The following is a 71,503-nucleotide window of genomic DNA, read 5'->3' as shown; positions in this document are numbered from 1 at the left end:
CTAAAACCTGCCATACTTCATTACAGTGTGTAGTGAAACACACCAGCCTCTTCCAGGCATTTCACAAAAATCACCTCCTACAGCAGACAGTAGTCAGAAATTAATGCCTTTAGTACCCACGAGAAGGACTGAGTCATAGAACACAGGCTGTAATTTCAAGGGCTCATTCATCCCCAGTACCAAGCGTTTTGTTGCAGCCTTTTTGCAGACACCTTTTACTGACACATGCTTCTCCCCCACTAATACGCTGTTGCAAGGAGAAGCGTAAAAAGCCAACAAGAAGATAAGACAGTGTTTTCTGCATTTGGAGGGCGCAGTGGGTCGGAAAGGGCAAGAAGGAAGAAGATGCTGCCTCCAAGTGCTGCTGGAGGGGAGAGCTTCACCAGGCCAGAATAGAAGCCAGGCTTTGATCTCCCTTTTACACACACGCAAACAACATTCACAACAAAGCTGCGACCTCTGGTTGTTCCCACTGGGAATTCTGCAGAGAGGAGAGCAGAAACCTGCTCTGCCACGGAGCCCCTTCAGCTGCAGAGGTAATTTGGCAACGTGTGCTATGCAGCCATAGGACTGGATGATGCAGAAGTAATGATCAGCACAGTAAAACTCAGAAGAAACCTGACAGCAGCGTCAAGGAATGCAAAACGTGTTCATCACTTCAGCTTCAAGGAGCACTTCCAAGTCTACACAACTAATTTTACTCAGACTTCCTGTAGGATCTCGGAGATCAGAGCACAAACTCCCAGTGCCAACCCAACTTCCTTTCCATGACAGCTTCTCTATCAGCCTAGACAGAGCAGGTGGTGGAAAACACAGATTTTGACTTACATCAATTCATAAACCTTTGCAAAGCTTTTCAAAAGCAAAGAGCTGCTCTCAAGGGTGGCTAAGAAGCATCACCGCAGCACCCAAGACTTCAAAAACCTTTTCAATTACTGCCATTTAACATCCTTATTATTTTCATCTGCTAGTTTCACCTCATTTTGGACCCACTCTTTCATTTCCACATTAGATCTGATTAGTTCAGTGCTATGATCTGGTCATGCCTGAGGTTTGTGGGTAGCTGGGATATCAGACCCAAAAGAAAAGCGATTAGAAGCCCCAACCCGGCGTGCTCTGTCTCACATCTACTGGAAGGTTGTTACAGCAAATGCAAAACCAATGTGGCCTGACACTGGGGAAAGTTAGAAGACTAAGAGACATAAAATGCATGAGTTATTTTTTATATTAGGTAGCAAACTGAGTTCTCCTTTAACCACTTAATTACCTTTGGCTGACAGGAAAAAACATTGCTGTGAAAATTAGTATTATCTTTATTATGGATGTGTCCCTGAAGATGCTGATGCACTGACTTATATATCCATGTACGAGGCCTGGAAGCAGTGAAATAATTCTACCTTGTGAGCAGCTGCAAAGGTTCTGTACCATCGCCAAGGATTTATTGTGTAGTTTAACGGTCATTACTTAGTATCATCTGCTCCTTTTATATATTCTCTATCACCATACCCATTTTCCTCTTTCAGCCTTATTATCTTATGTATATGAACAAAAATATAAAGGGGTGATGGGGAGTGGAAATCCAAACCAACCCTAACGGCCCATGATTCTGAGCTCAGGTACAACAGCCTCAGCCAAAGGCACCCAGGCCAACAGATGGAACAGCAACGTGGAGGACATAACACAGGACATCTCAGTTGGAAGGGACTCATAAAGGTCATCCAGTCCAACTCCCAGCGTCTCCCCAAAGGCTGTTTGCTCCAGCACTGAGATAAAGGAATGGTTGGGACCATCTCAGTAACATCTGCTGACCTGTAAGCTGAATAGATCACCAGTACTTACGAGGGGCAAAGAAGGCATTGCAGTGTTTGCACTTACCTCACATACATAGGATACCTCTTTCCAGTATCTCCTCCATCCAAACACATTGCTGGTGGATTTAAAAGATTCATCGCACCCCTTGACTCCAACCTTTACCTGGCATTTCTGTTGGTTTTAAACATATTAAGAGAAACTTTAAATATTCTACATCTAGTAATTCTTCCAATTAGTGATTTTTTTTTTAATGCAGCCTATTTGTGTTTATCCACAGATCTTCAGAGTACAGATCAGGAATATTTGCTTTGAAAATGGTGACCTTTGCCAGCTTTTCTGTTCCAAGCAGGTGGCAGTGCACTGGCAAAAGCAAAAATAACGTGAATGCTTTTGACTTCACTGCAGAGGCAGAGGTGCTGTTCACCACCATGGGGTCCCAGTAGCACCTGGGTAATGGAGCAGGGAGGTCCACTGGGGCTCAGTGGCCGTTTTGTTTTTGTTTTTCAGGCTCCAAAATTCACCTGCTCTATAATTCATAGAATTCAACAGGAGCGCTGCAGACAGATGTCTGAAATCTCAATACACAAAAACACTGAAACAAAGGAACCAACAAGCAGCCCCTCTGCCTTGCCTTGCCCCAAGAGCGCAGCTCAAAGGCTTCTGCCTGCTACTCAGTGGGATCAAGTCCCACCCTGCACTCACGTTTCAGCTCTTAGGTTGTCTTCAGCTTAACCCACTTAGTTTCCTTCTAAAAATAAAACCTTAAATTGAGGTCTCACTCTAAGAGAAGCTTGTATTTGGTTATAATCATACCAGTGTTAAAGCCTGCTTTTGGAGAGGCGAGCTCCCCAGCACAGGGGGCACACAGCCTGATTTACGCTGCACCAACCAACAGTGACTCCAAAGTGAGACAATTGTAGAATCATTCAGGTCGGAAAAGACCCCTCGGGTCTCCGAGTCCAACCCCAACTGTATAACCAAGATGTTATAATTTTGTATAACCAAGATGTTATAATTACAATATAATCAAGAGAGTAAGGCAAACAGACAATGATCACAAAAGAGAATAAGTGGAAGAGCTTACCCTTGGGTTGAGCTCACCAGAAGATACCAAAAGAGGGGATCTCCAGAAGAGATCCTTCCCCTCTGGTAGCCAGCTCTTAAATAGGTCCAGGAGGGGTGGAGCCTGGCTCCACCCCTTCCGGCAGCACAGGTGAATTGCCTTCACCTGTGCTCCTCTGGCTGACTCAAGGCTCACCTCAGCTGATTAATCAGAGGTTCAGGCCGTGACTCAGCAGTTCCCATACACCAACCCACCCCTCCATAGCTCTGACCGTGTCCCCCAGTGCCACACCTCCACAGTCTGGAACACCTCAGGGATGGTGACTCCTCCACTCCCTGGGCAGCTGTGCCTGTGCCTGACTGCTCCCTGGAGAAGAGACATCCAACCCAAACCTGCCCTGGATGTTTGTCTGTACACCCATGGGCCAGTGGTCCCCTTGGCTTTGCTCTCCAAAATCTTTGAGAGCAATCATGGCTGGAGCTCAGCGAGTTCTCACACCATGACCTGGGTCACTCTTGAGCTTATTGTGGTAGAACTGGAATAAAAAGGGGGGAAAAATAGAGATTAACATAAAATTAAAGCATAACTACATGGTATGGGAAAACTAAATGGCCGTATCACAGCGCGGTGCCCAGCCCTGCTCTGGGTGTTTTCAGCACTTGGGACACAACAATCATGGACTCATTTGTGGCGTGACAGCTAACAGCTCTGCTGACAAACATAAATCCATTGCACCACTATTTTGTGTTATTAATTAGGAGAGAGGAGAACTGCATTTGGAACACGTACAGGTGGCTCATCTGCTGCCTAATGTGAAAGGTTTTATTTGGCTTGAAAAATCATCTATTTAAATTGTGCATCAAGGCCATAACACATGGGTGACTTCATTCACCATGGCACTTTGATGGTGGCTGCACAAGTCGTGAGCGTATGTGCAGTATCATTATTTCCCACACATCAACCAGAGCAGCAAATAAACTTTTGATTCATAATAGGAACACAATGGAAACAAGCTGAAAGCCTGCCCTGAGCAGCTCTAATTAAAGGTATTAAGAGTTAAGGGACAAGCTTGCAGGAGAGCAGTGTAAATCTACTCAGTCTCTACAGAAGTATTTATCACCATTCCCCAGCATTGCTACACGAGTGTGTGCGTTTGATCAATATTCAGCATCGCCTCCGCTCTACCCAAAGTCTGTGCAATATGCTAAATTAGCTTTTTTCTATTACCGTATCAAAGGTATGTTTGAAATTGAACATCACTGTAATTTAGCTGAAATTACTGGCAGACCAGGTCTGTCTTGATCAGTTTGCAAAACCCTCCACATTAATCATATTAAAGACGTTGCAGATGAACAAATCAGCAGCGTGGGCAGAAAACTGCTGCCTTGGAGAGATGCTCACATGCTGCTGACACCAGAGGCACTGAGATGCCCGCCTGCAGGTGGCTTAAGGCACATGGTGGGGTGAGATAGCTCAGACCCCATGCAATGGGACCCCCCAACAACATGGGTGCAGGTGGTGGAAAGCCAATAGCAGAAGCTTGCATGCAGCCAGCCAAACTCAAGCAGCGCTCAACCACCCACAACAGATGAGGGTTCCCATTTCTGCTCCTTGCTAAGAACAGGAGCCCACATGTTTGCCTTCTCCAGCACCTCCACCCCTCTGCTCACAGCCCCTCTGGGACAGACTCAGACATTTCTGTTTCAATCCCAAGTTCTCTTTTCCTTCTGGTGACTTTCATTTTGCTCAGAATCTTTCCTTCTGATTTTAACAATCTTAAAATTACGTCCTTAAAATAAACCTCACAATCAGCAATATATAAATTATAATTTCCTTCTCCACATGCTTCAACTATTATCTTAATCAAGCAATCATATCACTTCCCATATAGCCCCTCATTATCCGAGTCGTGCCCTGTTTGTATTATATCACTCTTATCTGATGGCACACCAAACCATCCAGCAAATCCTCAGCACTAAAGCAATCCTAAATCCTTAAACATCTACCAGTTCTTTGATGCTGGAAGAATGGCTCCTGTGCTGGCAATGCCCACAGGATGATCTCCAGTCAATGAGATGGCTTTTCTAGATGTCCACCATGTTATATAACTTTTTCAAGTTATTTTAACTGTAGTTAGGATAAGCCCAGTAGCCATCATATATTTAGGTAAGTTGTCCCTTTCTCCCACATGAAGTTGCAAAGGGAGAGCACTGTGCCAGGTGAGCTACACCTCTCCCCTCAGTAGGTAACCAGGATACCTGGTGACTCAAATCCCCCTGGAAGTGTGCTCTAAAGGGTTTCTCTCCCATTTGCAGCAGGGAGAGGGGCAGCCAGCCCCATCCTTGCAGCCATTCCATCCCACTGCCCAACATGAGCTCCTCTGATACATGCTGTGGTGACAGTTCGGTGTTGCAAATGCCCTGAGCTGATCCTTTGCACAAGAGCAGACTCCACCTGGGCTGCAGGAGGTGATCCTAAGTCTGCCTTTGCTCTCCTTAATTCTACATTTGCACTCCATTGGGTGGAAAAAACTTTGCAGAGCACTGGTTATTGCTGCCTGCACTGCTTCACGGTGTTTGTCTGTGCAACAGGTTAAGAATTAATTAATCTTCCAATAAGAATGTCTACTCGTACATAATGCCTGTATTAGCCCGTTCACATTTTGTTATTGCTGGAGTTTACTGCAGAGCTGTTCTTAAAGTCCTTCAAAGAGAATAAAGGCAAAGAATTCTCCCTGTTACACCATTAAAATAAAGACCCAATTACTGGAGTCGCTAAAGGAAATATTCTCAAGTGACTCTGAGTCCTGTGCAGTCATGCACTACTCTCTGGTCCCTGCCCCTTGCCTGGGGCTGGCTCTCCCTTGGTGCTCAAAGCAGTGCCTGGATAAGCACACACTGCTCTGCGTCTGCTGAACCGGCATCCCTCCTGCCCTAGGACATCCATCCCGGAGCAAAGAGAAGTTTGCAGGAACGTGCAGCGTAGTCGCAGGGAGTTGAGAGCATGAGGGATGTAGAAAGGATGAAAAAAAAATGAGCAGTTTTCCACTCATTTGGGATTTCAGGAGCACTCTCCCTTAGGCTTCTCACTGCACGATCCTATTCAGTGCTTTGAGATTCCTCCTTGTTCCGTGCCTTCGAGAAGCAGCGCTGCACATCAGTGCTGGCTCCAGGGCCATGGAAGGAGGGCTCAGGAAAGGTGGTCTTCGCTTGTCATGGTTTGCTTTGGCCACAGGCATTGCCCTCATGCTGGAGGAGACCTCAGTACTGATTCATTCCTATTGGGCTCATCCTCTCCCAGCAGAAACCAAGATGACAGTGCAACACGAAGCAGCTGTATGAGAAGTGGTTTTCATATGAGTATCCTCAATGGTGACACTCTGCAGATGTAAATCCTTTTTGATCTGCACTCGTGGAAGGAGCACCCTTGTGCTGACAGTCATGTGAGGGGATGGCATTACAAGCTAGAAACAGATTGTAGCAGAAAAGCCACAAAGCTTTTGTCTTCATCACAGCAGGATGACAGTAAACAGCTCTAAATAATGTATAGGAAATCCAATTTTGGTAGGTGGAGAATAGGAATTACAATAGCAGTCTTTGCTTAAATCTCTGGTAAATGTTTGTTCAAGGACCACAGTTGAAGGTGCAGAGATTTAACTGAGCAATATTAACAAATGGACTGTGATTCATAATGAACAAGACAAAGCACAGCAAGAAGTGTAAAACCTCAGGCTTTCTGGGGCAGACATGTGGAGACAATCACGGATTCATGTCAGATATTGAGAGGCAGAAGGAGATCTCTCATACTGCCTGCAATGGGCCTCATATATTCAAGAGAAGAACCCAGGATCCACCACCATATGAAAGCAGGTACTGGGCTCAATGAGAGCTGCAGAGCGGCCACTTTGGTGCTTTTTAACATCTTTGCCTCTGCACAGACACTGCTGTCCATTAAAGATGCTGAGCAGCACCTTAATATCACTGATCTATAGGAGCAGTTTAAAATTAAAGTGGTACAAATGCAGGAGCAGCTTATTTTCAAATACTGCTTAGGCAGCATGAAGAATAAAACGGTATTTTTCAGTCTGGTTGTCCGATTTCTTTTTACAAAATGCAACAAAGGACACGAAATGTCTGCGAAAGGACGCAGCCCATAGGTGGGATTACACCGATTCCTGAAGCAAACACAGAATGGCAACTGTTAGCCTCATGTCTGTGGGCTACCCAGGGATTCAATAACCTGGAAAATGATGGACTTTTCCTTCCAGATGCATTACCACAGACGACACACAGCAGATATGCACTCACATCAATCACAGCAGTGATATCTCTATCATATCTCTGTGCAGGGTTCTATTGGCTCAGCAAGGGACATATCTAGGGTCAGGTGTTACCTTGCCTGGAGCTTCATGTGCCTAAGTGGAACAGAATGGCCCCAGGCCGTGGGGAATCTCAGCTTCAAATGGAAATAAAAGCCAACCCCACGCTTAACCCAGGCAGCAGAGCCCATTACACCTCTGTAAAAGGAGAAATGCACAAGAGAGAAACTCAGCCACAGCCATTTTGCAGACAGTGGGGCATATTAGGGCTGGGAAATGGTTGCTGACCTCATCCTCCATTTCTTCACCCACATTCAGTATCACTTCCCCTTACATACCACTTCAGGCTGCCAGCCCACAGTTCTCCCCCTATTCCTGCAGTGCTGGAGACAGAGGCACCCCAAAGCAAAATGTCTGCAGCTGTGTTAGCCAGCCCCACAGCACCCAGCCAGACTATTGCAACTCTCACTGATATTTATTAACTGAAACGCAGAGATCCCTGGATGAAAACTGTAGTGGAGGTGTAGAGTGCCACGTTTCATTAACTTCTTATTATCTTATAAGGGCTTCACTGGAGCCTAGAGGACTGCGTGGATAGTACATGAATCTGGAGAGCTCACTGTCAGCCTCACCTTGTGCTCAAAAATGTGGTGGTGGGAATCTCAGCTGAGGATGGACAGCGTGAAGGGGAGCAGAGCTCAGCGGTGTGAGGGCACTGGTGCTGCAATGTGGTGAAGTCACCTTTAATTATGAGGAAAGCCAAAGGCGAAACAAGATGTGCTGCCCTGGGCTGGAGAAGGTGCAGGAAAGCGATGGGCTCTGCAGGTAGAGCTGGAGCAGTCATTCGTGAGATGGGAGGTGGCAGTGGATGCTGCGTTTTTAGGGTGCTGCACAATGGCTGCTTGGCTGTCTGCAGCACCCTCCATCACTCCAGCCAACAATATCTAGGCAAGAATGATGGAAGTGCGTGAAAAGCACCAAGGAATTGATTCTGGCTTCAGCCATTTTTGACATTTGCCAGGAGAGATTTGGGTTGGATGTCAGGGACAATTCCTTCTCCAAAGGAGCAGTCAGGCACCAGCACAGGCTGCCCAGGGAGGTGTTCAGAACCATGGAGTTGTGGCACTTAGGGACACGGTCAGCACGCATGGTGGGGTGAAGGTTGGACAGCCACCCTTAGGTGTCCTTCCCATCTGCACCATAACCCCCTCATGCCTCTGGCACCCACAGGATGAAAGTGGTGCTGTCCTCCTTCCCTGCCAACTTCTGACATAACTTTGCAGCAAGCAACCCACGGCACACTTTGCACCATTTACCTCCCCCGAAACAGAAAGACTGTGCAAAGCACTTTTCTCCTTCCAAACATATCATGGAGATGCAGTAAGCATCTTTGCTTCCTAATTGAAATCATACATCACCTTCTTAAGCGATACTAAATCAGAGGCAAACAGCACTGGCAATTCAGGCACTAATAAACAGTTCTGCTCTGGAGGCACAGCTGCCCACATGCACCAAGCCCTGCTCCTGCCCCACAGCCATGGTGTGCATCAGTCCCTCCATTCCCAGTTGCCAGCCCACACACACCCCAGCCCCACAAGCGCAGCCACTCTAAGACAACTTCAGCTTCCAGAAGCCAATCAACATATTCTTATAACCAAGACATTTCCAGGCTGATGATCTGACCCACTGTTCTCAGGGAGCCAGAACTGACTTTATGTCATTGTTTGAGAGCGAGAGAGAGAACTTACAGCGGGTTTTCAACTCCACTTGTAGCAAAAATACTGAGAATCAGAAATAAGCTCTAACATTCCTTTTACTCTCCTCTTTTCATGTCACTCCTGGATCTCTCTCTGTCCTCTCTCTGCTGCTTTCAGCAGATCCGACTTCCTGCTCCAACAGCTGTCAGCATGAAGAAAATACCACCTCAGTCCCAGGGCAGCCTCCCACACTGCTTTCTCCATTACTTCAACCCACCCCACTCCAGCAAATAAGAGTCCTGAACACGGTTATGACAACAGCTGAACTGACACGCTGCAAGGAACAAATGCAACAACTTTACCTCCTCAGAGAGGTCTGATCCTCCACCCAGACCTCACTGATGCTGCTGGTGGGAAACAAGGGTTAATGCCACCCAGCTCCCCTCCATCTCCCCATTTGGGTCTGCTCATAACAATGCCTCTTTGGTTTACCTGTCCTCTGCATAATAACAGTGGTAATTAAGAATAATCTCTGCCAGTTAGCAATTAACAATATTGAGTGGTTGTATAGGCTGACACACCATATTCTCACTGCAGCACGGCACACTGGGCTGCACACAGCCAGCAGCAAGGTGGTTCCTTCCTTGCTTTGGTTTTCATTTTCCATTCAGTTATTAGAAGAAACCCATTCATCAAAGCTATAGGCTTTCCCTCTGAAAACCTTCAGCGTTTAAAAGCTTTTGACTGAAATATAACATATTAATGGAAGTCGTGATTGCACAGCCCTCTGCTGACCTTCCATAGGCTGAAATTGCTTATTTTGCTAAATTTATTTGCCATCCATTTATCAATCTAAATCTAAGGTGGTTTTAAAGGTCATAAAGCAAACAGCCACTGAAATATGATTAAAGAATATGGAAATAAATTACAAACTCATAATGTTATCCCTTCCTGTGACTTAGTGGCAGAAGCCAGGATGAAGTATGGGAACTTGTTTAACATCTTATGTATTTGGGGATCCATCCGCCTCCAGAGGACTGCTTGAGCTCCATCTATGCAGCGTGCTGCTCTGTGTGCTGAAAGGAGCACCACGAGAGCCCAGCTTGGGCTCAGGAGCACGCTGAGAGAAGCCTTTAACTTTCCTTAGAGGGTAAACTCTCTCTGTGGTGACTAGGCTGCATTTATTAACAGGGGGGTGTGAAATGACGCTGGGAATTTACTTCCCATTGAATAAGCAGCACACTCATTGCCATGTTCGGATCCCAGACTGCTCCAAAGCAGTTAATGGAGCATCACAACAACGCGACACCGCGTGGCTCGCACCAGGAGCACAGAAGGTTGTAGGAAAACAAAGCAAATCTTCATAGCTCCCATCTGGAGGAAACGAGTAAAGGTGAATCTTAATGTGAAGCGTCAAGGAGTGCAGAAGGTGTTTGGTTATGGCAACATTATGTGTACCGAAACAACGGGCAAAGATTGCTGTCTGCAAAAACAAGCAGCCTGCTGGAGTCAGGCATTAATCCCTCCATGTCATTGAAACGGTTTTGACTTTATTACAAGAAGCTTCAGTGCAATGACTGTGCAGCCACTGGTGAATTTTAATTCTTGATGAACCGGTAATTGCTGCGCCCAGCAGACGCTCATAAGCACAGAGGCAACGTCTGCTTCCCTGCAAAAATCCAACACCGGCTCCAGGAGCACGGTGCCATTCCTGCTCAATATCCATCAATTTCCCGGGGAACGTTTCTCCATGCAGCAGAAAAGCAGGCGGTATTTTTTACAGCCAGATCTATAGAGAGCTCCAAATATTCTGCCACAAACAGCACGGGCAGTGCCAGCAAATGGAACAAAACACACAGAGCAGTTCCTGAGCTCTGATCACTTCCCGCTGTTGGTTTTCGTGCCTTTTCTCTCTACTCTACATTGTTGAATTATCAATGAATTATTGATAAAAGAGGGAGATGTGCATAATAGACACTGTTCCGTAAAGATCTTTTTATTAAAGACAACAGGATGAAGATAAAAACAAGGAAGGCAGTAAGAAGACAAGATGAAAGCAACAGCAAACCCAAGGGATGAGCAGGAGGGCAACTACCAGCTATCACAGCCTCTACAAGGGTGCTACACAAACTGGTGGCTGTGAAAAATACTTCTGTGCCCCAAAGCACTGTGCTGCAGGCAGGAATGTAGCCTTGCAGGTGGGATCACAAAATGGTTGGGTTGGAAGGGACCTCCAGGATCACCCAGTTCCAACCCCCCCACCGCAGGGAAGGGCTGCCAACCACTGCATCAGGCACCAGATCAGGTTGCCCAGGGCCACATCCAACCTGGCCACAAACACAAGACCAAGAACATTATAAATGTGCATTCAAGCACCTCTTTAAGATTGATTTACCCCTAGGTTCACTGCAAAGCAAAGAATCCAAAGGCTGTCTTCCAAAGCCTGAGCTTTGGGGAAGCTTTCTGCTCCCCTGTGCACCCTACGAGCTGATCCCTGCCTCGCTGCCGTCCTGATGCTCAGCCAGAAGCTGAGGACACACTTGAGCCCTTCCTAAAGCTCTAAAAAGGATTTTCTCTGCTGTCTGGGTCTCGTTGCTAAATTCGTTGGGATTTCTCCATTTCAAAGACTCTATCATTAGAAAAGAGTGATAAACCTTGTCAGTGGGTTCAAAGTTGCCAGAAGAAGGGATACATCCTCATGCAAACATGTATGCTGCAAGATAACACGAGTGTCATTTCTCTAGGAAATAAGGCTAAGCAATATAAATCGTTCCAAGCCGTGACCTGTATTACTTATGTCAACTCTCAGCCAGCTTTTAATACTGCACTCTGCAAATCCAAACTGTTCTGGGCTTAAAAAAATGGAAAGGGACCAGATGTCGGGTAATTGATTTTACTGACAGAGATCCAGAGGAACGTTCCAGCAGATCAGACCCAACATTTATAAGACATTTCAGCAATTTCTCCAAGTCCAATTAGCAATTGATGTGTAATGCATCAAAAAAGCCTGCAGTTAAGGAGAGTTTTCCTATTAGCGCTCTTGTTACCTGCAGAGATTGACATGTTTTCAGTTTAAAACGAATTCTGAAAAAATGTATTTAAAATAAGGGTCAAGAGAATGACTGAATAGGCATAAACAGCATTTTATGGCTACGTGTAATAGAGCTGTAGCAATAAAAAACTGCGAGTTAGGAAGAATGCACAGTTGTTCTCAATTACTGGATCACAAAATTACATCTTGATTGACTCCTTCTCTTAACGCGTGCACTGGCCGACAGGGTTGGATCAGAGAATTTCCATTGAATATATTAACATTTATTTTAAAAAATGATCAATTTTGAAGTTATGAAGTGCCTCATTAATTTACTACGGCGCAATTTACTGCCTGGGAGCTAACCATGACTGCAGCCTGGGACAGGGCATCCATCCATGAGCACAGCACACAGAGGGTGCTTGCTTGGTAGTACAGCTCCCTTCGTCTGCACTAATAGCCACATCAATTAAAGCCCATCTTCAGGAAGTACAGCTTTCTTGGACAAAAGTTCTTTTACCTCACTGCTGAGATCTTCCAGGCTGCCAAGATCTCGGTAGGAATTGAGAAAAAAAAAAAAAAAGAAAAAAAAGAAAATTATTGATGCTGCAATCCAGTGCCTGCAACAAAGCTGTTCACCATCACAAAGCCTGGAGGGGCCTCCCCAGCACCTGGATGGGAGCGCTGCTCTGACCCATGCACCCACTGCTGCCCTCCCAGGAGAGCCTAGCACACAGGAGGACTCCCAGCCGTCGCACTTGGGTTCAATAGCAGCCAGCAGCTTGCAGCACATTTGGTTCCCACTCGGATTTCCCCCAGTCATCTCGTTTAAACATTTTGTCTAACCACGGAGGCTCAGCTTTAGTTAATTGCCTTACTCCTCAGCTGTGCAGCAGCAAACCTCCCTGCAACGCAGCTCCCACAGCCTCACCAGGGATCAGCTGGTCAAAAAAAGACAGAAATTCTGCTGGAGATAATATTACACAGATACTGAAAACTAAATGCAGCACCCACGGACAACATTCCTCAGCTGAGCTCCAATTTTGCCTTGGATATTCCCAAATCCCACATTTTCCTTTCCTCTGCCATGCCTGAATAGTACCAGACGGGCTACCAATGGTGTAACAAGATAACATTTACTCTGATCTATGGGGAGGAGGGGAAAAATGACTTCCATTTACCTACTATTAACAGCAAACCTGAATCACTGCTAAGTGCTTATGTAGTGGGATATGGTGCCATTTTCATTCCTTTTGGCTTAACCAACAAATTCCTCTGCTCAGGAGGCCCAGATCCTTTGTCTAAGAATAAGTCCACAGGTCAGTAGCAGAGAAAAGTGGGAGGTTATTTTGTTTTAAAAAAGGGAGTGAGGGAGAAAGGGCAGAAAGTGAAAAAGGAAGAGGAAAGCAGCAGGAGAGATGTTTAAGGTGTCTCTGAAGCTGTAATGCCACCAGCTCACAAACTTTGCACAAGCATAAACCCACACAGCTGGAATTTCTATGGCAACACTCAGTGCTGTTGGCAGAGCGAGGCTGGGAAGGCATCTGATGGAAAGCATAGCTGGCAATGACAAGGCAGAGCTTGTGTGAGACCCCAGCATCTCACACAGCCTCTGTGTGCAGAGGTATGAGGGCATCTCTGCAAACTCAGCAGCAAAAGGAGTGATTAAAAATATCACTTGTTTGCTAATGTCACTGAGTTGTGAATCTGGTCTCAGAGACCAAATAAACCTCTTAAAAGGAATTTACCCCCATTTCCTTTACACCAACTTCTACGCAGATGCATTTGCAAACTCCTCTCATTTTGTTTCCCAGACACTGGGAGCTCAGGAAAAGCATTGACCCAGTGCTAATGGACCAAGAAATGCCTTCTGAGAAAACAGATTAATATCTTTTTCCATCACGAAAATTGCTGGCAGGTATTCATTGTGTGTCAGCACGTCTGCAGGCAGGCCTGAGCAGCAGGCTTCCTTCACAGGAGCACGATCAGAAAGTTCTGCTTGCACCAGGCTCACCTCCTTGCTGTGTTCTGTAATGCTTGTTCTTTATGCACAGACAGAGAAGGGGAAAGCAAGGTATTATCTCATCACCAACACAGTTCAGGCACTAAATCCTGCTGAAGAGAACATGCATCAAAATATTCATAACTTGATTGCATGAGAAGAAACTAATATTGGCCTGCAGCTTGGAGAGGCATTGTCCTGTGACATTCAGGTGGGGAAGACCAGAGCGTGCCCTTCAAGTTTTATGACTGAGGCCAAAACTTGCCAGCATTTCATTACGATCTTATTAACGTTATGAGATCAGGGGGAGGGAGTGTGGCAACAGGCAGAATCGAATTTTATTATTATTATTTCAGCTATGTACCCATAACAAATCAGCTCTATTATGTCCCAGGGCTTTCTTTTTGGCTCTCCTAAGCTCATTGCCACTACATAACCTCCAACTGGCTTTAAATCTGACTGCTATATGCCATTTTCCTATTTAAATCTCCTCATTTTTTATCGGTTCCATTTTTTAAACGTATAATTTACATTTGGTTCCCACTGGCTATAATGAAATGTCCAGGCGAGTCCTTCCCACAACAGGAGGAAACCCCAAATGAGTTGATTGCTGCTTAGTTCAGCCCGAGTCACAGGGGATGGTAAGACCCAACTAATCCAGGCTACGAGAGAAATTTGGGCATTTGAGACTATTTCAGCTGTTCTGAACAGACCTGAGACTGCTGGCATTGTGTTTCTGCACACATTCAGATCCTGGATATTGGCCTTTTTTCCATTAGAACCAGGCACACTGTCCAGGCCCACGCCTTTGGCTGCTGCCCACTGCAGTGCCTTCATGCCCTAAAACATAACCCTGACATCTCAACACCCTGTGCCTGAACACTGAGTTCTAATGTCTGCTTTGAGCAAAGCACTCATCCTCCTCCTTCAGTTGCTCCCTGGAGGAAAAAGAGGAGCAAAGTCTCTGGTGTAAGTCACTGCTGGCAAATGAATTCTTTCATCACAGTCATAGAGTGGTTTCAGAAGGGACCATTAAAGACCAACTGCCCTACAATGATCAGGGACGCCTACAGCTCCATCAGGTGCTCAACCTGGAAACTTTCCAGCAATTAAAGGACCAGACATATTCATTCACTGGATGCAGCCACCTTCTACTAAGTCCCACGCAGCCTTTCCTCCACAGAGTCCCACCAACTCACAGCAGTGATTTGCCATTGCTATTTCTTGCCGCCCATCCAATTTTGGGACAGTTCTGGGCTGAGGGCAGCCCGTGTCACAGCTAACAGCTTCCAAATGAGGTCAGACATAAGGTCCACCCAACAGCTGTGAACAGGAACCAACCCACAGCCTCACAAGGCAAAGTCCTCCCCACACACATTTCTCACCTTCTGTAAAACTGACAGTTCTGTGTTCATCCTCCCACGGGGTTCAATTCTTCATGGCCCTGTGAAGCTCTGCAGATATTACCCCATGTAAAACACGTGCAAGACAGACACCAGAACTCAGTGCTGGGGCTGCAAACCCCACAGTCACTTCAGCCATTCAGCAGTTCCCTCAGTACCTGCTGATATTCACATCCCTGCCTGACACACAGGTTTTGTTACGTTTTGTGGTAGCGTGGCTTCCAAAATTCTATTGCCAGGTGCTGGGCTATGATTAAAGCATTTGGCTTTCCATGGTAACGTTACCCATCTATAATCTTGTTTCTTAGCAATATCTGAGCCAGCTGTACCAGTAATTTCCTTTAATAACAAGTCTTCAGGAATCACTGTGCCCTTTCAGCCTCAAATCTGAGGCAACACGTGATTGACAGATATCACAGCTTTCAGGCAATTAAATATTCCCAGTGTTCAACCAAGGGAAAATAATTGCAGGCTCCAGACCCAGGCCCCTTACTGCAGGTTGGAGAACACCGAAGGGCTGTTGAGATTCATCTTCCAAATATTTGGGTAGCCTGCATTACAGATCCATTCTGATAACCATACAGCCAGGCAGCCCATCCGTTCAAAAATTAAAAGGAAATAAACTAATTGGATGCTGAACTCTGCACACAGCCAGTCTCTGCATGCAAGGGATGCCAAAGCTCCCTGCTCCATCTCCATCTAACTGGAGGTAAAATGGAACTCCACCCTCAATTGCACAAAGCAATTAAGCATGCTGCGTTAATTAGTTACAGCAATGATGATCTTCTCGACAAGGGGTGTGCTATTCCTTGCAAATGGTGCTGCCACAGAAGTGTTAATCTCTTTCCTTTTAAGATTAAGCTGCCTGAGTGTAAATCAGCTGCTGCAACCACCCCAGAAATACAAACTGCCAAACAGACACCACAGCCAGAGGCAGGGAGGTGAACTCTTGCCATGTTTTGCCCACCAGAGAGCCCTGCAATGCTTGTGAGAAAATCACCAAGAATCACAGAATGGCCTGGGTTGCAAAGGACCACGATGCTCATCCACTTCCAACCTGTGTGCAGGTCACCAACCAGCAGCCCAGGCTGCCCAGAGCCACATCCAGCCTGGCCTCAAATGCCTGCAGGGATGGGGCATCCACAGCCTCCTTGGGCAACCTGTTCCAGTGCCTCACCAGCCTCTGGATGAAAATCTTCCTCCTAATATCCAACCAAAATCTCCCCTGTCTCAGTTTAAATCCATTCCCCCTTGTCCCATCACTGTCCACCCTCACAAACAGCCTTTCCCCCTCTTGTTTATACACTCCCTTCAAGTACTGGAAGGCCGCAATGAGGTCCCCCAGAGTCTTCTCTAAGCTAAACAAGCCCAGATCCCCCAACCTTTCCTCATATAAGCAGCACCCTGTCAGCTCAGCTTCACTACTTCCCATGGTGTGAAAGCATCTGCAGCACACCACATCTCTGTACTGGGTTTAAGCTTGTAGACAGCACTGTAATACAACTATTCACAGGAAATCATAGAGCCACAACGAAATGCTCGGTGTCGCTTTGCAGGCAGCACCACGGATGTGCAGCTCTGCAGTCTGACACAGCTTCAGCCCCTCTATTGTGACTGCAGCTCAGACAGCACCCAAGAGCCCATCCCCAGCAGAGACGGTCTGTGGAGATCAGTCTGAACCAAATCAAGCATTTTGCCAACAGCAGCTGAAAGCTAGCCATGCTTTATTGCATGCACGTTCTGCCTATCGCATTGCTATCAATCAGCAATAAACATGTTCACAGCACATACCAGTGGCCAACTGGGATTCAAAGCCTTACAGTCAGAGAGGATGCTTGTGTGGATGGACTGGAGAACACACGCCTGCATTAGCAGCATCTCCTTTCCCTCTGTAACAACAGCTGTGCTGCTGTAAGCAGCCTGAGGTGCACAACAGCACACTGTGCCCCGATGGCCATCACTGGGCACAGAAATGGGAAATAATGAGGGAAGGCCGTGGCCCTTTACAGCCCAGGGCTGCAGGTGAGCATCCTGCAAAGCAAGAAGAGCTTTGTCCTTCACATGGCACCGAATGAAGCGTGTCACTGGGCTGGCAGGGCTCCTGCACAGCATATCCCCACACAGCCTGGCCTTCTCCAGAGCTTTTGTAATTCTCTTATCTTTATTTATAAAGAGTTAATCTGCTTAAAGTAGATAAGAGATTGGAGTTCACATAGAAAGCCCTAAAGTTTGTTAGAATAAATGAAAAGGAAGATTCAAATTCTTTTGCCACAGGTTCCCAATCACTGGGGCAGCGGGGACTGGGCCATGCAACCCCTGTTTCTGTGCAAAGAGCAGAGCAGGGAAACACCACGCAGTCATTGGGCTGTGGAATGAGAACAGAACTTCATGTGATCCCAAATGGCAGCACCCAGCCCAGCCGGCTGCAGATGCTCTCTTCTGTCTGCAGGTGCTCTGCTTCCCACTGCTTGGGTCACCTCACATCTGCCATCCAAAGAGAGCCTTGTGACAACATTTCCCATCGCTCCTCTGACACCCGGGTGCCTCACATTGCAATTGCTGCATCCAAGGATTTGTAGCAACTGCAGTAACTCTGAGAACCACTCACTCTCACACTTTCATCTTGGGGTCAATGTTCTGCTGGAAGCAATGGGCTTTCATGCGCCTTCAACAGAGGAAAACAGCAGAGGGTTTGGGCCCTCGGTTTGTTTATTTGTTTTTTTCCAGGTTTGACAGCAATATGTGATACATTGCATCTCTCATTTTTGTTGCAAACCTCCGACCACTGATTTGCACAACAAACAGTAAACATCTGCAGAAAAACCTGGGAGAGTCCCCCTCACCAAACGGAACAAATGGTGACATTCAAATATTCTCACTCACAAGCAAAAAGGCAGCCTTTAGCAGAGCAGATCTGAAACCAGCAAGATTATCCCCCCAGAGATGCGAGAATATGTTTAGAAAAGCTTTTAAGTATCTCAGGAGCAAAGGGTTATTTGAAAACCAACGTGTCAGTCAGACGCTCTGACACAAACATGCTGCTTCCATCAACACCTCTATAGTAAATATTTCAAGATAATCTTGCTCTGAAATACAGAACCTCGTTGCTTTATTCAGAAGCCTTCACTGCTGCCGCACCGGTGTGAGCAGCCGGGGGGGCTGTGAGTGGGGCTGCTTTGGGCTGTGCTTTGCAATGGAGATTCTGGAGAAGCAGTGGCATTTCCCCCATCCTGCAGTCCCCCCAGCGGGGGTTCAGTTTCTCACTGCACGTCCCTGCTTTCCTCCTGATCCTTTGCAGACCCCGAACCCAAAGCAACACAGGGAGGGCTGAAGACCACCGTGAGCCCTCCCTGCACCTCCAGCACAGCTGCCACAATAGGAACTGATTTCATTCACAGCGCTGCACGAGGTGCTCAGTTTAATTGAGGCTTTTTATTTTCCCTTCAGTGTTTTTTGTTGCACCAAACGGGTGGGACTGTTTATGAAGCAAGGTGCAATCCAGCTTGAGAAACAGCAGCACAGATCAGACCATCACCTCTGCAACCTCAGCCCTCAATTAGCCAAGCATCTGTCTGCAGTTGTGAGCAGAGGGAATTAAGACAGCAGCCAAGGCACCAAGAAGGCAAAGTGCAGCACCATTCATCTCAGTGCACTGAATGCTGCAGCTGTTATTCCCACTCGTGCCCATCCCTCCAAGCTCACCCTGTGCCAGGTTGTTTGATAGCACCACAGGCAGAGTGGGGAGCTCTGGTAGCATCCTTACCCTTTATTGCTATTAACAGCAGAACCTGAGGAGCTTCTCATGACTTTACCCCAGGAAGCACCACACCATGCAGCCCTAAAGGAGCTACAGCTCTTATATTAAATTAGTACAGGGATTTCCTGAAGTCAGTTCAGAACTTCTCCACTCCCACAAAGCATGATCAGGTACCTAAGGCAGCACTGCAGCCACCGTGGTCCATTGCCCACCCCTGTGCCACTGCTGAGCCTCAACATCAGCTCCAACTTATCCCAAAGTCTCACTGCCATTTTCTTAATGAGCAACCACCTCTGCCACAGGTGCTTCCCCCTCGGGCTCCAGCTCTGTGCCCAAAGAGCAGCACTAACAGAGAAAGAAAGAAGGACAGGAATCAGGAGGTGTGGGGGCTCCTAATGGTGGGTTATGGTCATTCCCTGACCCCCAGCAATTGGCTCCAGCGCTGCTGCTGGAAACTACAGCTGATTGCAGAGATTAATCACTGCGCGGAGCAGCCCGGAGTGCAACAGTTTGCTCAGCTGTGCCGCACAGGCACGTAATTAGGTGAGCTAATTACTTACAGACACAAAGCAACCACTTTTCAGACACCAAACACAACAAAGAAACGGGCATTGGCAGCATGAATACAGACGGCCTGTAAAGTGCAGGCAGCCTCCCTAAATCCGCGTGCACTCACACATGGCACTCGTTTGGGTATTGCTATGGGAAAGGTGAGGTGCTCTCAGGTAACATTCATCACCTGATACCGCCACAGTTAGCATCATTTTGCTTTGCAGCCACTTCTCCATTCCCACACAGGGACTTCTGGGCAGGTTGGTGCCTTATGCCCATGCTTTCCTCTTGTGCTACAGCACAAACGCACGCTGGGTCGAGAAAACGTTTCCTGAGAGTTCGATAGCCGCGATGTTGGAGTCGGAGGTTATTTTGCTTTGTCGCACAAGAGTGAAACAGTTACAGACGAACTAACGTGTGAAGTGGGAGAGCCACGAGTCGCTCGGGAAGCAAAAACGGAGCTCCGGGGACGCAGGGATTGGAGTCCCGGCACACAGCAGCGCAGCCGCTTCTGGGATCGGGCATCGGCGCGGCGGCAGCGCCCCCTGGTGGCCACGCGGGGAAATGCCCGGGGGAGCTGAGCCCGACGGAACGGGCTGCCGGACCCACACAGCAACCCCAAAGCTTTTGCACCATAAGAAAGGTTTCCTTGTTGCCCCTTGCCCCAGCGATGACAGCTCCAGAGATCACCGCGCGATAATCAAATATGGGAACTTATCAGAAGCATTAAGGCTGAGTGCAAGTTAACTTTAACAGGGACATCCTGAAGTGAGTCCTTAATATCTGCCATAATGCAGGAAGCTGCACCCTGGAGGCATCCCAGAATATTCTGCTCGCTGTTCCCCCATGCAGAGGGGCGGTTATGTGGAGGATGTAACCATTGCCTCTTCCTTGCATACATTTCAACGTGATTTACAGCTTTGTACAGAGTAGATCCGCTTTCATTTAATATTTAGTAATGAATGCACCTCAATAAGGATAACACGACCTTTGTAGTTTCGTTTTAATAAGGAGAGGAAATCACCGAGATTAGTGACTTTCAGTGTTAATAACTTTATAAGGTAATAGGCCTTGTAATTAAAAATAAGTTTAAGGAGATTACTAAATGATTTTGATAATGATTTAAAGACCAATTAGAGAAAAATCTCATTCTTCTCTTTCTAATTAGGTATATTGCAAACAGCGAAGCTGAGAAGTTCTGAAATGAACCATTTTTGTTGGCGAGGACGTTTGCGTGCTCTGCATTAGAAAAGATTAACAAAAAGAGCGTCCTGGGCTCCTTAAAGAGTGATTGGGAAAGAAAAGATTCAGGAAGGACGCCATTAGCTCTGCTGCTTTGTGGCATTGGAATCCGTGGCCCCAAGGATCGCTGCTTTACCTGCCTTTACACGAGGGTTTAGCAGCATAACGACCCTCAGCACTACAGGAACGCAGCTTTGGTTTGGGAGCTGTGATATTTTGGGACCACACACACGGCAGCATCCCAAACCTCCTGCACCCCTAGAACACAACGCAAGGAGCGAGCCCTAAGCAAAAGCGGGTTGGAGATTCGTGATCCTTGGGGTCCCTTCCAACCCCGGCCGTTCTGTGATTCTGTGAAAAGAAAGCCCAAAGCAGCCGGCCAGCCTGGCCTGCAGCAACAGAACTCATCATCGTGCTGATACCTCAGCAAGCAGCCATTCACTCAGACTCTCATCGTGTCAAATGCTCGTTTGGGGGCTGGCTTTATGCGAGAATTTGATTACAGCTTTAAAGCAGCCAAATTAAGCTTGCTGCTGCTGCAAGACAAACATCCCATCTCCACCCTGAAAGAGACGGTTACTTTGGGCCAGCTCGGCTCTGCTCTAGCTGCACAGTGAGGCGGTTCAGTGTAACAGGGCGACTAAAAACCAAACTAGGAAAAAGATTAAAAGAGCAAATCCCGGGCTGAGCACACACCTACCTTGAGGGGCAGGGATGCACGGCGTGGGGACGGACGGACAGACGGACGGACAGACGGACGGCCACAGCGCGGCCCATCTGGCGACGCAGGAGCTCAGGACCCCGCGCGCCCCGCCGCTCTCCGCCTCGCTTCTCCCTGCACGTTTCCTGAATCAGGAGCAGCTTTCAAACTTCCCGCCCACCGTTGCAGCCGCCTCGCGCCGTGCTGGACGCCCGCTCCCTTCGCGGCGCTCCGCAGGGCCGTCACGGCGCTCCTCTTCTGCTCAGCCCGCGCGAGGAGAATCAAAGCGGCCCGTTTCCCTTCCCGCTGTTTGTGCAGCGCTGTAGGAACCCCGCACTTTCCATCCCCTTCGTCCCCCATAACTCTCAGCACCCAGCTTAGACAAAACCTCGCTCTGCTCCCCAGCAGCTGAGGACGGCTGGATGCGGTGAGCTGTAGGAAAATCAAGCTATTTTAAAAGAGCTTTTTTCCTGGATAGTAAAAGTGAAACGTATCATTTGTTTCAACAATCCCCCTCGTTGTTTCTTCCTACATTCCACAGAACCCAACTAATGAGAACCTACGTAAACAGCCTCAACCTTCCCCTCGAGAAGTTAAATGGGAAAGCTCTTCACCACTATTTTATGCCTTTTATCAGAATACAGATGGAAGCCATAATTCACCTTAACGCGAGAAAGTTCCCTTTCCGCAGTGAAGGAACTCATCAGACATTTCTTGTTGGCAACATCCGACATAAATCTGTTCGTTTTTTCCTCTATTTGATCTCAGCACCTTATGCATTTTTCATTGCCTGCTCTTAATTTTCCACGAGCAAATTCAATTAAAGAAATTAAAAAGCAGTAGTTGAGCCCTGATTACCTCATCAGCAAATGGCTCTTTTATTGCACCAGGGATGACAAACAGCCCACTCTCCTGCTGGGACTGCAGCCCTTACAGAATTGGATCACATGAAACCTTTCCCCTTTTATCGGTGCTATCAGGAAACAGCACATCAAGCCACCTAGACAATTCACCGAGGTGCTTCCCCTGCACAGGCAGCAGTCCAAGGGTTATTGTGAACGAAAAGATTTCCTTGTGTAGCAATTGGGCAGATCAATACGGGGGGGAAAGGTGTTACAACAAAGGTGTGACGACAGAAGGACCAACGCGATAGAGAGGTGCTAGAAAGGAAGAAAACTGCTCACCGTATCAGAAGATTCCAGGTTTGCAGGGGAAGCTTCACCAAGGAGGGAGCTCCAGGAAGGGACCCTTCCCCAGTGGCTGTCAGCCTTTAAATGGGGTGTGAGAGGTGCAGCCAGGCTGCAGCCCTTCCAATCACAGCTGAATTGCCTTCACCTGTGCTCCCAGGTCCTTCCCCAGGTGCTCCATCAGTGGTTCAGGCCAGGACTCAGCAGTTCCCATACACAGTGATATTCCACCAAGATCATTATGTAAATTGATTAGCTGAGATGCATCCACAAACTTTCTGCTCCAGTACCATCACAGCACTGAGCCTATCAGCTGGGGCAGCTTCATACAGCCACCACCAGCCCCGGGGAGCCCCAAGCACTGAGAATACGTGAGCATCCCATGAATGCACCTGTTCAGACAACCTCAAATGAAATTCACTGTTTGAAGAACTTCAAGGATTTCAGATGAATGTTAATTGCTTATAATTTAAAACCACTCAGAATAGTTTCCCTCAGTGTCATTGGTAAAGAAAGAGCCTTACTAACAAAATGCAGATTTAAAAGAAAATTCTCTCTTGTGAGACAATGTGCAAAATAGCCAGAGCAAGCAAAGAGCAGCTCTTCATCTGAAGTGCTTGGAGGGAAACATGGCTAGCTGCACACTGCTACAAAACACGTGTGAGCACGGCTTCACGATCTCCTATGGGTCAGCTGAACAAAAAGACTTCTGTACTGAAACCAGTGGCAGGAGCACAAGGCTTGAGATGGGATTTTCTCCTCAAAGGGCACCACATGCATGAGCACGTTCAGCAAAGACAGATAAAGGGCCTTAACAAAAGAGAATGCATTACCTTCAGCAGTACAGCCAAGGTGGCCTAAATACAGGCAGATGCAACTCTAAAGCTGTGGGGTGAGTGCTGTCACAGAAGAGCACTGCAAAATACACCGCAGTGGCAGCAGAGCAAACTGCAAAGAAGCAGGTTTGGTGAGTGACTCCAGGTTAGAGCTGTGAGAGGCTCCCCTGGAAGGAACACAAGTGCCCCAGCACAGAGCAATGTCACCAGTAACAAAATTTGACTCTGGATATGCTGCTCGATCCCAAGTTGAAGCGAGCTCGCTATCATAAGGTATTGTATAAAAGCAGTGAAATAGATAAGATTAAAAACAAAACAAAACAAAAACACAAACTTCTTATTGTCATTTATTTTAAAAACCTTATTCAAAAATACTAAGTGATACAAGTCCAAATATGATCAAAAATACTGCAAGAAAAGATCTGGGGGTATTTCTGCCTGTACTTCCTGGCGGCTATGAAAACAAAGCAAATCACTGCTTGCAGCACTTCATTTCTAAGGCAGCACTGTGCCCTTGGGTTCCTCAGCCAACAGCTGTGAATCTTTCCTTTTTCCCCAAATGGTACATCACTGTTCCAGCACCCAGCCATTAGTTATGGGTTCTGCCCCGTCGTTATTTACATATTTACCAACTTGAAAACAAAATCACCGACAGAATGTACAGAAAACTACGATTTTATATTTTACAACTCATGGAAACATAAATAATGGAAGTAGAAAAGACAAGGTTCAAACAGAACAGACCACCCTACCGTACCGCTAACTTGCCTCACACTGCTGTGTAAGTAGGAGAGTTGCTGGCTGCAGACCTGCAGTCCCACACTGCTATTTCCATCTGCCTGTTACCTGGGTCAGAATAACAACAACACACAGCATTCTTACTCTCTCAGCCCACTCCTGTTGATTACAGACCAAGCCACAGACCTTTTTTCCCCAACGGATTTAAAATTCAACAGAAAGCTTTGCTGTATTGGAAGCCTGTCAACTACCTCTCTTTCAGTTCAAGGCTTATTTCCCATTCATTAATTCCAAAAGAAAATGCAATAGTCGTTACTATCAGTGGGACAGTCACGAAGCTGCACACCTTCTCACAGATCAGGAACATTTTGCAATAAGTAACTTCTGAAATCAAATGCTTTCTACATAATTATTTTTAAATGATTTGCTGCGTGAGAAATGCAGAAATTACAAAGCTGTCATGCCAGCTATTCTGCCTAGAATAGGATCAAGCTATGCAAAGCAAGAACAGAACCAAAAAAAGACAAGATGAAAGATCTGCAGCATCAGAATTTGAGCACGGGAAAAAGCAATTGTATTTTAAGTTTGCAATATAGCAAGATTCATGAGCCATATAAGTGATTAGCAAAGAGATATTAATTTGATTTAGTGATGCCAAACTCATTAATTTATTAGACCTAAAATATTTTATGCTTTTTTTTTTTGATTGGTATTAAGATTGCTCCAGACAGAAATGAAGAAGCTTAACGAATGGAAACGGCACTAATTGTTAAACTGCACCTCTACAGCTGATCTAAAATCTGACCAAAGTAGCAAACAGACACGTGTGCCCTTGATCCTGCATGAGGTTTAATCTCAAAAACACCCAGCTCCAAGAGACTACCTCTCACTTCAGCACAAGTGGCATGTTTAGAATACCTGGGTATCGTTACATGACTAGGCAGGCAAAGAGTGATAAGTTGAGCAAACTGAAATCACAGTGCTTTCAAAATACGTAGTCATTAGTAATTTTGAGAGAAGGCATTGCTTCGTTAACGTTTTGATCCAAACGATGATATTCCACTGTTCTGGAGCACAGCCCATCCCTCCATCTTCGGCTCTGAACCAGTAAGAAGATCTGAAAGAAAAAGAAGCCCAAATTTACATTGTGCTATGGAGAAGCATTTTGGTTTTGACAGCCAGCTTAACAACTGTATTCACACCACAGCACTGCCCAGTTATCCTGGCAACGATATTACTGCTGCCATAAAACACAGCACCAGAGTCAGACATTTTCACAGCATCCACGCCATCAAATGCTGACAAATTCAGTTGCAGTTTGGCAAAACACAGCACTCAGCACTCAGCCCATCATTCCTTCAGTACAGATATTTCTGTAGCATCAGTGTAGTGCATGCACTGTTTATAATCCTGTGCAATACCAAAATCACCTTCACACTACTTTGCTCAGCTCCCACGGCTGGAACTCAGTCATACACACTGCCAGCATTCAACACGAACTGATTATCAATGCTATCATTTCATTTTCCCATCTAAAATGCTTGATTCAAATTCATTTTCACTATAGAGATAAAAATGACAGTAATGGTCTGCACATTGGTGGCACAACTAAGATAAGTGACCAAAGATTTCATTTTCCAAAAAGCTAAGCTCCTCCTCTGAAACAGCTCAGAAAGCAATACGACTTGGTTTCACAACTCAATTCTCTCAACCTTTCAAAGCACACTTACTTTCCTCTTATTGTGATAGGTGACATAAACAACAGCTACTAAGAAGGCAACTATAACCAGGTGAAAAAAGAAATGGCTGTCCTCTTCTTCTTCCAAGCCAGAGACGGACACATATTTGATCTTTTCATCCAGCGACTTGATCTCCTCGTTGTAATTGCTGATGGTGTCAGAGTCATCATCTTCTGGCATTTCGAGGAGGTCTGGGTTGTACCTGGAATTTGATGTCATTTCAAAAGTATCATAGTCATCCCCATCTGAATCCAGAATTTCTTTTTCTACGGGCGGTGAACTATTCAGTGCATCTTTCAAATCTGTCAGAAGGTCTTCCTCCTCAATTTTAGTATCCTCGGAAGCATCAACATCCACCTGAGATACAGGACTAACAGTCACCACACGAGAAACGTACAGCACAGAATCCTCTTTTGCTGTGGATGGTTTTCCTATGGTGACAGAACTGATTTTAGCTGTTGTGGGGCTCGCCTCCTTTTTTGTTGGGGTTACACTCTGCCAGTTGTCTGTCAAATTTTGGGAGCTGCTCAGGGTCTCATTCTCATTTCCAGAAGAAATATTTTGAACCAGTTCTGTTCTCACAGGATCTGAGAAAGGGATGAGAAACAGTCAATATTAAGGACGAGGCACTAACTTCAACTATAATCAGAAATTACTGCAGGCACAGAGATGAAACCTTACAAAGACAGGCAGGACAGATTTCGTGCCACAAACCTTTTTAAACCTTCACAGAAATACAGAATCCTGCGCTTCGGCAACTTCAAAAGAGAAGCCTTAAGTGAGACAAGAGCAATAACCTGAGTTATATAATAACTCCTATTGGACACGTGTGCCAAATTCACATGCTCATTTCCCAGACTCGGAAGGTCAGAGACGTATCTTTGCTCCCCTTGTAGATTTGTACAGACCTGATCACTTGGTCACCATCTTCCCTACAGCCACAGCTGTTCATCACCAGGGAGATCTGAATCAGGAAGTAACACTCTGTAAACCTGACCTGTTTGCTCTTTTCTATTTATTTCTTTTTAGAATTAAAAAAAAAGGCTACTTATAAACTCCCAGATCCAAATCAAGGAGGCACCTTAAAGGTGAAGAAATATTTTAGAATCTCAGCAGGCCTCTCAATTGGAGAACCATACTGGACTTGTATTTTTGGCACGTCGAACTTTATTTACAAGAACAAGGAACAAGACTTCCATTAAGTGCTCCCTGCCTCACCGGAAAGTTACAGGTTCTAGAAACGAAGCACTGAGCCAACTGCTTGTGTCAAGGTACTCACAAGTGAAATATTATTCAGGGGATGCTGAATCATGTCATTCAGGTACACATATAGATACAGAGGATCAGTTACAACACTTCTTGTTCGTATGGCACCTCTTCCATACCCTTTAATCACGGAACAGAGAAGACTCATTCATCCCATGTGAACCAGATATGATGGTTTCTCAAGGCTTAAGCTCCAAATCAGCTCTTTAAACACTTGTCATTGCTGAAGAAATTATTAGTCCAAACCAGAACATCACCATTAACTGTTCAGTTCTTGTAGAAGACAAGCTTAGGGAACTCTTCTCTCCTCCCAAGAATCAAACCAGCTAATTGCATACGTGGAGATGAATATGAGGAAAGGCAGCTGCAAGGAAAGTCTCACATTTATAGCTAGTTGGGTTTTAGCAGACAGATCAGTGTTATTAATTTACTCAATTTAAAACTTCACAGAGACAAGAAAATACACTGGATGCAAATTATTTCGTTATTACTATTTGTCTCTCATTCAGAAAAGAAAGAAGACTCTCTCTACAAATACTCCAACTTTTGAACTAAGTAATTCTGATGAACATCTCTCTCTCTCTCTCCAAAATCTGCTTCTTTCATTAGATAGGGAAATGAAGAGAACAGTTCACAAACATTTCTCATCTAAGTGCTCAACCAGAAGGAAGAGCAGAAGGGAAGTAGATACAGATTCTTTGTACCTTGCCCATAGGAAGGGCATGTCAACAACTGCCCAGTAACACCTCCACATCTCCGGACTGTGATGTCAGAGCCCAAATATAGTCACATTCGGTTAATTCTCTGGAAGGTCACTTGCATCAAATTAAAATATACATGCTATTAAAGACCTGATCAGCAAAGCAAAGAACACCGCTTTATTTTATCCACCTTATTCTGATCACAAACGAGCAAGAAGGAATAACTTCCTCTTATTCCCGGAAAATTTTGGCTCTTTAACAGGAGTGGCAAGCTTAGCACCAGCACTAATTGATGATATCCACTCAAAACTATTTGGCACTATAATGGGTGGCTGCATTGTTTGCAGTTACACAACACTGTCCGATGACATTAGACATGGTGCCTGGCCCCAGAGCTGCCTTATCTTCAGAAACAGATATTAATGTTTAATTGTGGTGACAGACAAACTAGCAAACACTGCTTGTAAAAATATCTGACAGGGTTACAACTGACTTCCAGGGAAATTTACTTCTTAGAAAGCAAGGTGGCTTCTGGAACTAAAAACTGTTCGTTTCCTACAGTTTTCTGTTCCACACCCTGAGCCACCTGCTCCATTATTCCCCACCCATCAGCCAGGCAGAGCAGCTGTGGGGACACTGCAGCACTGGGGCAGGAAAAGAACCAAAGGTGCAGAACAGCGCTGTTCTGTCCTTCAGATGCTCTCTTCACCACCCGAGCAGCAGCCCACCTAAAACAAACAGCAATTCACTGCCTTTGAAACACATCTTATTGGTAAAGCTGGCGTGCAGGTTCAAGAGACCAAACTAAGAATCAACAGCAGAACAATACAAACTTTATGAATGCAGCTCCAAAGGTCACATCTCCTATTTTATGATGTCAGCCCAAGCCATCAGAGGCAGATGGTGGTGGTGAGGCAGTAAAGGTCCGAGCTTCCCACCCACCAGCATTCCCTGCTGCCTGACAAGTGTTCCTGGATCCCAACCCGGCTGTGATCACAGAGCACCCAGCTGGCACCGCAGCCTCCTCCACTGCTGCACTTGTGGCACGTGCAGCTCCTCGTTCATCACTGGCAAAAACGCACAGCTGACGGTGGTGGCTGCGGGGAAGAACTGCTGCTTTTGGGATATCTGCGGTGGTTTCCGCGGAAATAAGCGGGAGACAGAACTTTCGGAGCGAGCTGCGTATGAAGAACAGCCGGGAGAGGAGCAGAAGCGGGGTTAACGGCACAGCACAGAAAGCGGGCGGCACACGGGAAGACAACAGTCAGGAAAGCAGTAACGGCGGGAGCACGGAGCGGACGCCGCCGCCGGCGGGTCGGGTGGAACCAGGCCGATTCTTAGATCGAAATGTGCTGAATGTGAATGTGATGAAGAAGAAAAACAACGAACCACGGCCGGGCGTCCGCCCTCAGCACCGCCTCGCCCCCACACAGCCGGCGCCACCGCCGGGGCCCGCCCACCCCCTGCCGAGCTCACCGGAGGCCTGCGGGCCGCGCGCCGCCACGGCCCAGCCGCACAGAAAGACGAGACAGAGAGCGCGGCCCGCCAAAGAGCGCGCGTCGCCGGCGGCCGCCATCTTGCCGGGCACTCCCACGGACGTGGCGACAGCACCGCCCCCACGCAGGGAGGGCGGCGCGCATGCGCAGGAATGAAGGCCCGCGCGCCGGACGTGAAACCGCCGCGCGCGCGCCTGGGCGGAAAGCGACGCGCATGCGCTTTGGGGAGCGCGGTCCCGCGGCGGTCGGGGTGTCGCAGCGGGGAGTGGCGGAGCGCGGCGCTGACGGGAGCAGGGCTGGCCCTGACCTCAGCTGGAGGATGGAGGCCGGGCGCAGGCTCTGCTGGGCCCGCGCTGCCGCCAGAAACGCCGGACGGATTTATGGACTTTAACACGAGAGAAATAACTGCCCGCCCTTATCCCCAGTGACAACCATGGCAGCTGGGGGTTGACGCCCCAACCCTGATGAGCATTTCACGAGGCATTTTAACAGCGCCCTCAGTAACTCCTGGTTATCCCTGAAGCATCTGCCTGTTGCTTCACCCATCTGTTCACAGGCGATAGAACCGTATTATCATGTCTGAATGGTCGGAGCCATTCCACACAAGCACCAGTCAGCTTTCATGCAAGGCAGCCAAGATTGGGCAGAAAGTCTGAGAAGGTGAAAAGAGCCCTTATTTCTCGTAATGCATTAGAAAAAATGACAACTCTGAAGACCAAACAGCTGGGGCCCATTCCTCCTCTCACACTCTGTATTTTTTGGTGATTCTCCTGATTTTTAATTCATGTATTTTCTGAGTTCTTTAACGTGTGCCACCAAAAAAAGCACTGAACTGCTGACAATTTCCCTGCAGATCCAAAGAAGCAGTACAAAATCATCGCCACAGTTCATACACAAAGTCAAAGTAAAAGGTGATATTTCAATATTTTATTCAAGTTGGGTTTGGTTTTTCTGTATCCAGTTTTAGTAGTGTCAGGTACAACACTTTGGGGTCTATTTCCACACAAAATGGAAGACTCTAAAAATGTACCCATTTAGTTGCTAAAAAAAAGTGGTAATAAAACAAAAGTCCATTTTGAATTTAGTGATGCAACTATGTGATTGCAGTTACAAACACTTCCCTGACTATGGCCCTGTCTTACAAGCTTTCCATTCAGTGCAAGGGAAAGGAACCACAGGACAGGTAGTATTGGCTGAGTCACATCAAACCTTCTTGGCAGCAGTTACACAAAGTAGACAACCTAAAGTGTTCTGGAGACAGCTGTAGGTGTAGAAGAACCAAATGAGACAAACCAGTTGTGAAACATCCATCAGAACAAAAAAAACAATCCCTTTTTTTCAGGCAAGTTTGCACATTCCACAGTGAATTGAGGCCTTAAGTGCCAGAACGTTTTGCATAAGGAATTAACAGTACAGCAGTGGTCTGCAATTCTCGACATAACAGTTCTTGTATCACACTAACATATTCCTTGTGCAGTCAGTATGTTCGTAAAGGTAATACCACCTTCCTGTTTGCTATCACATGGCAGCTGACAGATAAGATGGGCAATAACATCCCAAAACAGAAAAAAATAAAAGCCTGGAATTCAGACTTCTTAGAATGCTTTTTGTCTCCATTTCTGAAACATCATTTTAAAGCTTAGCTGTCTTTAACCAGGACTAGCAGGACTGATAAGCATTACTTGCATCCCAGACATACAACATTGAAAGGTACACTATATTCTGAAGGTAGCTATGCTGTATTTTCAAATCAACGATTGTAAAATCTCTTCTTATGCTTCAAATTCCAATCCCAGACCAAGTTTGTGACCACCTGCATTGACATTCTTGCCATCCAACAAAGCTGACAATGTCAGCTTGATACCTGCAAATAGAGAGAAGCGAGAGGAAAGACAAGTTAAAACTTGGAATGAGCTTTACATTCAGTAACTGCAGGATCTGTGTTGCTGCTGTAATTTGCTGAGTGGCTGCATTCGTGTGATTTGGCAGCCAGCCACGTAACGTCTGGACTTTTTCAAGCAGTCTGCAAATATTAAATCTTTCTGAATTCTCAAACTTAGGATAAAACAAACCACAGTGACAGAGTTTACTTTTTATCCTTCCAAATAACTGAAGCTCTCAGTGGGTTCACTGCTGGCGGCCTTCAGATGAATCTTATTTTAGACTCAGGTATAAAGAAAAACTGGCACCTTGACACTTATTCACCTTTCTACACCTCTTTAAAACACTGGGATGAAAAGCCCTGAGCCACGTCTGATGTAGCAATCAACCTGTTTGGTATCCTGGCAGCAGATTTTTTAGACTACATTAAAACCACTTGGGCAGCTGTAAGACTGCCTTCTTCCTGGACCAGCAGCCCATGGGAACGTCACATTTTCAAGCAAAGAAACTCAGTGACAGGACTTGGTGTCTACAAAAGAGTATGTGATGGTCAGTGGTTGTTGGTCTAGCAATTCTGGTTTCAACAGGCATCCCAAACTAACAGAGCAGTCCGTGCAAAAGTTCACCACTGGGTTGCCATACAGAACAGCAGTTACAAAACCAACCACATACTGTTGCACAAAGCCTCTCTGATATTTCAAGACTGAAATACTATTTACTGATCTCTGAATTCCTTCTGCATAGACTTACCTGGCTTTAAAGTCTGAGTGTATCCCAGTCCGATCAGACTGGAATTGTTCACTTTAGCCTTAATGGAGAAAAAGACCACATGTAAAGAATTTGTTGTCTTTCTTCAAAACCCCTCCCACAAATTAAGTAATGCCTTTTAAATGCATAAACAATTTCACGCTTCAAATCACACACACACAAAATAATCTGGAGTTAACTTTTGCTGTAACTTAAATCCAAAATCAATGCATCTGTAGTCACCACAAACTGTGCTTTTGTTGTCCACATTTGTAATTTTTTCAAAAATGTGGACTGAAAATTTCTCAAAACAGTGCCCAATAAATATGACAAAACATTCTGTATCAGTTTCAAGGGAAATCCAATAATTGTGCTCTCATGTGGCCAAAAGGGAGACAAGTGGAGGCGTGTGCCAATCGAATTGGCAATAGAGTTGGCACATGCCATGGAATTGCCCCAGAACTACTTTCCTCATTGATGTAAAGTTGCTTCACATTCCTACTACAAGAAGCTACTTTCAAAAGCTTATAAATGTATGGCACTCACAGAGAAACAGGCATCTGGGTCAATCTGATACTTGGCTGCTATTCCAAAGTGAGTGTTGCTGTTACCAGCTGTCCAAGCAAGATTTACAGCAGTTTCCAGTTTATCATTCACCTTCTGGTAAATGGAGCCTCCAAATTCTGTTCCATCATTCCTGGAAGGAACACAGCAGCCGAGGTTTAAACTGTATCCCAAAGCAATCTTTTTTTTTCCCCCTCCAGTTAGATCTCTATTTGTAGAACATTCACTCATTTTAATCTCTCGGTAACAACAAAGATTTTGGCCAGATTGGTTATGAAGTCATTTTTAAATGCATAAATTCATTGAAGGTTACCATATTTCAACAAGCAATGTATGAAGAAAAAAAAAAAACCAACCACGAGAAACTATCAAAAATAAATTAATGATAACGATGACAGCCTCCCATTTTCCCTGCTCTGTAGACAGGAATCTTTGTAGAAAAAACATTTATTATTCTCTATGAAATAACTGCATTCCCAAACATGCACCTTCCTGGTGCCCAGAAGAGGCTGCACCTCCATCACAGCATGCTTTTACCTGACACAGATGAACTGCATCACAAGTGAAGGTGCCAATTTAATTTCCGAGTCCGTCAGCTCTTACAAATGAACACCACATGTAATGGCCTTTGTGGTCTGTCTGCATTATAGAAGTCTCTGGACTTGAAACTGAAATGAAACTCGTTTGGGTTTGCAGAGAGCTGCAGCCATCCACAGCATCCACAGCCCACAGTCTGGCTACCGAGCAGCAGAACTTCCAGTTACTGCTTACACCAGGGACACAGAGGGAATAAAATGGGGAAAATGGAGTGCAAAACCTTACAGCACCCAGATGACAAAAACAATAATTTGTGTAAGCACTGCAGTCCCTCTAAACAAGCGAGCATCTGAACGTCCATTGTAACTCATTTTCTTAACAGAGGACACAGCACAGCTTTACACCACAAGATCTTTGCAGATAAATACCTATTATTATTTCTAAATTACGAAATAAATGGGCTTCAATTATTGGACAACAGCAAACCGTCATTGATTTTACAAAGCAGCCTTAGAATCTTTCCACTTGTACCTCTTTGGCACAGTGCACATGAGGTCATAACAGTTGCACAGTGATCGCCTAGTTCAAGGTCGAAGCAATAGCAGCAGCTTTTTAAACTGTCAGAGCAATTCTTCCAGAAAAAGGCTACAATACTTCAGATAAGACTGAAGCTCACATATAACTGCGTGTGCTTGGCTCTCAAGAAAAGGAGGAATTAAAAAGGACTGAGGAGAGCTGGTTACACAGGCAGATTTTGTGCAAGGTTCCCATACAGCTCTGTCTTGACCTGCAACATTAGGGGGGGAGTCTGAGCTAAGCTCCAATAGTGAGGAAAATCATATTTAAAACTAGGAATTATCCAGCCCTGCCTCCCTTTAGTTATCATGAATTATTACATTATTTTAAAGTTAAAAAAAAAAAAAAAAAAACAAAGCTGTTTTTAATTCTAGTAATCGTAATAACACTTTTCATACATAGATCAAACACATTACCCCTCTATGGAAATGCAGATATTAAGGCACCATGAAGGAAAGCAACTTGCTCAGGCCCCTGGCTGCTCTGTGAAGCAGGCAGAGCAGAAGGCGATGCCTCAAGCCCCACCTTCTTCATTCATCTCCCATGCCACAGCATCCTTTTGATGCCCTGAGCTGCCTAGATATAAGGACCCAGCACGCCAGTCATGCAAATTCCAAACAGGCCAGTTTCCTGGATTTTACACGCTTCAAAGTTGAAACATGCCATCAGCACCCAGCTAAGCCATTAACATCAATAATTAAGCTTTCTGTTCACGTCACATTTGCGTTTAGTATGAATGCTAAACAAGGAAAGGAGGCATCCTCTGAAGATCATTCATCATCCACTCATAGCAACAATGACCTGATAACAGACCCTCGGGGATCCAAGGAACAGCAGCAGGGGCTCAGCTCCCACTGTAATGCTCTGATGTCATTTTCTGCTGTTGCTTTAATCAGGAGTAACAGCAATTACTGCATTTTATAGCAAAAGCCAATAATACAGTGTTTTGAACTACAGTGTAACAAAGTCGGAAGCCATCATGCTTGAAGGAATAGTTCATAACTGCTGAGTGGAGGGAACCCCTTGTATTGGTGTGATGAAAGTTTCTGCCCACATTTTAGTGCTTTGGCAGTCCTTCAAACACGCTGCCTGGGCTGTGAAGGTTCAATTGTTCTGTAAAGCAGCTTCCTAAAACAGATCTCTGCAAAACAGCGTGAGACAGAACAGAAAGCCTTTGAAGCAGCAGCTCCAGGAAAGCAGAAGGGTTGTTCAGCCCTGAAATGGGAACAGCCTGCAACAGCTCTGCTACATGCAAAATATGCAGTTACCCAAGGGAGTGGTAAAGGGGGTGGAGTAGGGATTGCCTAATCTTAAAAATAATAATAATAAATAATAATAATTTTTAAAAAGCCTGTCTTATTAAAGACATTAATTGCTTTTTTTTTAAGAGGAACAGAAGGCACAAAAACTACATTTGATGAATTTAATCCTGGTTTCTCTCTGCACAAACGTTCAGAAAACACAAATGCTTGTGTATAGATGTATAGATTACCAGGAGTTGCAATACTAAAGCAAACTTTTCAATCATATCCCTTCCAGTCTTGAAATGAAGCCAGTCCATATCTCTTCCACTGGATCCCCTTTGTCTGTTACTGTCATCCTCTTATCCTGTTGTAAATTCCTTCTTCTACAGATCATACCACTATAGTTATTCAATTTTTACGTGTGCAAAAGGGAAGCACTGCTTTTACTTCAACATTCCTGAACAATATTTTTGAAACCCACTTGTTTTATGATTTCACTAAGAGATTTCAGAGGTCACTGTGTGTCTTTGCGTGTCAGAAGGATGGACTATAGATGCACCCACATACACGTGGAAAGCTAATGCAACTGTAAAACTCAGCTTGCCATCCCAAATGAAGAAGCAATGTCAGAGCCACCTCTCCCTCTTTTCCAGTTTTGAAATTCTGCCCCATCACTGTTCTGGAAGCATCAAAATCCTCTTAAATTCTTTTGAATGCCCATCCTCCAATACTTACACATTAGTGTGAAGCTGGAACTCATCGGTCTTGTAGCCAACAGCAAAATTGCTCTGGGTCACTCTAGACTTTGCTGTCTCAAAAGTCATTTGGTAACCTGCCAACCAGCCCTCGTAGCCAAGCACCAGGGCTCCACGTATCGAAGGACCGGCGATATCAAAATCCATGTCGCAGCCCATGTTGATGTGTTCCCTTTTGTATCCTGTCTTAATTTTAGCACTCTTTTTCCTAAAGCAAAAGGAAAGAATCTCACATCCTTGAAAAGGCACTCTCAGGTGGCAACTCAATCAAATCAGTTACTTTAACTCCATGTAACAGATTGTGAGGATAAAGTATACGTACCTGGAGAGTCAGGAAACGTCACCGCCTTAGGTTTCACGTATGAAAAAAATGCTTTCATCCACAGATCAGTAGATGCAATCACAGGCACTGCGGTGCTTTTCTACGCCCTTCTGAGCTGCATTCTGCTGAGCAGCAGCACAAGTCGCCAGACTCGAGGTGACAAAAGCAAATCCTCACCACAAACTGATTTCTCAGTAGTTTAGGAGTGACAAGGGAATAACAGAAACTAACAGTTCACAGGTTTGCCACAGACAGAAGCAGTTCACCTTTTGTCTCAGACAAACAGCTTTTAGGCAATCCTGGTTACTGCATAATTTCATTTATTCTGACAGACAACAACAAACCACTTTTTTGCCTCCAGCTTCCCAGGGGAAGGTCTCAGCTGCTAAGGAAGCAGGCTGCTTCAGTGGCTCTGACAGCCCCCTTTCCTCCTTATGACGCATTAGAGCACTCCGTGCTTACAGCCATAAGAAAGCTAATTGCAGAAACAAACTTTCCCAAGTCACTTCCTTCTTTTAGACTACTGGCCAGGACAGTGCTTGCTCGTGTGTCCTTGTGACTGCTGACATCAATGGAGCAGATCCTCACACTGCAGGAGTAACATGCAGCTGCTCTTCTTTAAGGTTGTTCTGTTTGTTTTTCTTTTCTCATGTCTCTTTTTTCTTTGACCAAATCATTTACTGAAATCCTTTCAGAAAAGTAAGGCTGATATGAAATTTCTAATCAACTGCCCACTTCAGCTAGCAGAGTCACCAAGATCTGCAAAACGTGCTGCATCAGACCTGTATAGAGATTGCTCTCTATTATTGCAATTATTATTATTATTTCTGACTCAGGAATTTATGAAGAACAGGAGTCCCAGAAACGCTAGCATTAGCTTGCCTGCAATTACTGCAGAAGCTAAGGAATAATTATCAACAAAAACTGGAGACTATTCTGGTTGACAAATGCAAAAACATCCAGTTAATTCAGAATAAAGAATGGGCAGCAAGCAGTTGGCAGTGAGGAACACGACATTTCAGTCAGGATGAAGCCACCATTGGGGGACTACAGCCACTGCAGCTCTGAGCAGCTCAGAACAGACCATTGTGGCTCAACTGGCAGCACTGATTGCAAAAAGATAATCAAGAGGGGAAAGAAAAAATAAACCAACATACAGCCCTACAGCTGCTGCTTAATCCCTCTGGCCCACATAACTGTGGCATCCAATCGCAGGGTGCAGCACCACGGCACTCTGCAGCCAGCAGGAACTCAGATGACAAATTCAGCTTGGGAAAAGAGCCCAATTACTGTGTCGACCTATTAGAGCCATGGCCAACTGGCTTGTGGAGCTTGTTAAGCTTTGCATTACAGCTGATTTGTCTGGCATTTTTTATTCAGGCAGGAACGAAGCACTCGTTTTCTGCCATGGCCAGAAGTAAGCAACAGGGGCAGAAACAAAACCTTTTTGATTCTGACTGTAATTTCCAAGTTACTGCATTTCAAAGTTAGGTTTAGAGAGTGATTGTTCACTAATAGTTCAATATACAAGATTTCATTGTGCATAGGCAGACTATTAAATGCCTTGATGTCTTAGGTCAACAGAAAGAGTAAAGACGACAGTACTTTGGAAGACTAAAACAACCAAAAAAAGCTTTGTGTGTGTGTGTCTCTGAAGCTTACTAACATCTTACCCAGTGTTAGGTGAGAAGGAGGAGTCAAAAGTCAACTTCAGGCCACGTGCAAGCTAAACAGAAAAGAAATTCACTGGTTGGATTTCTAATCAGACATTGTCACAAGTGAATCTGGAAGCTGCATGCTTTAGGCCAAAAGTTACCTGGTCTTCAAGAGTGATCTCAGTTCCCAGCGTGTTGTCAGTGTTCCACTTCTCTGTGAACATCAGTCCATATTCCACCCATCTGTATTTGGTTTCCAAGCTACCACTGACTTTGCTCGTTTCTGAGTTTGCAGAACCTGAGCTTGTAAATTCCTGAAGAGGAAAAAGGAAGTTATATACATCACTCTGTTTTTCGTACTCATGCAATCTCTGATCCTTGTAGAGTCATTAGTCATCGTAATTTGGGACAATAAGACCTGCATCTTTCTCAAAGATTTAAGAACATGTTTGCAAGTCATTAACATCAACATGCCCACAGAAACGTCAGGGAAAAGCAGCACTGCCTGCTGAAGGACGTGGGGCAGAGAGGAGAAGATTCTTACCACTGGTGTAACACAGCATTGGCAGCTAGTCTGAGAGCTCAGTGTGTGAGCTGTACCTGTGAATGGGCACACAGGGCTGCAAGTGCTTCACAGAGATGCTCTTAAGATCAGCTCCAACACATGGTTACATGTCCATTGTATGCGTTAAGTGTGTGCTAAGAGCAGCACACAGCACATCCCTGCAGCACCTGCTCCAGGTCCTGCATAAAGGCATGGTAACTTGCAGGGCTATAACATCTGAAAGCTGATATGGGGAGAGCAAGGGAGACATTTCTATTTTTAAAAAGGGCAAACATAGGAACACTGCCACGTTTGGGATTTCAGTCCCTGCCCACACTTACCAGTCCATTCTCAGATTTTGTTTTCAAATCAAGTTTTATTAACCCAAAACCTAGAAGATGAAGAAAAACATGAATTATGTGCAAGTTAATTTGAAAAGCATGTCTGATTGACTCCTCAAAGCTCCTCTCTAAATCTGCTGTGAACTATTAAAATAAAACAAAATCCACAACATGGCTACAGCTGCTGAATCCCAGGTTGTAAAGCAGCAGCTTACACAGCTCACGCTGCCTTCAGGCAGCAGCCCTGCTGCCCTGCATAGCACCAGGAGCAGCCTAGGTAAGAATGCCTTCATTCATACTGAGCAGCAGCTTTTTCACTAGGAAATTACTGACATCAATAGTCCTATTCATGATGGATGGAAACAGTCAAAATGCAACACCCTGTTTGCTCTCAAAGCAGACAACAGACCCACGGGGAACATGAAGACTTTTGTGCAAGCAAGAATAAGTCACCTGCCTTTGCAGGCAGCCATGGCAATGTGAAGCTAGGACACAGGAAACTGTGGATTCTAACGGAAATTAGTGGAATATTTATCAGAGAAAAATAACAAAATCGTAACAGTTTCAAGAATCAGAGAATCACTTATTGTTGGCTTTATTTACCATATCCTTTGGTGAACACATCTCTGGCAGACTTGCCCAGATCAGCATAAGCAGGTGGAACAGCCATTTTCTGGGGGGGGAAGAAAAAACAGGAGATGGTTACGGTGCTCAGAAAGCTGTTTATTTAATTTGCTTAAGCAAAAAGCAACTAAAGCCTGATTGCTAAGTTTCAGACCGTTTTCTATCCACAACCTATCAATTAGATATAGGCAGAAGGAAGCAGCTACAGCAAATACTGCGATTTGAGTTTGTCCTTTTGCTAAGTGATAAACATGCATTTAGCACTGAGACTGTAGAACAAATACATTAAAAAAACTAACAAAACACATGTAAGTTGTCTGTGCCTTTCCAAAGGGCTAAGAGTTGTGCCCTTATCAGTAGAACCACAGGAATGAGTGACTTTTTAAACAACTTCTAGGAAACCCTTCTGTTGCTTGCAACTATCGATGTGTTCTGATGCAAAGAATTAGAACGGCAAGGTCATCCTCCCAGCAAATGTAATCAGAACAGACATCCAGCAGCTGTAACTCCCATCCCTCCCTAACTGACAGCAGCAAATGGCTAACACTGATGTTAGCAAAATCAACAAGTGCTCATTCTTCACCTTCCATTTTCTTTGACTCTGGAATTGCTATTAACAGATACAATTTCTCCTTAGCCATTGACCTGGAAGTGTTTTCCTGGTGAAAACCCAAGCTTGATGAGAAGAGGAATGAAGGGACGCCATGAATGATCCTGAGAGGAACAAACCAACTAAATCCATATTCTGTTGTTCTAGGGAAGCAAAATCAAGTGATGTGAAATAGTGTACACTCCTGCCTTTTTATGCAAGACTTCATTTTACAAAAGTGAAGGAGATGAACCACGCATGCAGAGCCGGCCCTCACTGCACCACAATTCCAGCCAACCTGAGCAGCAAACTCTTCCTTCCCTTCAGCCACAACAGAGCAGCTGGCTGCGAGCACCAGGGACGCAGCCTTGCCCAAAGCCTGCAGCCTCTGTAGCAGGTACCACCCCACGAGCTGCAGATAGGCATTCCTTTGGGCAGCCGCTCGGCCCAACAAGCCGTTGCCTGTTAAAGCAGGATATTGCTATTGCATAAGAGAGGAATCCCTATCCTAGAGGGAACAAACTGCATCTGGTGGCTGAATCAAAGCCAACCGTCTTCACAGAACGCACTGAAAGCGGAGTGCGTGCTGCGATGCTGGGGACACAAACCTGCATGGAACCACAGGACCATTAAGGCCGGAAAAGACTTCCAAGATGACCGAGTCCAACCCCACCTCACCCCCCCCGTGCCCCCCAGTGCCACATCCCCACAGCTCTGGAACACCTCCAGCACTGGGAATTCCCCCCCCTCCCTGTGCAGCTGTGCCCATGCATCACCACTCTTTGGAGAAGAAATTTCTCCCAGTATCCAACCCAAACCTTTCTTGAAGGCATGCATCAAGAAGGCCCAACATGTCCAGATAAAGCTCATTAGTAAGTTGCAACTCCACGTGAGTAAGCAGCCAAACAGTTACATTTAGAAAATACTATACTTATATTCTGAGCAAATTTCCAATTAGTTTCAGCTGCTCATATTAGGCCTACATGTCTCCATTTCTTGCAGAACGCTGGGATTTAGTTTGCAAGCACTGCTCTCTACAGGAGAAACCATTTCAAAAGTGGATCAGATGTGGTTCTGGAAACAGAAAACCAGCCTTTAGAAATCAATCAACGAACAAAACAAGTATTAACAGACTTCTCTGAAAAGATCCTCTGCTCCTCACTGAAGTCCCCAAAGCACAGCACCATGTGCTGGAGATGGCAGCCCAGGGCAGAGCTCGGGGGCGCTCATAGGGCCCCGTTTGGAGGGATGGGTCATTAAGGCTGAGGAATGCATCCTCCCAGCCAGAGCAGCGTGGTCTCAGGAGAACCCTCTGATGGCTATTCCCATTTAGCATCATCAAAAATTCAAAATGCTAAAATCCCTCCACTTGAAAATTAGATCACACAGCTCCGCCAGCTGCATTTTGGCATCTATCAGACACGTTTTATCAGCAGCCCCTTTGAGTCACTCATAAAAATCAAAATGTTTTCTTGAAATTCGGATGCCTTGTGTGTTTGGGTTGGGTTTAGCAGAGCGTTTGTGCTTGCCAGGTGGACAGGCCAGGTCAGGCTGCAGCACGGCCACGGCTGCCATGGGACAGCAGGTGATGCTGAGATCTCCACTTAGACAATTACTATAATTAAGGGACAATACTGGAAGCCAAATCCCTGTTGTAAGGCAAATCAGGTAAAACACACAGAACAAGGTGCTTGAAACGGCTGAGTGATGAAATATGCATGTGCTGGTTAACTTTGCTGTTGACATCAGCAAGAACAAAAATAATTATTTCTGTTTGCCTGGGCTAATCAAAGCCTCTCGTTTAACAGATGGAAAACAAAACTGATTACATCCTGTGCGAATGCAGGTTGTGAGACAAGCATGCTTAGCGGGGATTCAAACTCTTAAAGGATCAAGGCATGGCCGTGGCCAAGTGCCCTTGCTTTTCACCAGTAGGATCCCAGCACATTAACTCAGATTAGGATAGGAGAGAAATGAAATCATTGCTCTCATCCTTCTCCACTTGTGCAAATATCTCAGAGTGACCACAAACGACAGCTCCAGCATGAAGCAGACCAAAGAGATTATGCACTGTATGTTCAAGCAGTAAAATATTCCCATTTTCTTGAGTGGGCAACACTGCCATGCAAGTCGTGACTGAGGCACCCACAGCCCTAGCCAAATTTCACTGAACACAAGGCAGCCCAGCAGAACGAGTTTAAATATTTTCCAATGTCACAGGTGGCAAAGTTTCAGTCTGCAGTGTGGTTCTGGTTCAGCCCCAACAGACAGCAAGCCATCAGAGCATCCTTTGCAAATCTGAGTCCATTTCTGTGATCGATTGCTCTCTTACTCGATGCTTCCCCAAACAGACTTATCAATAGCATGAAATTTACATGAGGGGGAAGAGCTCTCAAAAAATTTAAAATAAGAATATGAACAATGGATGACTGAATTTCCAAGAAGACAAGGGGAGTCCATCAGATTTGTGGCTAAGAAATTTAAAAGGCTGGATTTAACCTTACTCTAGTCACATTTTTCCTAATAAACTTGAACCTGTGCAGCATTCCTTGATTAATAACCATAGGCCTAAATGCTTCTGCTCCCTGTGCCCATGAGCACTACAGCTCTGGCATGCAGCAGATGCATCCCTCCGACACATGGACTGGGAGGAAGGGCATCAGGCTGTGACACCAACCGTGCTGGTATCATCACATGAGGGTCTTCTGCCTCAAGACAAAAAAAAAAAAATCGGATGCATTTCCTATTTATCTCCTTTATGGAAAGGAAAATTGTTCCTTGGTATGAAGTAGCTCTTAAGCACGTTTCTGGGCTCGCAGCTGTGCAGCCGTTTCCCACATGGTGCATCAGCAAGAACCCACAGTGCTCGGTGTGTGGCACAGCGCCCTGCCCTGCCAGGGGCAGCACTGACTGCTGGGGCCGGTGCTGGCTCTGCAGTTTGGTTTTTCCCACTCAGATCTCAAAGCCATTCAAGCTTTTCATTCATTACGCCCCGTCCTTGGAGGTGTTCAAGGCCAGGGTGGATGGGGCCCTGGGCAGCCTGGATTAGCATTAAACGTGGAGGTTGGTGGCCCTGCATGTGGCAGAGGGTTGGATTCGTGATCCTTGAGGTCCCTTCCAACCCTGGCCATTCTGTGATTCAAGCCATGATAGCAGTGTGCTCTGAATCCCAATTCTGCAGAGATGTAAAAATAAACTAAGTGGCAAATGATCCGGGCAGTGCCATGGGTCACACACCACGTCAGGCATGGACACAAGTTTTTTGGGATGCTCTGCATTATGGAACAGAATACACAATAACATTTTCTGCCCCAACTTGTGCTGTGCCATCATCCATCCACAGACCATCATGGCTCCAAATTTACAGCTCTGCAGCCTGCAATTTCATTCATGCAGGTATTAGTGAAATGTGCAGCGTCCTTGTGATGATCTACAGCACCTGCAGGACAGCAGCCTTGCTTTCAAACTACGTAACCATAGAGCAGATTTCGTTTTTAAGGATGGATTTATGCCATGGATCTGTAGCACAACAAACACTGGAGCAGAAGGGAAATAAACAGCTTAAAATCAAACGTAAATACTGTGATTTAGTCTGAACTAATATTTACAGAATTAAAGAAAGAAAGAGTCTGCTCTTAATTGCACGGGTATAAATTATGAACAGCGTTGTACCAAAACCCCTAATTAAGCTATCACAGATAAATATCAATTTAACAGAGCTGTGGATGCCGCAGCTTGCTGTAGCTGCTGTTTGCATTAAAAGTGCAAGAAGGAAGAAGCACACATGCTGTGCATTGAATTAAAAAATGACAGTAACTCTCAGCTCCTTTCAGCTGCCTGCAGACCAGGAGAGGAGCAGTGCTGCTGTCACTCCCAGCAGGGCCAGGGCCCTCCGTGCACTCATAGGGGCACAGCTCAAACATGCTCATGGACACATCCCTGGTGCCTGGCCCCTCTGCAGCAACGCCTCACATCCATCAGTAGGGCTGACTAATTAAAAACAACGCCTTCCCTCCCGGCACGTTCTGACACCTTGCTCCTCCAGCACCAAAGAGCAACGCGGGTTCTCTCTTCCTACAGCACACGTAGGTGAGGAGCTCCCTGACTGCAACCCGTGGGGACAAGAGGACATCACTCCTGCTGCCAGGGCAACCCCATTGATGCCCCACATCATCACATCCAACTCATGCAGCCCCAAACAGGCTGGAATAAAGGGTGCAGACTGTGGATATGTGTAAGCCTCCCACAGAACGCACTGGGTGCAGGATTTATTGCAGGGTGCCCTGTAAGGCCTTTCTGGAAGGAACTCCGACCAGATCACACTGATTAAATCCCCTGAGGCAGACAAATCACAGAATCATTAAAGTTGAAAAGATCATCTAAGACCATTAAACCCAACTCCACCCCAGCCCCACTGTGCCCACTGACGTGTTCCCAAGAGCCCATCCCCGCATTCTGGAGCACCTCTGGGGATGGTGAGCCCCACTCCCTGGGCAGCCCATGCTCATCCATCACCGACAGAAATTTCTCCTGATACCCAACCCGAACACTCAACCATCCTCTGCATGAGCAGAAACCTCCAAGTGCTCCTGATCCCCACCATACCGCATTGGGCTCCATGTCAGCATCGTAATGAATATTCCCCAGAATATTCCCCAGCGTGCACAGGTCAGGAAGGATGAGTCAGCTTTGCTTCACTTTCTGTCATTTTTCTCTCCTTTTTTTTTTTTTTTCTTTTTTTTTTTTTCTAAACCAAACCCCTCAGGACGGACAGACGGACTCCATTACCCTCCAGCAAGAGCTGTCCCCAGCGAGGCTGTGACGAGGCAGAACGGACGCAGCTCCCCGCTGCAGCCGCCCAGAGCTCCCAGGGCAAACCCGACTCCCGCCCGTTCCCAGGCGGCCATTTCCCCCCACCCCGAGAACCGAATTCGAAGAGAAAGAGAAACTAACCCGGCAAACGGACGCCGCTCGGCTGCTCGGGGCTTCTGGGGTAACACGAGGCCACCGGCCGCCCCCCCGCGACTCCCCGCAGCCGGAGCGAGACAGGGCAGGGCAGGTGCCGGGCCCGGCTGCCTACCTTCGCTCCGACACCAGGAGCCCCGCGGCTCAAAGCTCCCCTCAGCAACGGCTCCCGACCCGGGGGGCTCCGCCACACCCGGCCTCAGCTGTCACGGCCCAGGAGCCGCGCCGTGATTTCGTAACAGGGTGCCGAACATTACGTAAGAAAACAGTTATTCGCCGCTGTGACGCGCCTCAGAGGGCAAAAAGGCGAACCGCCATCGGCTGCCACCCGGCACCGGCCATTTCCCCCCCCCCCCCCCCCCCCCCGCCGCGCGGCGACCCGGACCCCCCTCGCCCTACCTGGCCCCGCCGCGGCGGCAGCACCGCGCGCTGCGCTCCGCTTCCGGTGCCGCCTCGGGCTGCTGCGGCTCCCCCTGACCCCGTCCCGTTCCGGCCCGGCGCGTCCCCGGCCTCTGCGGTGGCGGCTGCGTGACGGCGGGCGGGGACGGCGGGGAGGGGACGGGCGGCGGGGGCGGGACGGGGCGGGCTCTGCAGCCGCGCCGGGAGCCGGGAGCCCTTCCCGGGACTCGGCGGCACCGACCGACTCCGGCTGGATCAGGACGCAGCACCCCCGAAGCGGCACCGAGGGACCGGCGGAGCGCGGCCCTCAGCCCCAGCTGGAAACTGTGTCGGGTTGGAATCCCCGTTCCCGCAGGTAGCTGGGCGGGTTGTGAGTCAGCAGGCGGCCAGCATCCCGGGGCACGGCCGACCGCGGGGCGTGGAGATGCTCCGGTGAATGAGGACGTTGGGCACCTTTCAGAACTGCCTCTTGGAGGCGTGAATCAGCCTCAGCTGGGGCTGACTCCAAACCCACGTCCTCCCTGTGACAAAGCGCAGCAAAACCCTGCTGTCAGAGATAGGAACCCGTCCGCTCCGCTCTGCCGGAGGCTCCGATCGTCCCCCAGAGATAAGCAGCACCAATCCGCCCGGAGAACTGCTGGTCCTGATATGGCCCTACTAGCCGCGGCAAATGGGGAGAGGGGTTGTCAGAAAAATCTTTGCAAAGGCTCCACATCCCATCTGTGCAAAGTTTTTTATGATTATTTTTAACAATGATTCCTTGCTTTCTTTTTCTCCTTCACATATCAGGAGCAGATAGCAAAGCAGCGTGTTTGCTTGGCTCACCCCATTGCTTTCCCAGCAGCGCTGCCCCATAAATTTGCACAGCTCTGTGCACTGCGGTCACAGGAGATCAGAGTCATCCGCTGGAAAACAAACCCAGAGCACACGGCACTCGAGAACTGCATCAACATAAACCAGGGGCCTGGGAAGGCCCCTCTGCAGGGCCCTAGCAGCCCCAGAGCTGGGCCACGAGCCCAGAGGTGGCTCAGCTCAGCCCATGTTTTGGCCCCATGCTGTGGTCCAGCTGTCATTTCTGTTGTTCACTTCATCCCCTTTTGGGGAGTGGATGAGCATTTCCTATCAGATTGGAGCAGATCTATTTTCCAGTTGATGGAAAGCTCCTGTGTCTGCATTCAAGCAAAACTGCAAAGGCCATAAGCAGGCTGTAAAGGAGCAGGTGTGGGAACTTGGCGTGCAAGGAGCACATTGCTTGTCTGTAGTTAGGGAACATAACGAAAAGAAAGAAGAGCACAAAGTATGCGTGAAGAGCTGAGATCCTCTGCAGAGATTACAGCCTATTCCCTCCATCTTTCCCTAATTTAGGGGATTTTTATATCCCAGAGGACTCGCAGTGAGGGCACGGGTAGGACAGGAGATGTCTGCGTGATGCAGCAGTGGGTGAAGGAGCTGCGAAGCGGAGGCGCTCCGGGAAGGACCGTTGGCAGCACTTTGCATAACGCGCCTGCCAGAAGATGGCAGCAGACGCCCTGAGATGGAGCTGGCAGCGGTGGCAGCTGCTCTGCAGGGCTTTACTTCCCATACACTCTATGAGCTGCAAATTGCACTGGTGAGTGCCGGATAAACGGGGGATCACACCGCGTGTCCCCAAGGGGGAAATCTCTGCTTGTGATGTCACCTGATCGGAAAGAGGTTCCAGCAGCAGCAGAATAAGAGCATTTAGATATTTAGAGCATTTTACTCTAGACATCAATTCCCTCTCCTGCTTTGGCTGCCAGTGGTTTGGGTGATGCTGTGTCTTAATTTACTCTTCCAGGTGGAAACAGAACAACAGAGAATACATAAAGATGGATTCCACAATTAATAAGCCCCCAAATAATTCACACACAATGTCCACCCAAACGTTCCTCGCCGCTGAAAACTTTGGCACTCAGAGAGGTTTGCGTTTGGTGGAAAACCTGAAACCGTTCCTCTCTTTGTTACATAAATCCGACAGGATTATTTCTAAGCTCTGTGCCGTATCCCCGGCGCTGTGCGGCTGCGACCCTGCACTGGGTGCAGTTTCATGCAGTGTGAGCAGGGAATAAACGTAAATCGGGCACAAAGCCGTGGATCAGCGCTCCGGGCTGTGCGCCCGCTGTGCCCTCAGCGCCTTCTGGCGGTGCTCAGCCCGGCGTCTGCTTGGAGCGGCGGTGGTGATGCACGGGGCACGGGATGGGCAGCCTGTGTCAAAACGTGCTTCTTCCCGTTCCGTTTGTCACAACCCGGGGGCAGGAAGCAGCACTTTCATTCATCGTTTTTACACGGCTAACATACACGAAGCTGTGGGGTTTTTTTCTTCTGTTTCCAGTAAGAATTATCTGCCTAAAACAAAATTACAAGGGGAAAACACTGCTCAAATGCCCCACGTTGTGTGTTTTACATTAACAGCTAGGGCTGATTCAAACACAGCTTCATTCCTATCGCTGAAGGAAGTAAGAAAAGACCATCAGAAAATAAAGGGGGACCACAATAACAGCAAACTCCCACAGCTTCTTTTGATCTCAGAGAACAGCAGTGAGATATCCCTACAGCCACAGTGTTTTCTGAATCTACGTGACCACCTTATCTTGGAAGCAACGATTTTACAAAGATTTGGTATGTGAGATAAGTGATAAAAACCTGCCAACATTCTTTGTAGGCTATTTAAACTCAAAGAGCTGCTGTAAAAGGAAGCGTTGGTATTAATTTGGCAGATAAGACTTCCACTTGTGGTCACAGGGCTGCAAACCAATGTGATTAATACAATGCAGTCTGGCACTTCAGGGTTTCTCTGTACAGTCAAGAACAAAATGCAGGAGTGCAAACCTGCAGGTGGCTGAGCTACGGGTGTGCGCCCTCAGCCCTAAACAAAGCTGCATTTCAGTAGGCAATAAAGCAGGACACATTCAGCCTGCAAGTCTTTCTCTGTGCTTTGGACAGAGGTGAGCACATAACACAAGATATCCCGTGTCTCTGACGCCGCTCACAAAACGATTCTGTTGTTGCCAGATGACTCTGGCTACAACCAGCTCTGAGGATGGTGGAGATTACTACGGAGTAATGGAGTAAGAGAGCAGAGCGAGTTCAACTTTCTAGTGTTAACAAATAGCATTAAGTTGTTGCACATCCCAGAGTAGATAGATAAACCCACACAGGAGGGTGTACGTGGATGGTTCTGGCAGCGTCTGCTGTTTCACATGCAGCTTTTCACCTCCTTCCAGGCAGTCTGACAGGGAAGCAGTGTGCCCACAGAGAGGACCTTGCTGGGAGGAGCTGGAATGGATGTGGTCAGGGGGATGGCAGTGATGGGTTGGTGCTTGGTCTTGATGACCTTAGATGTCTCTTCCAACCTTAAGGATCCTATGGGGCCATCAGACAGCTCTCAAACCCATTCCACCACACTCCAGTCACCCTGCTCAGATATCCCCAAATATTTAGACTGGTCAGCTAACGCTGGCTGGCAAGAATAGCATGGACACATCAGAAACTTGAGAGGAAGGATGACATGGTCAGGAGACAGCAAGAAGAAATACTTTCCTCAGCCCTTTAAGCAAGGCCTGGCATCAGATTAAAGTCAGGCTTTGAGTGCAGTTGTAATTGCATTCCTGGTTGGAAACTGAGAACTGCATTAGCACAAGACAAGTGTGCAGCTGAAGTCAGGGGACTGCTCCATGAAAAAAAAAGTTGTGTTTTTTTTTCCCTGGAAGGTGGAGGAGGATCACTGAGCTGGAAGAGCTGCACCACATCTGCTCCCAGCTCCTCAGATGGGAGCCCTGTGGTTGTTACAATCCACACCTCCCAGCCCAGAGCCAGCCCTCGTGCTGGGCTATAGGAGTGCATGGGGAAAAAGAAAAAAAAGATTTATTCCTAAAGGAATATTTCCTACAGCTGGTGATGAGCAGTGCTATGACCTCCCAGCCACATCTGCCACCCTGCTGAGCCTGGCAGGGACGAGCAGTGACTGACTTGAGCCAAGAATACTTACGACTTTTTAGCTCTGTGTTTACACAAAAACAGAGGCCTGTTCCTCCTTGGGATTTGGTTTCCTGTCTGCATCCAGCCTGGCCTAAGTCCAGCAAGAAGGACAGTAATAACAGCTTGCTGTAAAGATGTGTTTTCTTGTCTGGAAGAAACGCAGCCCTTTGATCTACTCCACCTTGGACAAGGGAAAGGCAATTTTCCACTCGGCTCTGAGAAACAGCAGTTGCGGTGTGGAAATGCAGTTCCATTACTCTGAGAGGTTCAGTACACAACCCCTGTAAGAGCTGGGACTGTCTTTGAGGGCTTTGCCACTGCAAATCCATAAAAGAACAGCCTAGGAGGCTCCTGCAAGGCCTGAACCTGTCCGAACTGCAGCAGAAAGGGAAACAGAAGCCCAGAGAGAGCAAATCAACTGCTGACAAATGCACAGCATTGTGCAACAGGAATTCCTACCATAAACACCAACAGAACAAGGCAGAGGTCAACCAGAACCACGGACTTGAGGCTCCTGGGACAGAGCACAGCAATGTGGCACTTCCCAGGGCTACAGGGCAGTTTGGATGTGCTGTGCATTCCCTGCCCTCAGAAGCATATTTAGAAGGACATAAAATAACACGTCCTGTGCCAGGACGAGAGCAGCTCACATGTGCCATCTAGTGATGCTGGTATTACATGGAGGGCGACTTCTCCCGGCAGGATCAGAAATGCTCAGGGAAGTTTGAGGAGCAAACCTCAGTGCTCAGAGCACCCCGTCCCACACTGCTCTGTAGTACATGGCTTGTGCTCAAATCTTACATGTCCACGTGTGTATGCAAAAAATATGTCTGGCAAAACTGGAAACTAAACAGCAAGGGAAGAATCAAAGCTGAAATCTGAGAACACCACACAATTTCTACTAGTATGTTAACCAAAGATGTGCTGGGACCATTATCCAAAGGCAGAGCATGCCTGCACACACACAGAGCCTTGGGGCTGGCAGGACTTACCAGGCCATGAGAGCAGCCTCAGACACATTGTGGGCTGGGTGTTAGAGAGATGTGAACCTGCTCTGTCAATCAGACACAGGCACTGAGCTCCAGCAGCCCCCAAAATTCATTCCAGCTGTGACACAACCAATTTGAATCCCAGTAAGTCCAACGCAGGACAACCACACCTCACACAGGATTATTATAACTCACCACTTTCTGTAAGAAATACTCTTCCAGAGCACAAGAGGCACAGAGAAGAACAAATAGACAATTCCCTTCCCAAAGCTGTTCTTCCCAGACACCTTGCCCCTCTGTGTTACCAGTCCCAAACCCCAAAAGCTTCATTTACCACTGCTGAGACAGTTTCCAGTTCTAGGAGACTGACTACCTTTTCCTACCAGAAGTGGGATGCTCCTTAGAGGACTGCATGTCCCCAGGAGAACATACCCAGACCCAAAATGCTCCTCCATTCTCCTCCAAGGGCAGCTAGAAGATGTCTCCAGATTTTCCCTAAACTTTAATCGCCTGCTCCTTCACTAAGATGAATGGTTCGACTCACTTTCAACCCTCAAATGATTGCCCTTTTCCCTGAAACAACTACAGATTTTATCTCTCATTTCCCTATCCACCTACTCTCATATTTAAGTTTATACCTGAAAGCCCTGAATTCTTCTTGCTTGCTTTTCATGGCCTGCAGCTTCTCTTTTAACATTAAGAGCACTGTTCCTGGCAAGACATTAAGGTGCTCCTCAGGTGCCAGCCTGAAAGACATAACTGCACCATTTGCATTCATGTTTTGATAGTGCCTCCATCCCTACTGCTGGGGCGCCTCCCTCAGCAAGAAATCTGGTTGTCCCCGTTCTCTTGGCCCTAACCTTTCCCCTTTCCATCAGATTGCTCCAGCTGAGAAGGGCACCCAGCACAGCAGCAGGGGCAGTGCCTGGCTCAGCCTCCGGCACCACGGCTCTCTTATGCTCCAGGTTTCTCCTCTTGCAGGAACCTCATTGACTGGAGGGGAACTTAAAGCCTCCACCAACCTGCAAGTTGGGCAGTGCTTTAACAGGCTGCTCACAAACTTAGGAATAGTTTCTCTTTCATTTTGCATGCCCTGATGAAGTCATGCTGCTCATTCCCAGTGCTGGTTTGTATTCCTCAATGGAGGTTTAGTTCCACAGCAGCTATTCCCTGTTCCTTTCTTCCCTGCTCCATTTGGAGACCCAGTGCTCTCTGTATTCCATCCCCAAAGTCCACCTCCATCTGTGCCTTAGCCTAAGATTTCTCACAGAAGTTGCAAAGAGCTTTGTGTGCCTTCACTGTTAAGTTACAGCCAACAGCTCAAGGAGGGCACAGCCAGACCTTCACTGGAATGTGCCATGGGATGATGTGAGCATGACATCCAGAACTCAAGGTGACCAGCTGATATTGTTATGACAGCAGACTTTAAGTCACACCCTGTTTTAATTCAGTTTCAAGGCTTCAGGAAGAAAATTTGGGCCTGGAACTATAAAGTGCAGGAAGATAAGCCACAGAAACATGCAAAGCCCTCAGCAATTCTGGGCAGTGCTACACATCCTGACAACTAACAGCTGCTCGTGCTCTGGGCAAGAATTATCACTTTGCTCCCAAGTTTCCTACATCCCCTGGGGAAATCCACTCTCATGCTCTCCCTTGGCAAGGTCTCATCAAATGGAAACAAGTGAAGAAATTTATTCATTCTCATTTAAGGACCAACAAGTTCTGCACTGGCAGCTGCCCACACGTCTTGTATCCCTGTACCTGCTCCGAGCTTAACCACATAACCCAGAGATGACAAGTTAGAAATTCCCCAAAGAGCAGAGCCCACAGCCTTCACTCTCAAAGCCATGGATGGTACTTCCCATGCTGGAAACCACTCCTTGTTTGATCCTGCAGCATACACAAAAATCAGGGAGAAGAAGGACTGAGTCAACTTTATTTTTCCTAATATTACTGTGCAAAAGGCACCTTCTGAGACTAGCTTTGGAGAGGAGCACAGCAGCAGCCTTCCTGCAACATTCACAGGCTCTTGCAGATCATCTGCAGCAGCAGTCCCACCACGACCGTGTGTGGCACACATACGTTACAGCTGAGCCCCAAACAGAAATGGGCTGCGAACTTTCCCAGGGCAGATCACACACAAGGCGTTAACACTTGGTTCCACTTTGAAGCCAGGTTTGACCTAGTTTAGGTCTTCCTCTCTCTCTGTTAGTTCCTTTGGCTCACACGAGCTCTTCTGGAGGAGTTCAGCAACTGGGAGGCGTTGCTCTCATCCCATCTCCCCCTCCATCCAGCTCAAAGCATCAAGCTGCACCTCTGCCAGCTTCCCCTCCAGCCCTGACTCTTCACACCTCTGCCCACACTCAGCAGGCTAAGCGAGAAGCTGAAAGGCTGGCAAGAGCCACCCAAAAATGCCCCCAAAAGCTCAGTAAGCCATGCACCCAGCAGAGCATCGTAGCAAAGGTGCAGAGCTGCTCTGCACAGCGCCTCTCCGAGCCAAGTAGGTCACAAGAAAGTCAGCACAAGGTTTTCCCCTTCTCAAAAGCATTATCATCTGCTTGTGGAATAGCTGCAGTGGAAGATTTTGCAGCAATATACCATATGGCAGCCTCGTGCAAAAAATCTCATTTGCAAGCATTTTCAGAAAGTGTCATATTGAAGGAAAGAGGTTAAAAGCTTCTAGGTTGATAGGAAGAAGGGTATTTTTGCTTTCTTAAAAAAAAAAAATAAGGTCAGATTAAACAAATGGGATTTGTTCTAATGATGGCTGCTCAGTGTGTTCCTTCATACAAGTCCATAACATCAGTGCAGAGTTCCCTTACCAACACCAGGGCTCTCCAGCCCCAAGCACAACTGCTGCACTGCTGTAGCTTGTGGTTATCCCAACAATTTAAGGGCTCTTCACTCAGCTTCTCAGAAAAACCAACGTGGGGACAGGTTTTGTCCAGCCTTCCAAACTTCTCTTGATCATATAGACTCACAAATGACCTTTAATCTCTCTGAAATCAAATAACTCTGTCTAAAATCCTGCACAACCACTGTACAAAAGTGGCACCAGAAGCCATTACTCCAGCCATTTGATGGCCTCAGCTATAACAGAAAGAACAGTCATTCCACAAGGACAGCAGAGGTGCATGCAGCTGCTTCTGACACTGGCACAGGGCGACCTCATGGTTCTTTGAGCATGTTTCCAGCACCTTCCTGAAGCACCTGACTGTCACCTCCCTCCTACTCTTCCATTTGCTTCTGTATATTCAAATTCATTACTTGAAGGAGCTGTCTGTTTTCCTGAGCTAGGAGGAATACAGTCTGTGACGACAGAGAGGCCTCACGGATCAATCATGCTTTCAGAACAGCACAACTTCAAACACAATTCAGTTGTGCTCCCCCTTCAAGCTGGCTCACAAATTTGTTGGAGCCCTTTATACTGCAGCAGCCAGACTGGAGACCTTAAAAGACACGTAGATGTCACGTGCTCTGTGCAGGGCGTTGGAGGCAATGAGCACCAGGTGCACTGAGCATTATCTCCTGTGGTCACCTTCCACAGCCTTTGTCACCAGCTGGACACCAGAAAAATGCAGCATCACCATTTCAAAACCCACTCCCACGTGCAACTCGAGCAATCTTGTGCAACCTAAAAATCAGGAGTCTGCTGGTGTGAGCATTGTGGTCACCCCGGTGTGTTCAGTCCGTTACAAGCAAGCACTTTGCATTAATGGTGTCTATAGCCTTGAAAGTCCACGTGCATTTTAGAAGCATCTGGACTAATTAGCAAAATCCACATAAGAAAGCTCAAGTTCCTCCCATTTCATTAAGAAGATCAAGAGGTTAAAGAGCAGCTTTTCAAAGGTGACCAGCACCTAACTGCCTTCTGGTCCCCAGCAGCAGTGCAAGCTGCATGCCCTGGCTGTGCCAGAACCAGCGCCCTCTCCCAGGAGCTCTGCTGCAGACACCGGTTCTGCTCCCACACACACAGACCTCCTGCACCCTTGACAGCAGCCCTGTTTGCTGGTACACAAAGGTAGCATTAGCAAGGAGCAAGCCATGGCCACAGAGCCAAAGAAAATGAGATCTGATCTTTGAATACAACTAAGAAGTCAACGCATTTCAACTGCTCAAATAGTCTTCTTCAGCACTCAGCCAGAGCCAGACAGGGAGAGAGAGGATGAGAATCTTTTTAGGGGTTTCTGGTGAAATCTTCCTATGAAACAGAAGGTAACACCACAGAAGCTGACAGTGCCCTTATTCCTCTGGAATAGATGACAGTAGATGTGCACACTCCTCAGCCCAGCCACGCTTCCAGATCAAGCACTGGCTGCCATCTCCTGCCCAGTATAGGTGTCCTGCTCCATACCAGTATTCACCACATACACTGCCTGTCCCATCAACTGACTATGAAGAAAAGCTAAGGCTTTATCAGTAGCACAGTGACATCTCTGGATTCTGAGGAGAATGCGTGCAGCTCTGCATTCTGGAAGACAGAACTAGAATTCTTGATTTAGCCAAGCAAGCACTCCAAGAGCACTTCCCTGTGAGTTTGGACATGTTAGTTTAACACAAACAAGGGATGCGTTATGTTAGCATGGTAATCTCCTTCCCAGGTTAGTTGATATCCAAGCTCTTGGAGATGGGAACATCACTGTCCCTTATTTCCTAAAGAAAAATGTAAGAGGTAACACTACTGTAACATCTCAATTTTTTATTTCAAGAGAGATGCATTTGGAAATACAAACTCCTACAGAACTCTTCTTAAAAGAGCGTGGTAACATTGGGATGTGTGGTTCAGTGAGACAGAGGAGTTCTCCTGTGTCTGAATCACCTCAACAGCGCCTGGGAGCTCCCATGGGCACTGGGATAGGACCAGCAGCTTCCAATGGGCTCCTCCAGGCATCCCAACAGTCAGTGATTGTATCTGCCGTGGTCACACCTTCTGAGTCTCATCTGTGTGTTCCTGAGAGCCTGTAAGTACAGCTGAACACCGGATAAAACACAGGAGGGGACATTAACATCATTTAGGTCTTGGCCATTGAAGAGATTCTTTTGTGGATATCCCTAAAACCCCAATTTAGGTAATTATTAATAAGACCTATGTACATTCCCTGATACTTGTTCTTCGCAGGCTTTCTCACTGCCAATAATTTTCGTGGTTTGCCTGTCTCCCAGAAAAACCTTTCTTACTTTCCTAATTAAAATTCCTTGTGGCCATCATCTAAGCACTCGTAATCCAAAAAAACTCAAGCCATTGCACAAACCAGATCCAACTCATACCTAATATAAGCCCATTGCAACGGAGTCAACAGCTACACCCAAAACCAACGAACCAAAGCCTGGAAGCAGCACCTGGGCTGCCCAGCCTCCCTTGTGCTGCTGTGGGATTTCTCTCTACCAGATCTCCTTGAGATTCTGAGCAATGTAGTTTGCAAGAAACCAATGTGTGCCTTTAAGACGTCGTTTCCAAGGGCACAGCCAGATAATTCAACTGCATTTGCTTCTCCCTACATCTCCCCACACTGCACCAATGAACATTGGCCTCCTGATGTTGGAACCTTACAGCACCACAGGCTGTGACCACTTTAAGCACTACTCAGCCAAGCTTGCTTCATTCTACCAGTTTAACCTTTCTTCTCCAACACCCCAAATAGTTTTTGCCCTTCTCACAATTCTTAATTAGCTGAAGAAAAACCCCAAACCCCAGTGATGCCCAAACCTGAACGCAGCCACTGATGAGGAATATGTAAGATCATGTGGTAGTGGGTAATACCATGAAAATGCCCATTTGTCTGGATAACTGAGATCCATTCCAAAATCTCACCTAACAAGGAAACTCCAACACACCACCCTAATACCAATTATTAGCTTCAAAGGCAGCAGAACAGACTAATGCTGTAGACAGATAATATCATACATCCCTATATTAAAGCAAGCACAAATGATTTAATTTCATTTCACCTGGAAAGTTCTGGCTCTCCTATTTATTGCACTGGTCCCTGTGTGCCATGAGAATGGCATCAGCCGTGCTGACCCAGCTGCCACCAGTCCTGTCCACAGCCGCAGGCCACGCTGGTGGCACCATGCCTTGGCCAACAAGAGCCACAGCATGCCCTGATGGTGCCACTGGTTCAACAGAGGTCAAAATGAGACTCTGAGGGAAGAGTTAATCATTAACTTTGGATATTAACTTTTTTTTTTTTTTTAAAGACACCCAGGTTACAATGGGGGATACATTGGTTGGTGTTGCTACAATGGGTATGGAAGAAGTTGAGGGGCATTTGAGCCATGCTGTTACAGAGCATCTTCTGACCCCATCCAGTTTTAATGAGGCATTTTATTTTCAGCGTAGCAGGGCTTCAGCAGCTCACAGGAAGCTCTAACTCACTTATTTCATGGCACAACGTGTCCCAACACATGCTGAGGGCGCAGGGCAGTCAGGCTGTGCTGACTAATGAATGGAGAGACTGCCCAGGTCAATGGGATCGTCCAGGCTGAAACTGGTGTTTGTGCAAGCTTGTGAGTTGGCCCTACTGCAAGAATTACCTTGCATCTTTTCTCACCAGCATCTGAAGGCATGCTCTTCTCACAGCTGCTACTCTGGCGCCCTGTGTTGCTGGATCTTCCCATTCTTGTCAATAAAAGCCCAGGGAACCTCCTCAGCCCGGCTCCCTACAGCAGGTTGTGCAAGATGATGAGGAACAGAAAGACCATGCTGCAGCCCTGCACCACATGGACTGATTGGAAATGCAAGGAGGGGTACAGCCTAGTTAAAAGAGAATATCTGCATAATGTGTATTTACCTTTAATTGCCAGGAATAAATTCCACAAATGTTTTATGTGCCTCTTCCAAAGCTTCTGGTTGGAGCTCTTTACAAAGGGGCTGTAGGTCCTTCAGCATAACCCTGTGCATCTGGCTTCATTCACTAAGCAGTTTCTTTCCTCATGTGGTTAAAAAACAAAAACAGTTGATGCATCTGCACAGAGCAAGAGTGGGGCCAGCCATGGTCAAAGCTACTGCAGCCTGAATCTGGGTCCAGAGCTGACAAAATAGCCCATCATCTTTTCTCTCTTCTCAGAGGGGGGAGAGAATTCATTGCTCTGTGCAACAGGGGCCACTGCAGAGCCTCCAGCATGTGAGATCTGAGAGGAGAAAAAAAATCATGGGCAGCTCCATAGAGTGCAGACAGGAGTAATGACTCCACGAAGTCAGGCATCAGCCGTTCAGCTCCCCACTGCCAGAACAGCAGGTATAAGAAATCCCCGTGCCATAAGGATGTGACAGAGCTGCAAAAACAATGAGAAGGCTTTGCATGAAGTGCTGCAGAAACATGGAGCCTTACTTGCATTTTCTTCTACTATAGCCTATAGAATTCTGTGCAGAATTGAATAATCTCTACTCACATGCTGGCTATAAAGCCACCAGAAACCTCACAGTCATTGCATTCTACAGCCCCCCACACACACCTCAGAGACTCTCTAGGGCTTTGATCTGTGCCTTAGGAGTCAAACCTCTGGATGCATCTCTTCACCTGGTAGAGGTCTCCAGCCATAAGGGCTCTCTAGCAATTCCCTCTGCTCTCTTGGAGTGAAACGCACCACCGTGCAGAGCCAGTGCAGGGTCTGCATTTCACTTCAGTCTCTCTTAAGCCATCAAAAAGAAGGGTATTTGCTTTGAAAAAAAAAAGCTACAAATTTCACTTTGGCAAAAACAGCAGCAATAGCTAAGAGATGTCCCAACGGTCCCCTCAATCAGCCTACGAAATGGCTGCAACTGCCTCACCCCCACATTGCAAATGTGTGCTTCCATCTCCCATCTAATTCCTTTCCACTGTTTTCATGGTTATTTGTGCTGGTCTCACCCAAATATTTTGGCTGAAGTTTTTAGAGGACCATGTAGGAATTATTCAGCTTTATCCTCCAGACTCCCTCGTGAAAGACATACAATGGAAGCACTTCCATTCTGGGGAGCTCACTCCATGAAGCCTTCACGAAATGCCATGCCTGAGCATATGAACCTTCCAGGAATAGTCTCTGAGGCAGCAAACTGCAATCCCACACTTTGGGATAAGCACAAAAAGACTATTTTCAGCTCTTTGTGCTGGACTTTACAGCAGACACTTGGAAGCACATCCTTCTGCCAAGGGAACAGCAGCATACCGTGCAAGAAAGCAAACAGCTTGGGTTCACAATCCAAACACACCCAGAAATCGCTCAGAAACACAGATAAGTAAAATCACATGTGAAACTATGGCAGCACAGAAACTGTTCAGGACCTCAATGAGGTCCCTGTCTGTGATTCTCCTGGAGATAGGAGAGAACACTGAGTCACAAAGCAGGGGATGCGTGGCCCAGCTGCAGCACCCAGCACTGCTTTGTGCAGAGACCCACAAGCAGAAGGCAGGGGTCTGAGTTCAGCCAGGCTCTGGGGGGCCCAGCAAAGGTATGCTCAGCCCTGCAGCAGGTCACACAGCAGTCCAGCCAGGATTGCTGCAAGCATCCTGCTTTCTCTCCTCTCTCTATCCCTGCTTCCCAGAAAGCTTCTGCTAATTTGCTAATTCAACAAGAGAATCTTCTTTAGAAGAGATCATACATGTGCATATGATCTATAAAGAAACATTTGGACAAAAAAAAAAAAAAAAAAAACAAAAAAAAAACCACACTGCAGCTTCACAGAAGGACACATAAGGACTTGTCTGGCATGGAATTCCCATCTCCAGGCTTTGGGGGCTATGGGACAGAGGCTTTCCTTTCACATGGCAATGCACAGCCCTCAGAGCTCCCCAAAGCAAAGCCACCACTGAACTCATAGTACAGATGGGAATAAAGCAGAAGGAGCCCCAGGAACAAAGGTTCACCACATGACCACCTGTGAGAAATTAGCAGCTCAGGTCTGATCAAAACCTTTCAGCTGCTTTGACCCCGTGCCCCAGCTGGAGGCAGGCTGTGGCACAACGCACCTCCCAGTGCATCTTTTGACAGCAAAGCTCAATACATGAGCTCCATTACAAGGTTTTGTCTTCACAGATTTTTGTTTTCACATCATAAGCTCCTGCCAATTATTTTTAAAGCAGAAAATGAGCACAATTAGGGGAAGGAGAACAGACGAACCCTAAAACTAACAAATGCGAGTCCGGCCTGTGCTGTCAGAACTTGCATTAATGGGTTTGTGTCCATTAGCCCATGTGCAAGTCCCAACCCAGCACCTCGTGCTCCAGAGATGTACCATGGCACTGGGTAACCACGTCAGCCAAAACCCCAAACTTCCTTTCTTAAAGGATGCAAAAGCAGGTCCTGCAGAACAGCTGCACGAAGTATTTTAAAGCTTTGCTTTTCTCATGGGGACGGTGACATTTCAGACATTGTTCCTCCTTCCATAGACAAACTCAAACCACACCAGTGGGAAGAATCAGAAACCTGGGAGCAAGTATCAGAGTAGGTGTCCAATTAATCTTTTGTACAAAGTCAGCAAAAAAGGTAAGTGGATTTTCCCAGCAGCCTATTATATGAGGCACGAAGGTTTACTGCACAGAGACATCAAAGCCTGATGTGTTGTACAGAAACATTAACTGAAGGTTTGCTCTGTGTGCCATGAGATGCACACCAGGTTCCTGTGGTTAGTGGAGACCTCGTGACCTCTTGCAAGAGCTGATCACGGCATCCTGGTCAAACACCAATACCTTAATTACATTTTGGCTTCCAGAGTCCTTTGCTAGGTGAGTTCCCAGGGCAGGGTGCCTCGCCGGTGGGCAGCTCCAGCTGCTGAGGAGCTGGTTGGGTATTTAAGGCAACTTAACACAAGCCTCTATACATATAGGCATATAGCTGCTATTGCAGATTCCAACTGCTTTGCGAGCATGATCTCTCCTTCCATGCCACAATGCTCAATGGACCTGCAAATAAACCAACTTCCAATTGCTGCCTCTCACTCCAGCATGAGCTCGCTAAGTATTTTAATTGGCAATACCCAGGATGCAGATGTGCTGAACATGGCCCATTTCCTTTTCTAAGTTATGCCAATAAAGGGAAAATGAAAGGTCAGAAACAATCACAATTAGAAATAATAATAAGAGCACAGGTTCCATCTTTCTCCCATAGGCACCTACCCTGTGTGCCACACACAGGATACAACAAAATTAATTGCAGATGAGTTCTCATAGCTTAGCTCAAATGTTGACTCAAACTCACGTAACTCTTTCAGTAGTTTGTGTCAAATTATCATGGAAGAGGCTACCAGGTGTCCTAAGGAAGATATCCGTTTGCCATCTCACTATGATTCATTAGCTCCAAGCTTCAGCCAGGATTAATAATAATCATCATAAAAAGCTGCTTAATTGGTCTAAAAGCAGTCATTTTCATTTTCTGTGAGGGTTATGCTCTATTTTTCAGATGTGGTTACCTTCATTTTTCTTAGAACGGTTCCTTGTTTGCCTTCTCTCCCCTGCTCACAGGGCTCTTGTGGGCACTTGGATAGAGGAAGGTATCTTTAAAGTTAAAAATAGGAAACTGAAAAACCACACGCAGCTCCCAGTGCAGGGGGTGAGACGTTATCTGGGGCTGCAAGTCCACACAGCCCCTCGACCGCACCGTGCAGGACTGCGCTCTCCCCAGGGAGGTGACCCCGTGTTCCTCCTGCAGTGAAACCTTCAGCTGCTCAGAGATGTTGGCAGCAGGAGAAGTTACAGCACAACGCCAGCCTGCTTTTCCATTTTTTAACTTTAATGTTTTAAACGTCTCCCCTAAGCCAAGCTACGCACCCAGGGCTGGGATGGAGCAGGAGTGGTGCTGCAGCTCATGCTGGCCATGATGGAGAGCCAGCTTTGCCTTTTCCTCTCCCGGCTCCTAGGATTCCATCCTCCCTTTAGCATCCCACAAACAACCTCTCTCAGTTGAACACCGAGACCCATGCTGAAGGGGTGAGGCTGTACCTAGCAGCAGAGCTGACAGCCATATTCCACGTGGTGTTGGACCACCAGTGGCACACAGCCATAGAAAACTCAGCCCGAAGCTGCACATAGGGAAGAAGCACCTAGAAGTTACATTGTTATGTAAAGCGAGCAGGCTCTAAAGTGCTGAAAATCAGTTCTGAGAAACCCACAATAGCAGGCAGAACACTGTGAGCCTTGGCCTGCCCAGTGTCACTCCTCAGCCTTGGAGAAGGGAAACTGCTGCTGCAATTTGAGGTCCATTGCTTGCATTCCTGCACAGAAACTACTCTTGCAAGACTGAGCACATGGCAGTACCACCCCCCAGCTCAGTGCATACACCACCCACCCCAGGGCTGCCACAGACACAGCAAGGGGGTGGAAGCCCAGTATACAGCTGCAGCACTTGTTCCCTTTGAGTTTCTGAGCATTAGAAACACACCACCTAGGGTCATTGCCAGAGATCCTCAGAGTGGGTCACCACTCACTGCCCTGCCTACAATAACCTGAGAGCACAAAGCTCACCCACGAGAGCTTTCTGCACTCAAACACCTGAAAACAACACTTCAGACAGAACCCCACATAATCCCAGGGTCCCCCCCCTCAGGAACTTACCAGGAGCACCTTCCTCCTACAGCCAGACAGCCACTTCCTAACGGAGCCATAGGGAAATGCAGGCTGATAAGGCTGCACCCACACCTGCCGGCTTTAAATGTGCTCATTGGTAAAAGCTGGCACCAACACCCGGGAGAAATGAGTGATAACGGGGGAGGGCAACGCAGCTGCTGCACCTGCAGCCAGGAGCAGAGTGCCACTAGATGGTGACAGTGCCTGCAGAAACGGAGCTACAGGGGGAGAATCCCAGCACCAGTGAGTTGGAAATGACTTGGGAATGAGCAGACAGAATCTCTTCTTTGTGAAGGATGAGGTTTAACGTAAGTCATGTTAAGTCCAAGAGCTGCAGGAGGTGCTGGTTGGGCAATAAACTGAGGTGTTAACTCACCTGCATGGAGTGTATGAGCTGAGTTATCTCTGTATGGATGCACAAGAAGTCAATAACCTTTATTTGCCTTCATTGATCTGCGGCTGCTCCTCTGCACCTCTGACACCCAAAATGGAGCCAAATGAGGGCTGTGGGATTTGCAGCCTCTCCTAGGCAATGCCCCCCTCACAGGGACAGAACTTCTCCATCCCCACCCAGGCTCCTGCTGGTGCAGGTGCTGCCCTTGCAGGGCGCTGGAGCTGGAGCTTTTGGGTTCCAGCATGTTCAACACAAAATATCAGCAGTGCTTCAATTATATAGTGTGCAATTCAATAAGAATGGGTGGCTAAAAAATAATCCCTGAAATTTCTATGCACCAATGCTGAAAACTGTACAGGAGAGCAGACTGAGCCATAAAATGGCTTAGGGTTGGGAGGGACCTCGAAGACTATCCAGTTTTATTAATCACCTAAATGATGCACTAGAGAAAATGTAAGTTCCTCAATAAATTAGTAGCAGAGGAGAAACTTTATCTTGGTGTTTAATCATCTTTGTCATCTCTGATCAAATACCAATGGGTAAACAGAAGGGCTCAGTTTGTCTGGTTGTCGTCTTGTTGGTGTTTTCTTATCCAAATATGGCTACAAGAGAAGGAGACTGACTTGAAAGGAAAGGGCAGGACCCAGATTCTTACAAAGTGTGTTGTAATGTTCTGCCAGCCCTGTGCCTGCTCCCAGTTCCCTGCCGTGCAACACAGAGCACAACCAGAGCCATCACCATCATCACCACGGTGCAGATGGCAAAAGCACGGCTTCCTTCCTGTCACCCACTGCTCCTTCAGCCAGCAGAAAAGTCCTCATTTCTCCAAAATACACAAAATGTAGAAACAAAAGGATTTCTCCTCCTTCACGTTCACAAGGGCTCTCAGGTGCTTCTGCAAACGCTTCTGCCCAGCTGTGGCTTTCTGCTTCTCCAGGCTCACAGAGCAGTTGGCACACAGATGCACACACTTAAAGAATCATAGAATGGCCTGGGCTGAAAAGGACCACAATGCACATCTGATTCCAACCCCTGCTGTGTGCAGGTCACCGACCAGCAGCCCAGGCTGCCCAGAGCCACATCCAGCCTGGCCTCGAATGCCTGCAGGGATGGGGCATCCACAGCCTCCTTGGGCAACCTGTGCCAGTGCCTCACCAGCCTCTGAGTTATGTCACTGCAAAGCGAGGTATTCCCATTACAAATCCCCTCTGCTCGAAGGTGGGTCAACGATTACTCATTTCTAAACAAAGCCTCATCTCTTTGTTTGAAAATAACTCATTTCAGAATGGAAAAAAAAAATAATCAGTGAATTTCTTCACAAAAAAAAAAAAAAAAAAAAAAAAAATTGAGTTTCGGTTTTACAGTGAGTGCGAAATACTCCGTTCTGACAGTTTTCACTTTTGTTATACATTGCATATGTTTTCACAGTCCAAGACCCCATCAACCCGCATGGCTGCAGGGCCTCGAGGGGGATCTCTGCTGTCATTTTCTTTGGTGATCCCATTTGGTCTCAGCCAGCACTGCCCTGCAGGGCTGTGGGATGGGAGCTGGGGGCGGTGCAGTGGGTGTGGGTCACAGCCTGTGGATTCCTGGGCAGAGCTCTGCAAATTGCCCCCAGTCTCGCCATGGTTCTGCAAAGATCTCATCGCTAGAGGCAGCACGTGAGCTGGCAGCGATCCTCCCAGAAAAGCAGCTTAAAAAACATGATGGGAAAATATGTTAGCAATTTACAGATGGGTAAACTGAGATAGAATGGACGTTGCTGCAAGACTCGAGGGGATGGAGGGCTCTGTGCAGAGCCACCAGATCGCTGGCTAGACAAGAAGGCTCAGATGCACACACGGGTGGCACAGAGCAGGGGGTGGTCCTGTGCTGAGCCCTGCAGTGAGGCACTGAGCACACGATGGGCTGGGGTTGGGGTTGGGGTGCTGCAGCCCCAGCACTGCACTGCGGGGACTCACACGGTGCCATCAGTGTGGGGCTCTGTGTGGAGGAACGTGGGGTGGAATTCCCCTTTCCCAGCTAATCAGCTCTATCACTTGTGTTGCAGCGGGCTCCAAAATTCCCTTTGTCACTGTGCAATAAATTTTGCCCCTGCATCGACTGAAGGCATCTCTATTTGGGAGAAAAGTGCTTTGCAGAATGGCCCACGTCCGCCTGCAGTAAGGGGAGCGCTCCATTATGGTAACCCTTGCTACTGAGATGACAATTATTTTTCCAGACATACAAAAACCAAAAATCATTTGAATGTTGCATCACATAAACAACCTGGTTCTCATGCATGGACTCATTTATTCCATCCTGAAACAGATGTGCAGGGAATGATGACAAAGCAAAGGCAAGGGACCACCAAATAAATGCTTTCTGCAAGCAGAGGACCCATCCAAGCTCCATTACAATAATCTGCTTTATCCCAGCAGCAATTTCCACGCCTCCCCAACTTTCTGGCATGCACATGGAAAGATGTAGCTATAAAACATGAGCAAAAACGTCAGGCTAATTAAAGGGCTTTTATCTGGTTAAAACCATATCTCTTTTCAAAAACAGACATTTTCTTGCCCGTACGTCCTAAACAGCACCTGAGGTTACTGCAGCAGAAAGGAGTTGTACAAAGCAGATTTGCATGACACTGTTTATTGCCTCCTGTGCATTTTTTGCATGTCTCCCAGCACAGTCTGGCCGCTCCTACCTTTCTCCACCAGCACTTTCTAATCAATGGCGTTTGCAGACTTGCCTGGCAGCAGAGCTGGGCTGGTGGTTGGGGCACAGCCAGACATCACTCCCTGCCACCCTGCAAAGCTGGGTGCACAGTTCCTGGAGCACATGCCCAATATCAGGGCACAGGGATGAGGTGCAGGCTTCCAGCTAGCAAATGTCACTGCCGCTCCTCAAGCAAAGCAACAAGACTGCCAGCTGTGTGCTGCAATACAGGCAGTGAGGAACCCACAGGTGGGGTGCATGGCTTTGAAGGAAGGAGATGTGAAAGGGTATAAGGGTGCTGCAGTCCCTGGGGTGCAATGTAAATTCTGGCTTTCTGGGCAAACTCCCAGCTCTGAAACTGGAGTGACTTTATTCAGGCATAAATGCTCTGCTTTAAATAGCTTGGCAGTGCTTATCTTTCCATCTCAGCTATTAAGGGGCTCTTTGTGCTTCAGCAGACTGCCACTGGCCTGAGCGCTGCTGCTGCTGTGGCACATGACTGCTGTGTTTGGTTTTAGCCAAAACAGGATTACTCGCAGCAGCTGGAGATACTCATTTTCCTCCAGCAAAACCCTTGCAGGTTGCAGCCATCTTGGCTGGGTCTGCGCAGAGATGTGTGGGAGCAAAAGAAGAAGGCAGGACTGGTTTTGCCCCATCCTGACATATCAGGTTATAGCCTTGAAGATAAGGCATGGAGAAGCTTTGCATCCTCCCAAAAGCACATCCCAATGTGCCTGGTCCAGCAGAGCTGTCGGTGATTTGCCACTTGTGCACCTCCCTTCCCCCCCAGCAAATCCCCTTTTGTTACCCCGAGTCTGAAAACCCAAGCCAAGGCTCTGCAGCTGCTTCTGAGCAGAGTCTGGAGAGCACCTGGTTAACACGAGCAGCCACTCTCTGCCTTCTGTGCTGTAAAACACTGCAGGTAGCCAAACGAGAGGATATTGGCATACTGAGAAGTCCTCCACTTCAAACAGATCCAATCCATCCCAGGCTAACAGAGCCAGGAAGATCGCCATCTGTCACCCAGGCTGGAGTCAGGCTGCACCCTAGCAATTTAAATCTGCAAGGATGCAAGAAAAAAATACGAAATATACTATAGAAATGCGTGGTTTGGAATGGAACTCCCGAGCTTTGCACACACTGGTGGAGTTCAAAGCCTGGAGATGCACCCACTGGACATCCCAGGGGCCAGCAAGCACCCTGCTCCGAGGGGTGTGGTGTTACATTCTCCATCATTTTGCTCAAGCCATTAAAAACCCTCCATGAATCCAAAGGAATCTGTTAATCTCAACTGCTATGGATGCTGGAGCACACGCTCCTTGTGCACACGCTGATCTCCAGCAAGATGAACTCATTTATGTCCTATGCATTACGGCATGGCCAACTCTACTGTCTGTAACAGAATCCACGAAAAAGCAAAACAATAATTCTGTTGTCTCCCTGCTGTAGCAGTAATCTGCCATCCAATTGCTAGGAAGCTTCCACAGCCATGAAAACACATGCTACTGTGTGCAGGCTGAAAATAGCAATGCCTACAATTACCGGGTAAAGCTCAGTTTGCCCTAAAACACTGCTTGGCTGTAATTACTTATATTTACCTAATTGCAACTTATCACACCCCGAATAAGAGGGATTGGCAGCACTTTCATGAAGATGCCTCGGAACATTGCAGCATTGTGCCCACAGCCCTTTGGGAATCGAGCACCAGCAGTTAATCCCATGTAAGCACAGCTGGTTCCCAGGGCTGGGCTGCCTGCTGCCCTGCTGTCTCGTGTCACCCCATGTCATGTCACCCCATGTCATGTCACCCCACAGCGAGGGACCCAGCCACTGCCACAGGGCTCACGTCACTGCACTGGGTCGGTCCCAGCCCCCCCAGATTGCAGTCCTTTGGTGCAGTTTCATGGGATAACATGAAGCATCGATGCATGTGAATGCTTTGTGCAGCAGGAGCAAATAGCTGAGAGCTTGGAATTGCTTTACTACTCATTTCTGCTACAAACTGCTGATTTGAGCTGCAGGTATTGAAGGACTTTGCAGCATATATTTGGTTTTAGCTTTGTACCCCAGGGGATGAGTCTGGGTGCTTTTCTGAATCAGGCTTATAAATCACTACCTTCTATCTGTACTTAGTTTTTCCTTGAAGTTTCATAGACTATTGAGAGTTAGAAAGGAAATTAGAAAGGAAGATTTCTTACAACGAATGCAAATAATTCCTGTCTTCTTGCCACCTGTCTGCAGGCTGAGATGGGATGAAGGACTGAATCAGAGCACCATTACAGCTGGAAAGGACCACCAAGAACTTCTAGCCCTACCAGGAGTGGGAAAGATCTCAGATCTGTGGCTGAGCAGTGCAAGCACAGCGAGCAGCATCCCCAGGTTACTCCAACAGCACAACAGTACCCCATTCCAGGAGCCTTTGTAACATTGGGTTTTAATTGATGTGCTTGGCCTGGAAAGAGCTACTGGAAAAACTGCAGGAGAATCAAATGTATTCACCTGGGCAGAAACCCTTCAGGAATAGAGGTATGGCAGTTGGGACACACGTCAGGGGGCACAGTGGGGGTGGGTTGGGGTTGGATTTGAGCATCTTTTCCAACTTTTATGTTTTGATGATTCTATGACAGAAAAAAAGAGCAGATGAAGCATAGTGCTGAGCTGGCCTGTGGGGTTCAGAGAGCAGCTCTGTCCCAGTGCTGCTCATTGCACGGGTCTGTAGCATCATTTCAGCAAGTACCACTCACAGCATTAGCACCAGTCATAATAGGATGCAGCTGTTTGTTGTTGTTATAAAAAAAATCAAGAAGACAACAATAATATTTAACTTATGGACATTCTGCTGCAACAAGGCTTTGCCAGATGTTCTGCCCCTTGATTATGCATGCCGCAAAAGCATGTTTTATAATCACATAAAACAAAGCGAGATGAAAGCCATGGAAATGTCTGTGTGTTCTTTCCCCAATGCAGATGCTTTTGAGATGGTTTTTGCATCTGTCAGGCATAAATCAAATGGGAAAAATGATCTTCAGGACCAGTGCATCTCTTGATAGAGTCCGTGGTTGTGTCACTGGCATTCATTGATGTCAATGATTATTTTTGTTATATACTTCCTACACTCGTGGGGAGGTTAAGTTAAATGTTAGTAAAGCATTTCAGTGGAAATGGGGCGTGCTGAGAGCTTCAGATTGAACCGTGTTTATTGATTAGCATTAAGAGATAAATTATGGGCTCTGCTGAGGAGGGACATACGTTAATTATCATCCCTAATTTCCATTCCCAAGAGGCCAAAATACACAAAGTGTCTGTGGCCAAATCGAAGGTGTGAGGTGGCCAAATCGTGTGTGAGGTGCCGCTGGGGTCACGTCAGTCAATTAATAGCCAAGATGCTCAGATGAAACCCTCATTAGATAAGAATATTTTCATGTGACCTTGCTGCGACACAGGCACCAGGATATTCATACCAGTGACAAACACTGCAGCGATGAAAGGTGTTACTGCATAAGCACAAAACCCCGCAACGCCGAAAGAAAGAGCAGCCACTTTTTCTGACCTTTCCTAAGCAAGCTGCGGCTGTGTGCTACCTATATCCTGTATGAATGAATTCCTTTCTTGTGTGATTGCTCAAAGCCAGTGTGTCCGTTTCTATAGAAGCACCCACAGGATCACCGAAAACCACATATTCAGCTCTTGTTAATGTCACCAATGACGTACCAGGGCAAGTGCTTGTTTGTCCCGAAGAAATACAGGACTTCCACCGCTCAGCGCGAGCGCCGCTGCAGAGAAGAAGTTGTTGACATGAGAGGAAAAACCAGGTTTCCTGTTTGAACTCTGACAGGTACTGGAAGATATGAGTAACATCAAATCTTGGTCTGCTCTAAAGGCAGTCTGTGGTCAGGGGGTTCTCACATTTGTTTGTGTGGAACAGCTTTGAATTGTTTGCAGATACTGCGCAGAAGAAACTCGGAGATGCTTATCGCCGCGCGGGGCCTGTTGTGAGATGTGTGCGTTTGAGAACGGCTTAGGGGAGATCAAAACGGCTCCAGATGATATGGCTCACATGCTGTAAATGTGGTAGATGCTCCCGAGATACCTCCGAAAATATCACACGTCGCAGCGTTGTTGAGTACAGGCGGCAGCCGCCCCTGTTTCCATCTCACGGCGCGGGGCAGGCGAGAGGAGTTTGGGGGATTTTTTTCCAGATCATTCGTATTTGTGTGCGTGTGTCTGAACGCTCAGATGAAAACTTTCCCTCCTTGCGACTCTCGCTAACAGAATGGCTGAAAGAGATTGATCTGAAAGCAGTGAGGTGAGGGAGGTGGCGGCTCTGAACGCCGGGCTTTGTCCTCGCTGCCCTGTGCTGGTGGCAGGAGCCCAGGAGCCACTTTCATCCCATTCTGCCTGCGGTGTCCCTGCTCACTGCAGGGGAGTTGGACTTCACAGGTCCCTTCATCTCTAAGGATTCTATGATCCTATGATCCCACACCAGCAGGGCAGCACCAGTCCCTCCAGCCAAGGTCCCAGAAGGGAACAGAGAGCACTGCTCAAACGCCCCCTGCAAGCAGCAGATCCCAAACCTTTGCATGCACAAAACTAACCCTCAGCTTTCTTTAATGCAAGCCATCTTTTCCAGAAATTCTGCTAAGACAAGACCTCCCGAAGCTCTGATAAATCAAAGTATATCTGGGGATATAGCTGGTTCGTAGATTCCCCCTACAACTTAGGGCTGTTGTGGCTCGTTAACAAAACTCTCCTCCAAAGCACAGACCCCTCAGCCATAGAGTCACAGAATGGTTTGGGTTGGAAGGGACCTTTAAGGTCATCCAGTTCCAACCCTCCTGCAGCAGGCAGGGACACCTCTCTCTAGAGCAGGCTGCTCAGAGCCCCATGCAATCATCCCATGCCATCACAGCTCAAACTGAATCATCTGAAATGCTCTCCCTGAGACCAAAGGCAGCTCTGCTGAGGCATACGATGCCCAGATGTGGCTCTCCAGAAGGGCATCACCACTGTGACCCTTCCCATGGAACCACCACACCAAGGCACTGCCAGATCAGCTGGGCTGCATCCTGCTCAGCACCCTACAAACTGGTTCCTGCTCATTTCTGCCTGCTCCCCAACATTTTGTCAAGATTTATTGCTCTTTTCTCCAATAGTGTGAGTGCTTACAGAAAGCAAATAGTCATTTTGAGCGCAGCCATGGAAGCAATGGAAACAAAGCAAAAAGTAAAACAATTCAATCAAGAAAAAGAGCAATTCCCACCAACAGAGCCAGCCACTGCCACCCAGTATTTGGGCTTTCAGATCTGGGCTACTCACGAATGAACTCTGATTGCAAAAGACTATCTTGAGGCACTCCTCAGACACATGATGCTCAGCCCTTCGCAGAGCACCCAGCTGGAGGAAAAGAAAAATTGGACAAGGACCATCCATTGCAGCACTGGGTGCTGGGTTTGTCCTCATTTCTGAAAGAGCTGGGACCCTTTTAGACAAATTCACCATTTTCTGCGTTCATTTCTATAAACTTAGAGAAGATTTTTGGTACCACACAAAGCTGATCAATTTGGCCAGCTGGATTGCAACAGTTCTGGCGCAGCTGGCACTGAAATGCAATATTAACTAAATGTTCCCAACACTCTGATCCTGAAACACCCCCAGAATCGCTGGGATTTGAGCGGGTGTTTACCTTCCTGCCTGTGCTTAACGGTGCGCCTGAACGGGGCTGTGAGCACGAGAAGAAACAGGACTGACCTTCCTTCCACTGAAGCCACTGCCCCATCATTTATTGGAGAACACCAGGATTCAGCCATTAATTCTTTTTGCTAGGAGTCCATACTAAAATCATCAGAAATGGATATAAAATAGAGCTAACAAAATCATCAGTAAGAAAACCCTGCAGATTCATAACTAGAAATAGTACGGAATTCGTTCAGCACACGACACAGCAGAGAGAAAGATGTTTGGAAGTAGGAACACTGCAGCACCATAAATCCACCGGTGTGGAGGGTTTTCCTTTGCCTGAATACTAATTTGTGGACAGTTTTGGAATAACTTTCAAAGTGAAACTGTTTAAAACAACACATTACGGGTCTTTGTTCCTTTCGAGATTTCAAGCATCGATGCAAACTATTCCATTCCAAGTGCTCCCCACTGATTCACTCTCATTTCAGCAAATAATAAGGCCAGGTGTGTTTACACTCCTTAGCCATTAATATTCAAATCCTACATTTGGGAAAAGAATCAAATTTAACCAAGAGATAAGAAAGCCAGATTAAGTCAATTATTAAATATGATTTGTGCTCATTATGTTCATTAGGTATGATTTCACCGAGGAATTTTCCCCTTTTATTTAACTCTCCATGTTTAAGTGCTGCTACCAAGTGTTTTGATTCTGATTTGAATAAAAAATTACAAGGAATATCCCTCAGACTTATTCAAATTCTCCCTTTTCAACTTTCAGCTTGTTTTACACGTTGGATTTTGAGACAGTTAATAAGACGTAATGGGGCTCTGTGTGCTCTGAGCAAAGCCTTCATCTCGTACAGCCGGGCTGCAGGCAGCAAACGCCCAACACAGAGCCCAGAGTGCCACCAAACTGCTCCTG

General features: G+C 46.9%; 2 protein-coding genes across 2 annotated transcripts; both read right to left on the bottom strand.

The window, feature by feature from the left end:
* Positions 1–23,934: 23,934 nt before the first annotated feature.
* CUNH5orf15 (chromosome unknown C5orf15 homolog) lies at positions 23,935–29,620 on the bottom strand. The gene is made up of 3 exons (XM_042826643.1): positions 29,521–29,620; positions 26,069–26,664; positions 23,935–25,455 (listed from the first exon to the last, which is right to left on the bottom strand). The coding sequence occupies exons 1-3, from the start codon at positions 29,618–29,620 to the stop codon at positions 25,324–25,326; spliced, it is 828 nt and encodes a 275-aa protein (XP_042682577.1). The 3' UTR covers positions 23,935–25,323.
* Positions 29,621–30,452: 832 nt separating this feature from the next.
* VDAC1 (voltage dependent anion channel 1) lies at positions 30,453–45,352 on the bottom strand. Its single transcript, XM_042826459.1, has 9 exons — positions 45,284–45,352; positions 39,310–39,379; positions 38,707–38,756; positions 37,983–38,135; positions 37,840–37,892; positions 35,825–36,052; positions 32,715–32,865; positions 32,172–32,229; positions 30,453–31,404 (listed from the first exon to the last, which is right to left on the bottom strand). Exons 2-9 carry the CDS (start codon positions 39,374–39,376, stop codon positions 31,313–31,315), a joined length of 852 nt encoding a protein of 283 aa, XP_042682393.1. The 5' UTR covers positions 39,377–39,379; positions 45,284–45,352; the 3' UTR covers positions 30,453–31,312.
* Between the last annotated feature and the right edge of the window lie 26,151 nt (positions 45,353–71,503).

Source organism: Centrocercus urophasianus, unplaced genomic scaffold (assembly GCF_019232065.1).
Source record: "Centrocercus urophasianus isolate 14NV4802_14NV808 unplaced genomic scaffold, USGS_Curo_1.0 seq_26, whole genome shotgun sequence".
Classification (NCBI taxonomy): domain Eukaryota; kingdom Metazoa; phylum Chordata; class Aves; order Galliformes; family Phasianidae; genus Centrocercus; species Centrocercus urophasianus.
Note: the sequence above shows the minus strand (reverse complement) of the source record. Positions and strands in the feature narration are given on the sequence as shown.

What these genes read in the sequence shown, in the direction of transcription:
- VDAC1 (XM_042826459.1), bottom strand. Translation starts at nt 39,376, where the DNA reads ATGGCTGTTCCACCTGCTTATGCTGATCTGGGCAAGTCTGCCAGAGAT. An exon ending in AGATCACTCTTGAAGACCAG is followed by an intron (nt 37,893 to 37,982) that starts GTAACTTTTGGC and finishes TTTTCTGTTTAG; the next exon opens with CTTGCACGTGGCCTGAAGTT. An exon ending in CACTCAGACTTTAAAGCCAG is followed by an intron (nt 31,405 to 32,171) that starts GTAAGTCTATGC and finishes CTCTATTTGCAG; the next exon opens with GTATCAAGCTGACATTGTCA.
- CUNH5orf15 (XM_042826643.1), bottom strand. Translation starts at nt 29,620, where the DNA reads ATGGCGGCCGCCGGCGACGCGCGCTCTTTGGCGGGCCGCGCTCTCTGT. An exon ending in GCGCGGCCCGCAGGCCTCCG is followed by an intron (nt 26,665 to 29,520) that starts GTGAGCTCGGCA and finishes TCCCTTTCTCAG; the next exon opens with ATCCTGTGAGAACAGAACTG. An exon ending in CCTATCACAATAAGAGGAAA is followed by an intron (nt 25,456 to 26,068) that starts GTAAGTGTGCTT and finishes TTTTTCTTTCAG; the next exon opens with ATCTTCTTACTGGTTCAGAG.